Source organism: Carassius auratus, chromosome 6 (genome assembly GCF_003368295.1).
Source record: "Carassius auratus strain Wakin chromosome 6, ASM336829v1, whole genome shotgun sequence".
Lineage (NCBI taxonomy): Eukaryota > Metazoa > Chordata > Actinopteri > Cypriniformes > Cyprinidae > Carassius > Carassius auratus.
In genome coordinates, this window is record NC_039248.1 from 10200242 (window position 1) to 10272330 (window position 72089).

Consider the following 72089-nt stretch of genomic DNA (forward strand, 5'->3'; position numbering starts at 1 on the left):
TTTCTTATTTTCTTTTTTTTTTCAGCAGAGTGCTGGTGTCTTTAGGAAGCTCAGGATGGGGAGGATGTTTCAGACGTCAGAGCTACAGCAGACACCTGTCATCTATTGGACATTGTGTTCTTCCTCAGCAGCTTTGAAGCTTATCTATATGTGTACTACATGTGTGTGTTTGTGCTTTTCCAAAATGTTTTACACAAACAAATCACAAAAATAGAGCCAGTGGATAAATAATATTTTAAATGGATAATTATCCAAAAATGAAATTTCTGTCATCATTTACTCACCCTCGTGTTGTTCCAAACCTGTATGATTTACTTTCTTGTGTTGAACATACTGTAAAAGAAGATATTTTGAAGATTGCTGGTAATCAAAGAGTTGGTGGTTGCCATTGACTTCCATAGTAGGAAACAAAAGTAAGGAGTCACTTTTTGTTGGAGTGGAGAAAGAGGAACAAATTGTGAAACATTTTTCATTAGATTTTATTTGTTGGTATTTAATTTGTTGTTGATTTTAATGCTGTTCATTTTTGCTATACATTTTAGTATTTTTGTATCTAGGCTATACAATCTCTACCATGAACTCAAAAGTCACGATTTTGTGCACTTGTGCTTTACCCTAGCATCTTATTTTTTGTATTCAGTTTGAAGTTCAGCCTTGAGCCTGTGTGTTTCCAGCAAACAAGACTGCAGTGCATTCTTCCATCCTCCTTCTACTGCTCCTCTGCATTGTCGCAAAACATCTAGAGAGATTATGTAAAGTCTCTCTCAGTTCACAAGGGTACAGATTGCTATTCACATGAATAGTGTTTGGTTGAATATGTCTGAATTAATTGAAAAATGGTTACCATGCATGAAAAGCATTTTTACTTTTTATTTTTTCACAGACCCAAGGCCACATATGGCATTGGAGTGATTGTTAAGGTAAGCTGTTTGGGTCTCTGAAGATCACATTGAGAGCGACAGAATGTTCTGTTAGGAATGAAAGTATGAGGTCTTTGGGTCAAAACATTCTTATTCAGCAATTAGGGTTCTGGCAGTTGACTTTCATATGAATATAAATTAAGCTTTTCTGCTTATATGTGGTTTATGTTCTTATTCTGTATGTTGTAGTTCTATAGGAATTAACTTTAACTTTGCTTGAAAATATGAAATACAATTCAGTATGGACTATGGGGAAATTTGAAAGGAAACTATTTATGTCATTTCATCTGCTACCACACTATGAAGTGAAAATTAATAAATGTAATGAAGTGAACTCTACACTACAGGCAGTCCATACTACTCCAGGGAGACCAAATAGCTTTGCTAAATAATTATTTCACCAACAATTTCAGGTCATTTTCTATCAATACCCTCAGTGCAGCTATTTGATTTAGGTTTTATTCAGGCTGTATTAAGCCATAATTGTTTTGATTGGCTCATGTCATTAGAAATAACATTTTCCTTTGATCTTTTGCGATAAAAGAGCTTGATATGCTATAAAAATAAAAAAGACAACAGTTTCTAAACTGTTTTCAGATATTGAGCTAATGAAGCACGAGATAAGATTGCATTGTTTTCCATTTTATTGCTGATTTGAAATGTTATCAACGCATAAGCTTGATAGATTTCTGTTGTTGTTGTCATCTCTCATTCACATAGACAGGAGTTGTACCTGCATACTTTTTACCCACACAGAAAATAACTTACCAAGATAGCTGCTAATTAACAGACTTTTAATTAATACTTAAAGGAATAGTATACCCAAAATTAAAATTTGCTCAAAATTTACTCACCCTCAATGATCCAATATGGTCATCCAATATGTAGATTATTTTTTTTCTTCATATAAAAAGTTTCACATTACATCACTTGATCATCAATGGATCCTCTCCCAGTTAAAAAAAAAAAAAAAATTGACTAAAAATGATTCTTCAGTACTAAGTGTACTCAACTGTGCTATTTTGGAACACCATGAATGTCAACTAAAATCCGCTTTTAACATCATCTGTATTTAACAAATGTATTTAGTCACCACTAGGTGTACTAGTGTATAAAAGATGGTTCAAGTGTACTACAAGTGGTAACTAATTTTTTTTACATTTTAAATATGTTTTTACCCAGGCTATAGTGAATGGGTGCCACCAGAATGAGAGTTTAAACAGCTGAAAAAAATGTCATAATAATCCACAACGACTCCAGTCCATCAGTTCCTGTCTTGTAAAGTAAAAAGCTGTTTGTTTAAAAGAAACAAATCATTATCATCATTAAAACTTTTTAACTTTAAACAGTCTCTTCAGGCCAAAATATGAGTCTGTATTCATAAAAACGCTCTCTTCAGTTGAAAAGTCCAGCACTGGTCCATCAATTTCCCCACATCTGTTCTGAAGAAGAACCACCTCATCTAAATCTCGGACAGCCTGAGGGTGACTAAATTCTCGGCAAATCTACATGTTTTGGTGAACTGTTCCTTTAATGCAGTGATCCTCATATCTACTCACCACATCCACTTTCCTGCAGAGTTTAGCTCCAACCCTAATCAAACGAACCCCTAACCCTAACCCTAACCTGTGATTTTCTAATGATCCTGAAGAAACTGACTAGCAAATTCAGGTGTGTTTGATTAGGGTTAGAGCTAAACTAAAAGTGGATCTCGCGAGCCAGATTTGAGGATCACTTCTTCTATAGAATATGGTAACTAAAAACAACAGAATGACTCTCCTGTTATATGACCCCTATAAAACTTGAAAATGTATTCTGTCATCATACTGACAGAAATGTCTGCTGACCTTTGGGTTTGACGAGTTGCAACACAACCAGCACTTCACTTGCCTCATATTGCTTGTGCAGCTCAATTAAAATGCCTGGCTATGAAATATGCATAAACTCCTTTCATCAATAATGAATAACAGTAAATATTCACATGTTCTGCTATGCATATCTACTTTTCTGCGTGTGTATGGGGTTGCTGACGTACACAAGCTATACGTCAATGATCTGCCAGCAATTAGCAGATACTTCTGATGAGAAATGTGCACCAAGGGCTTTGATGAACTAAATTTGTTTGACAAATTGATTATGTAACAGTTGTGTTCCCTGTGTGTTTGAATGTCTCATTACTCATTTTACATTTTGCTCTTCATTTTCTAATGCAAAATCTTCAAAGGCATGAGAACTACATATTTAAAAAAAAACAGTTCTTATCAAAGACTCGGACAAGTAGAAAACCCTGTGGTTAGGGATAGGTAGAAAAAAGTGATTGATGAATTATACTAAATGAATTTCATTTGTTTACATTTTGCTAAGGCAAAGCCTATAATAGACTCTTTAATGGCAGTTTCCATTGTGACAACTTACCCCATATAATGTGAGAGCATAACCCCATATTGTTCAAGGTGTGTTCTGTAAACTCTATAAAAAAATTGAGCTACACTGAAAAATATTATAGATCACTTATAAACTTGTTTTTAAATCCCCTAAGATGTTTTTGAATTCTAACATGAAATTGTATAGCATATATGTGATTAATTGGTAAATAACAGTCACAATCTGAATGTACATGTTACATTTGTTAATTACTAATTCTTACAATGTTAAAACTGACAGTTGTAGTAATAATTAGTTTAATAATAATCACATTTTGCATTTAACTTTATAACATTGTTAATGAATAATTCTTGCAATGTTAAAATTGACAGTGGTAGCAAAAATTATTTGAATGTCAATATTTATACATATAAACAAAAATACCTAACCAGATTTATTTTTGCAATATGCTGCTTTGGTACTCAAGAAATATTTATTATTAGCATCTTATTATTATCAATATTTTGGTGGAAACCATAATAATTGTAGGATTCCTCGATGCATAGAAAGTTAAAAAGAACAGCATTTTTAGTTATTTTTGTAACCGTATAAAATCCATTAAAAGTCTTTATCAATGAATAAAAGTATGAAGTATCTTATATATATATATATATATATATATATATATATATATATATATATATATATATATATATATATATATATATATAGAGAGAGAGAGAGAGAGAGAGAGAGAGAGAGAGAGAGAGAGAGAGAGAGAGAGAGAGAGAGAGAGAGATTATAGTAAAAATATAAGATAAAATAAATATATATGCAAAATATAAAATAAAATATATTTATTATATTTATATACTGCTACCTTTAAATGGACTATATAATGGACACACATGCTGTTCCCTGGATGCACAAAGCAGAATTTCCTTGTAACCTTCTTTTTATTTTTTCTCTGTTTTGCTGCAGCTATTCCAATAGAATTAAATACTGAGACAAAAGTGACATTGACAGTGTCTCTTTCTTCTTCTTTTCTGTCTTATTCTCTCTTTGGCTGTCTCTATTTGCACTGTGTATATAAAATCTCTTCAGAGTTTTTGTGCCCCGGGCTGTTTTTTTTTTTTTTTTGCTCAAAGCTGATATATTGCAGAGTTGTGCACAATACACCTGAGATAAGCACAGGAGACAGCTGCACTTTTCTGTTGCTTCTTGACACAGAGGTAGTCATAGAAACCCTTTACTCTTACTTCGGCGGGCTGCTTACTAGCAGCTGTGAAAACCACGTGAATCTTCATTATTAATCCAACTTGATTTACCATCTGCAACCTTTAATACAACAGACCAAATGATCCAGTATCATTGTAGATGCTCTGTGTTTTTTTTTTTCTCCAATTCGGCCCACAAAAGTGCATTCATGCTTCTGATTAGGGTGGGTATGATGACTTAATGTCACTCTTAAACATTCATACGCTACCTTAAGGCCATTGTTGGTGGTGCTTCGTTTATCGTTTATCGCCCATGAATCAACTTTATTGTGCAGAGCTCATCTCGCACCACTTAACTGTGCAGTGTTGTCAATAAATTTGGATTGCTCTCCATGTTCACAGGACTTATGCTTGTCATTGCGGTGGGATTTGTTTGTTATAATATACATGCATCTATTATTTTGTCAGTTTGTCAACAGAGTTGAGGCTTCCAGAATGTATTTGGGATGAAAAGAATACACGAACAGAGCTATTTTTAGTGAAACCAGTCATTGTTGTGTGTGTGACAAAGAAAGGGAGAGAAAAAGAGCAGGCGGTGATATATGGTCTTTCCAAGCGTTGTGCAAAGATGAAGACAAAGGTCAAACTTAAGTCTAAAATTACAATTATGCAAAAATGTTTTTAGCTGGCATCTTACAAAAGGACAGTCTGCCTCCAAACATTTTAATGAGAGAATAGTATTAGTTTAAATAGCCTTTTAAAGGTAAGAAAGGGTGCTTTAAAAATTATTTCAGTTTTGAACAGCTTCACAAACATTGGTCTTACTGAAGCAGTATCATTATTCTTCTCTTTTTTTATGTTGTAATGTTTTCAACAATCTGCTGCGTTTATGTAATGTCATAAACTGCACGCTGAGACAAACAAATGAGACACAGCAAAACAAATAACAGACAACATGTTTGAAATTAATCAGTTTGTATTCCTGCTATTGTGCATATCCAGCATAATAGATAGTTGGCTAAGTCCATGAACAGATGCTGGGAAATCTGTTTGCCCAATAACTGTTTACAGATCAGCATGCTAAGTTTGCTATAGTCAATAATGTATTATTTTTGAATGATTAGGGGGATTTTTCAGCCAATATTAACATTAATGTGTTAAATTTTACTAATGGATCAGCATATTTTGCTTTTAATTCTATTGCATTTGTAAACTAATTGTAACTTCAAATAATTTTTATTGCAGGTAATCCTGATTTTAACATTAGCCATCATCTTTTAATATATTTATTTTCAGACTATTTTTTTATTAATATACTAAAATATATATTTTTGAAAAGTTTCTGAGAGTGAAAAGAAATTAAAGTAAAGTGAAGTAAATAAACCGTACGAATCAAGCTTCAAAATATGAAAGGTAACTTGTAGTATTAAAGATTAGATTAAAAAACAAGTTTAAATGTAAAACTTTTGTTCAGACTATTTATTTATTTATTCTTAATGGAATAGTTCACCAAAAATAAAAATAAAAATCTATCATTTGCTTACCCAAATGCATCCAAATTTTTATAAATGATTATTTATTTATTTATTTTTTCTGATGAACAGCAACAAGGTATTTTAAGAAAAGGCTCTGTGTTTCTGTTCTTTTTATCCATACAATGGAAGTCAGTGGTCACCATAACTGTTTGGTTACCAGCATTCTGCCAAATATCTTCTTTTGTGTTTTCTGCAGAAAAAAGGCATGCAGGTTAGGAACAACATGAGGGTGAGTAAATGATGACATTTTTTGGGTTAACTGTGTCTTTGAATGTTGATTCGATTATATTGTTTATGAAGGTTGTTCTCATCATCTATGCTGATTTAATATGTTTCTATTAAATGATATAATGTAACAAATAAAATCAAAAAACTAATTAATTGTTAGATAACTTTATAAATTTAATAGAGGACTTTAATTTCTTATTAGTCGTATTATGTCGTATTAATTACATATAATAGGGTTGTGTATAATTTATTGAAAAAAGAGACAATTTAAACAAAGTCAAACAAATGCCACTTAGCTTTTTGCACCATGAATATCTAGTATTATCTTCATAGATGTTGTGCTCTGTAAGTAGATTCTATATGTGATGTTTACAGCCTGAGAAGACCTACAGTACCGATGGACGATCCGGGCAGAGCAAATGGATAATTCCATTACTTATACTCCATGTCTGTGCTTCCACAGATGTACACACACACACACACACACACACACACACACACACAACGCTTATCTTCCAAGGACCTTGATTTGGTTTCTGTGCTTATCACCATGGCAACCTAGCTTTGACGCTGAATATGTTGGATGGCCAACAGAATTCTTTAGAAAATCACGTTGCTGTATCAATTGATTTCAAATTTTTGCAGAAAACATATATTTGCTTTATTGTGAGTTTGTGCCGAGGAGAACCAGTGAACCAGCAATGCTTGGAATCAAAATGCCAGCTAACTCTCAAGATTAACTGGAAGTGACAAATCACAAGACCAAAATACATTACATCCATACACATTTAATGCAAAATATGTCATGTTCATGTTATAGAACGAGTGGTCTTATGATCAGATTTGAGGGAGTGGTGTTTTAAGGTACCACTGTATGAAATAACATTATTAAACATTTACAGTCTGCAGAGAGACCAGCTACATTTCACAGACTGGACAGAAGCGCTTGAAATGCAAATTCAGTGCACACACTCTCTCTCGATGTCCCTCGTTGCTCTCACTCATTCAATAACCAAGTCCTCCATTCATTCCTTCCCCCGATGCAGCTCGTACACTTGCAATTCAGTGAGCCTTTCTGATTGGCTCTCTCCACAACCAAAAAGCCATGCCTGAAAAATGCATCAATAAAGTTATATTATCAAAAAACATATCTGATGTAATGTCTCAACTCAAAATATGTAATATTAGCATCCATCTGAAGCTGTTCACATATGATTCACATATAAAACTTCACACCATCATAAGAGTCGATACGCTTCAAAACGTTTACTTAACATTTACATAGGGAAGGGACGATAAAATGATATAATATGATTTAATTGTCCTCGGTCTGGTTTCTACAACTTTCAATTAGGAGCAAAAATCTGCCTTTAAACTTAAAAGAAATAAAGATTTGAAATTTATTGTTGTAATTATAGATACTGAATTATATGAAAATATTATTGTGATAATATTAACATTCAGGCTGTGAAAGATGTGTCTTCTGTTGTGATGCAGAATGTGGCACTCTTCATGGCACTGGACGTAACTGGGGCATCTGCGTTGTGGTAACCATGACAACGTGTGAGTTTGTCATCTACAGTGGCAAAGCTCTGAGGGGATTGAGCTCATGATGCGAAGTCTATATCACACACCCACACACACACACACACACACACACACACGTGCACATGCAACATACTATGATTCAAGCAACACTGATTCATATAGGGAGTTATTCAGGAAGGTTGCGAGTTCGAATCTCTCCAAATTGTATTTACTGTTCTTTTTTAAAGAAACTGTGTCACTTTGTCTGCTAAATAACTATTGTGTATTTTTAGGTAAGCAATACACTTTTTTTCTGATGGTGGACTCAAACATGCGAAATATTGCAGAGTGGCAATGTATATTATCAGTTTATTATTTTCCAAAATATTCATTTAACAGACTACTCTTCTACTCTTAAGACCTCCCACTTTGTTGCAGATGCTTCCCCCTCCCAAAAGATTTTTATTCACAAAACTATGATAGAGACGGTGTGTTCCCAGCAAGCCGAGGCTTGAAATGTTTCGCTCTCTTCTGCCCTCCGTCATGATGCTTGTAGAAAGCGAGACTAGACAATCGTTGTCAAGGTAACCAATCATCCAGAATTCACAACGCAAATAGCATTTGAAATATGGGGTCTATGATGTCAGAGTTTGCTGAGACCCGTTTCTTAAAATATTAAGAGAGAAAAAACGGTTGTGCATCTTTATGAATCTGACTGCGCTATTTATAGACATCACAAAAATATTGGTTCGAAAATCATATTTTTTTAACAGCACCAAAAAGTAACTATATTTGTATTCTACCTTCTGAATATCTTAAAATTGGTTTTGGAAAAAAGTAAAAGTAGCTGATTTAAGCTGATCTCCCAGCCTGGCCAAGCTAGTTTTAGTTGGTCAGCTGGTTTTCCAGCCTGACCTTCTAAAAGTGAAGTGAAGTGACATACAGCTAAGTATGGTGACCCATTTTTGGAATTCGTGCTCTGCATTTAACCCATCCAAAGTGCACACACACAGCAGTGAACAGACACACACTGTGAACACACACCCGGAGCAGTGGGCGTCATTTATGCTGCGGTGCCCAGGGAGCAGTTGGGGGTTCAATGCCTTGCTCAAGGGCACCTCAGTCATAGTACTGAACGTGCAGAGAGTGCCATACATTCACTCCCCCCACATACAATCCCTGCCAACCCAAGACTCAAACTCACAACATTTGGATTATGAGGTTGACTAACCATTAGGACATGACTTCCCACAATCCAGCTAAAGAAGTGGTCAAAGAAGCAAATTAGGTGTTTACTGTGGGAAAATCTATCTATCTATCTATCTATCTATCTATCTATCTATCTATCTATCTATCTATCTATCTATCTATCTATCTATCTATCTATCTATCTATCTATATATATTGCTACTGAACATCAGTATTCATGTGATCTTCAATAGGAAGTGTAAAATAAAGGCCATAGCTGTCCATAGCAACCTCTCAGAACACCTTAGCAACCACCTAGCAATTCTCTTAAATACCTCATCAACCACCTATCTAAGCCTACATTTCTTCTAACTTTCAATCTCTATTCAGACTTACTATGTATACAATCTACACAAAGCTAATAACCTTAAACCGTCTAACTAACCTTCCTTCCATTCAAAGTTTGTCTTTGCTTTTCTAGTTAATAATAGTTTCTCCAGGCTGACATCCACGTTTTTATGCTGTCTCTCTTTGGTATGTGACAGTTCAAAGGAGTGAATTAAACAAATGTCATAACTAACAAAGTGGTGAAGACAGAGAGCAAGAAAGAAAGAATGACAGAATATCAGGTAAAAAAGAACAGGCAATTAAAAGTCATTATTTTTATTAGCCAGGGATAAGCTTTTTAAAAGAGTGGGCAGTGGTCTTTAAATATTAAACACAGCTTTAGTTTCTTTGTGAGTTTAATGACTGAATGTGTCTGTATGTCTCTCTTATTCACACAAACACACACACCCATGGCCGTCTGTGAGTATGGCATCAATAATGAAACAAGTTTGGTGCGCCACATCAGAGTCCACCCACGTTGTTGGTATATGGCACAGGTGGCCGGCCCCCAACACGCTTTACCGACCAGCTGACTCACAAACACTCTCTCACTGGCTCTCTGTCTGTCTCTGGCATAATCAATCACACCCAGAGGTAAAGCGTTATAAATATTTAGCAGTCCACAATCTTTTAAGCTACCAAACCTGAGCATTCCCCTGTCACAGAATTCAGTTGTGCAGTTGTGAGGTAAAACAATATATGAAAAATTGAATGCGTCCTTGCTGAATAATATTATGATTAATTTCATTTAAAAAACTGTTCTTAAAAATAAAATTACTGTTTTTAAGGAAGCATTGAATAATGAAGTAAAACTAAAAGATATAATTCTCCAAAATAACAGTCATCAAGGCTCATTAATCCATACCTTTCTTCCTTCTCTGTTCTTTCAGTTCTAATGTAAGGATGAATCTAAAATAACATCAACAATTTCCTTTGAGGATCATTTCAGGATTACATAATGCCCCTTTGATCATAGGCTGTGTGTCCATAAAGAAAGTTTTATTTGGGAGTTTTTTAACAGATTTCAATACAAAAGCACTTTGATATAATCATCTGAAACTTGATGTATAAAGTAGTGCTGGGCAACAATTAATTGTGATCCAAAATAAATGCATCCAAAAAAGAAAAAAGAAAAATAAATAAAAATGTGTACTGTGTATATTTATTATGTATCTATATAAATTCATATAAATTATATATTTTTTTCTATTAAATATATTAATATAAATGAATCATATGAATATATATATATATATATATATATATATATATATATATATATATATATATATATATATATATATGTGTATGTGTGTGTGTGTGTGTGTGTGTTTGTGTGTGTGTGTGTAAAGATTTTCTAAAGGAAACAAAAAAGTGAATAACAATTGCATATTTGACTTTAAAGATAATGTCACAAAAAAAAACAGCACGTATATCACATATAATAAAAAGTGCTAAACATATTAATCACAAAGTTGGTAATAACACTATTAAAGCTACTGGCACGTCATCACAATTTGTGGGTATCTCCAAATTTACACACATACACACACACACACACGCACGCACACACACACACACACATATATATATATATATATATATATATATATATATATATATATATATATATATATATATATATATATATATATATATATATATATATATATATATATATAAGGTAAAATTATACTATTCATAAATTTGCCATGTAACATGAAGAGGGGTTTACTGTTATTTGGTTTTGTAACTAAGAACTAAGACGACTGACCAAAATTAGCACACCGTTTATGTATGTGTGAGAAGAGCTACAATCATACTAAGCCAAAAGAGCAGAAACAGATGCCACACACGCCACAATTACGCCCATGCAGTACACTTACAAAGCTTTATTTTAGATAGTACATGCCTTTATGCAAAAATAGCTGTAATTCCAGGAGGCATTGTTGAAATAATAATAATAATAATAATAAAATGTAGTGCAGCTGCCTCTTTTTGCACTTGGGTCATTCCTGTCATGCAGTACTGTTAGAGCTCTGTGACTTCATGATTAAAGGAAAGCTTTTCTTTAAAAGCATACAGACTTTCAGAAATTAAATGTCTAGTCAAATTCAGGCCCTTCACCTTCATTATATATCTTGATTTATGTTAAGAAGGTGAAGAGGAGGCATGGGAAGTTATATTATATCAGAAAGGTCGTTTTTTTTTTTTTTTTTTTTGCATTTGACTTTATTTTACAGGACAGTAGGGGTGAGACAGAGGGGAATAATTTTGGAACATGCAGGTTGGGACTCAAACTTTTCTTCCCAAATACATTTTGAAAGTGTTGTACTGTACTATCATAGTAGTTTCAAACATAACTTAGGCCCATGTCTGTTCTGCTGGTTTACCTATTAAAACTGTTTTTTTTTTGTTTTTTTTTTGGGAGTCCACTCCAACCAAAGAAGTAAAATAATTTAAAATGTAAAATGTTAATATTTTTTTCATAATATTATGTTGTTGTTTTTTTTTTTTTATGTGTAATTATTTCATCCAACATATTAAGACATATAGCCATAACAGGGATGTGAAAATGTACTGCATAAAATGAATGACCCCTTTAAATGGGAGCTTCTTATCATTTAACTTTTTCCACCATTTTACTGTTAATAAGAACACACGTCACAACTGGTCATTAATGTCAGTGAGAAACTTCAAACTTTACATTAATTTAAAACAAAGAGACACTGTTCTCAGACACTGTACTTTCACCAGACGGGCGATTATAGTTTAAACCTGGCTGAGCAGCATAGCGCAGTTTGAGCTGCAGATGTAAAACTATAGCCTACTGCACATCTACCTGAGAGAGGGAGAGAGAGAGAGAGAGAGAGAGAGAGAGAGAGCAAAAGAAAGAGACCGCGAGCGAGCGTGCGCTCCAAGTGCAGGTTTCTGGGTTGGCAGCAGAGCGCGCGAATAGAACGTGGCACGCGGAATATTGGCCAAAATTACCGCGAACTCAAACATCAGGGGACGCTCAGAGGGAAGCGAAGGAGAACGGTCGACAACGCCTATTTCTCTGAAACGTTCAAATTATCCGGTAAGTCTTCGTTTTTACATTAATTCCACACAAGTGTTGTCGCTGAATGCGTATATTTGGTTTCCTTAAGGACTTTACTGAACGCTTTCGTAATAGAACGTGTTAATTTTGTTTAATAGACTGTGCCAACATTTTTCTTCTTCAAATTTCTTTAGAAAATTCACATGTGACCTTACCTGTAACTAAAAATACCGGGCAGTACAAACTCTTTTCAGAACTTTTAAGAGGTTCCGCGCCGGGCATGTTTGCATTTGCATATGTATTTGCAGGAGTGCACTTCCATCAGGTAAATGTTATCAGTTTAGTGTAAAAAGCACTTCAAATATGTTTACATCAAACCCAGAATCACTGCGTCTGCAGCGCGCGAGTGGCCACTGCAGTTTCTGTCGTTCGTTATTTCTAGACAGCAAAACCTTTTTCTTTCAGGCACATTCAGTTATTCGCCAGTTCATATTTAGATTTCTTAAATGTTAATTTGAAGTTGTAAGTGAAGTGGACTTTGAAGTTGAAGTTGAATTGTCTTTTTTATTTGACAGCAAATGTACATTGGAGAATTATGTGTGGTAGTGGTCAACATTGTGCGTGTCATTTATTTAAAAAAAAGGGAAATCCTTGTAAGTAATAAACATTGCGTATGCATGCTTTCAGACTTAAGTTTATTAGATATGAAAGTTTTTTTTTTTTTTTGCAGTCTGTGACATCATGTACCACCTGTAGCCCAAAACTGCATATAAAACCGTCTTAAGGTTTTTGTTTCATCATCTGTAATTGAGTGGAGTTTGTTCTGGATTGCTAAAACATTGATACATTATTAATACCATATTTATGTTCTTCAGATTTAAGTTCTTTAGAAATGTACTATATATACTTAAATTGTGTAAATTAGTGTCTGATTCAAAGAGTGTTGCTGGTACAACCTAGAACATAACATTATATATATATGTGTGTGTGTGTTAGGTATGCATTAATCCAATACTTGGGATCGGTATTGACTCCGCTGCTGGCATTTTCTTTGGATCGGGTATCGGTCAGACAAGACCAATTTCGAATCCGATACTGTGCGTATACTATTCTGTGTTATTGTTGAGCCACACGAAAGGCACAAAAACATTATAAAGCACCAAAACGTTTTTGTGCACTATATTTCAAGTGTTCTGAAGCTGCTGTTCCATAGTTCATTATGAGGTACAGATTAATATTTAAGTCATTAAGTTCGCCTGAACTCTTCTTTCTGCTGCGGCTGTCTATCGTCCTCCATTCAACAATCAAAGTGTGTGTCGTGTTCGATTACAGTCAAAAAGATGAAACTCTTTAAGAGCACACAGTAACTGAGGCTAAAAACTGTTCAAAGAAAAGACTCATTAAAAATAATTTTCTAGGATTTTCCTTTAAATGCTCTAAACCTGTAATCTAGTGTTCACAGTAATGTTTGAAAGGCCATTATTTCTTATGTAACAGTCAATGATTGTTGTGCTAATGTATAACAACAGATTCCAATGTTTAGTTCTTACATTCTATGTTATTTTTTTTACTGATAAAAAAAGACAATTGTAAGAAGTTTTTGTTGTCATATGTGGTCAGTTTGTATAGTGTGTCCACCTCTTTATTAAATTTTAATTACCACCCCATAGTGTTCAAAGGAGTTCATAAACTTTTTTTTTTTTTTTTTTACAGATGATGATGATGTTATGGCATCAGTAGACAGAATATAGCAAATCTGACCTTGCTCTCTGTGGTTCCCATAGAAGATGAGCACAAAAAAGCCCGGACACTGTGTTTGTCAGAATCAGAATCAGAATCAGAAAGAGCTTTATTGCCAAGTATGTTTGCGCATACAAGGAATTTGTTTTAGTGACATAAACTTCCAGTACACAGAGACACCAACACACAGACAAAAAAAAAAAAAAAAAAAAAAAAAAGGTAGTCAAATAAATAAGTGTATAAACAATTGTGCTATAGATGATAATGGAATAGGATTGAAAAAGATGCAGGGATGTACTAGGATGGAGGGGTAACAAATAAATATAAGGATGTTGCACTTGTTTGCATAAGCATAAGTGGGGAACATTTAACTGTTCATGAGGTAGATTGCCTGGGGGAAGAAACTGTTTTTGTGCCTTGCTGTTCTGGTATTTGCGGCTCTGAGACGCCGGCCAGATGGCAAAAGTTCAAAAATGGGGTGACTTGGATGTGAGGGATCCAGAGTGATTTTATGAGCCCTTTTCCTCACTCTGGATGTATACAGTTCTTGAAGGGTGGGCAGGGGAGCACCAATAATCCTTTCAGCAGTCCGAACAGTGTCAGTGTCTGTACAGTATGTGTGTGTGAATTCAACCCACGGGCTAAAACACCACCCACCACCTCTGTTCAAAACACCATTCTGTTCTCCAGAGCTCTTAGCAGGGCCCGTCATCCCTTTATATAACATAACACCTGGCCCACCTCCACCCCCAGCCAACACCCGCACTGCACCAGAGGTGATAAACAAGAGCACCCCCACCTCAACACTGCAGATTTCCCAAAACTAAATCAAAACAATACACTTGTATAATGGCTGTCCACTTGCCACAGTAGTTGGAGGTGCCAGATCAAGCCTGATCTTTCTATTTTTAATCAACAACCTGTTGAACTGTTGTGGTTAAGATGGATGCTGCCTAAAATAAAATTTTACCAAATAAAATCCAGTGATTAGCTGTTAAGAGGACTAAGGCAGTGTGCTTTTTTCCACTGTTCAAGTGCATGTTGTGGAAATATGTGTGTCAGAGTTTTGGCCATTTCTGAGTGTTAATTTTTTTTTTTTTTTTTTTTACATAATGTGTTATATAATCTACCATTGAAAAGTTCAATAAGATTTTAGTTCAGCAGAAATTACACACAGAAATTTGGTACATTTAATTTACTTAATTATGTAAATTATTATCAAAGAATCCTGAAAAAAAAAAAAAACATAGAATTTTCAATTATTTAGGAAGGAGCATGTGAAACTGAAGCCTGGAAAAAATTACTGCTGAAAATTAAGAAACTATAAAACAGTTACAAACTGTAATACTTTTTCACAATATTATTTGTTTTTTATTTTTGATCAAATAAAATGCAGCCATTGTGAGCATAAGTGGCTTTAAAAAAAGAAAAAGAAAATCGCATATGTACAGTATGTGTTTGTCAATGATGCGCGTGTCAATGTATAAACAACCCGCACCCGACCGCAAAAAAAATGAAAATTCCTGACCCGCATTTTTTAAAAGTAGTAAATGCGTCGCCCCATTATATTAGTATAATTACTTAAATAGGCTTTAGCCTACAGGATAATAAGCATTATGACCGCACATATAAGTCTTGCCACAAAGAACCGGTTAAAGTAATGATTATGCATGTGTCTAAATTAGCAAGGAGACATTTAATTGTTTAGTAATAAACGGGTGTTTTCTGTTTCGCTACTAAAATGAAGTTGACGATGCGGACTCACCATGAACGCCAGAGAGAAATGCACATTTCATATGGATTACATCATCAGAGAGTAGCCTATTTATTTTGGTTTGAATATTTTTGTTTAAAAGTAGGCATTTCAAGTAGGGATGCACCGAAATGAAAATTCTTGGCCGAAACCGAAAACCGAAAAAGAGAAAACCAAGGCCAAAAACCGAAACCGAAACACCGAAATAAATTATGCCAATTATTAGTACCATTGCATTTATTGCTATGACCGTGTACTAACTTTACTAAAATTAAGACATTGCAATTGCATAAATTAATATTAAAGTTTCAAAGATAATTACAATTACATCACTTTTAAAAAAAAAAAAAAATACATAATTACAAATGATGTAAATATTTATTAAGCACATTGCAACAATGCACAGTATAAAATAAAATTCAAACTAAAAATTTATCCCACTCATGTGTATATTTAATAATAATGTACAGGCCTACTGGCCTGCAGAAAGGTTTTAAAATGAACAGTTCTCTCATAAAAACAAAGTGCATTTAGGTGAAGTGCATTTGAAATTTTTCTATGTAGGACTAGAAAGTGCATTACTTCTCCAGTTGGCAAGACTGCTATCACTTCTGGGGATGGTGACTTCAGACAGATAACCATCTAGCTGTTGAGCAGTTGAGCTTGTCATCTGCCTGACATTTGAGAAATATTTGAGAGAGTGTATTTAAATAAAAATAAACATTTTTATCAAATTAAAGCAGAAATCTAGCAGAAAATCTAGCATAAATATGGCTACAATCTGATATTATGTATGTATATATGTTTGTGTGTGTGTATAAGAACAAAATAGCCAACGTATTATTATTATTTGAGGCACTTTCTTGCAGAATTCCACTGAACATATCAGACAACGAGGGTGCATGCCCCTCATCTGGTGCACAGACCAGTGTTTTTTTTTTCTGCGCTCTGATCTCAGTCTCCTGCGCTTGGCGCTTCTCCGTGTCCACGCGGGTTCTCCGCATCCAGCGCGGCCTGGATCATTTCTCGTGCGCGCTGCCTTATTTCCGCATCCAAGTAATGGTCTTTATAACGCGGATCAAGCACATTCGCGATGAAGTGCAGAGGATCCGACAAGATCTCAGTGAGACGTGTGCTTACAGACTCTATAAGACTGTACTTTTCTTTGTTTTAATCTCTTTGTTAGGAGACGCTTTAGTGCTGCGAATAAAGGAATACAAAGAGAGAGAATGTTCTCACTGGTGTTAAGTGAATGTCGCGGGGAGCTCGTGGTCTTTGCTATGCAGGTGCACGTGCAGGTCGCGGTTTCTGTTTGCGTCATCACAACATTTCGGCCGTGTTGTTTCGGTGATAAAAGTCTATCGGGCGAAAACCGAAAAGGCCATTTTCGGCCGAAGATTTTCGGTGGCCGAAATTTCGGTGCATCCCTAATTTCAAGCTTTCTGTAATATATTGCCTATATTTCTTTTTAAATCCACCGACTAAAAGATTAAGACACTAACTGACCCAAAATATCACCCAAAGTTTCTACAGCTTTTTTCTTAGCTATTTCAGAATCTGGAATAATGACTCGGGCAAACTTGTTACTGCAGTCATGTACATGCCGATAAATGCTCGTCACTTCTGCTGCCCAAACTTTGTCAGCCTGTGGGTCATTTGGTTTATTGAAAAACGATTGCACTGATTTGCATGTTTCTTGATGATGTGCTTTTTTTCCTGTGGTACTCGCATGCACCATGTCGCTTCACGTCGTATTCTCCTCAATGTCCCACAGAAAAAAAGCGACCGCGACCCGAATATAATTTAAAATATTTTTGGATGTCTCGTAACCGCAGGTGGATCAACCCACGCATCACTGGTATTTGTTTATGTGCAGTTTTCTGGAAAACAGAAAATAATTGTTTAATTCTGATATTTTCACAAGGTCCCCGTGGCCATGGAACACCAGGAAGTGTAAGAGAATTTTAATTTCCAGGCCTGGAAAATAATTTACATTAATCAAATTAAATAATTAAAAAAAAAAGTGAATATATAGTGATTATAACTTTATTCTAATAAAAAGCTCTAAAATGTTTAATTGTCTAGAAAGTGTCTAGAGCAAGAAGAAATTAGTTGCAGTCTTTATAATTGCAGTCTTTATACTGTAAGTCTTTTCTTAAGTCTTAATCCACAAATCACAAATGACTGGGAAGAGTCATACAAATTCATTGGTCAAAGGTTTATAAATAAGAGAAAATAAAAATAAAAAAAAAAATAATTAAAGGAATAATGCAATTCATAATAATAATGAAAATAATTTTATGTTGAATATCCAATAAATTTCATTTTAGTTGTGAATAATGGAGAGAAACCATACAGCTTCATCTTTAAGCAGCAGTACTGTCATAACATGATTTAGATTAAATCACCAACATGAACATATCTATAAAATCAGTGCTTAACACAGTGTCACTATTGCTGTAGCAGGGAGAGACAGCTTTTATCATGGGAGAAACGTCACTGAGATGCAGTCTGCGTTAGTTAAAGCCCCTTTCACACTGCACGCCTTCTGTGTGAAAGCAACCACGTCCTGGGATTGATTCCGGCATTGAACCCGGGTCGGGGACCTAGTAACATTGGCGGGTTCGACCCGGGACGAGCGCTGGGTGAACAAAAGCCAGATCTAATGCTGTGTCGAAGTGAGCGTTATCGCGCGACTCTTTTACCGGCTGTTTTGAAGAAAGATCAACGTTCGCGACAAAAAAATATGTGCAAACTGTAATGAAGCAGAGATCAGTTAGTTCCTCACTTCCGGCGCTGACGCCGAGATCGTTTGCTTGCTTCAGTGAAAGTATAACGTGCCTAGCGTTTTTGACTCGTACATTACACGTCACGCGCTGATGTCACGTGTCATTACGGGATCTTCACGGGTTGTGTGTGCAAGCACGCACATACCCCGGGTCATCACTGGCAGTGTGAAAGTGCAAAATCTAGCGACCCTTGAACAATTGCCGGAACACTTTATCCTTGTATTTGCCGGAATGGCAGTGTGAAAGGGGCTTTTGAGATATCAAGATCTTGTCGGTTTTATTTCTGTCTAAATAGAAACCTCCAGTTAACACCAAATTCCCTGAAGCTACTTCTAAGCATATAAAATAAGAGGACAAATATCACTGTGTCTGTCTGTGTGTGTGTGTGTGTGTGTGTGTGTGTGTGTGTGTGAATGAGAGAAACAGAGACAAATAGAGAAAGACTGGAGTAAAATTTACAGAAGACAAATAAAAAGGACTAAATATACGGTTTCTGAGTTTTATGGGGGACCTTGTTTTAAAAAAAACATCACACACGACACATGCCCTCATGACCTAGATTCATGCCCCTGGAGTGTCTCAATCTGTCCTGTCTCATGACAGAAAATACAGTTATTTAGAAACTGATAACTTTATTTAACAAGAAAATGAGATGCAATCAACTGGTGCAAATGTGTTTAAACTGTTGGACTGTTAATTTTACATTTACATTCTATTTTGTATGGAATTTTTTTTATGAAAAACTACATGGATAAAACAACTTTCAATTTCCTTGGTTAAGGACAGTAACTCGGCGTCAGAAAGTGACTGTCTTTCCAATGTCAGATAGAAAGGGGAATATAAAATGAAGATGTTAATTAATATTTCACCCACCCGCTATTTTTTTGTAGTCAACATTTCCATCATCATCTGTGGATGCATTAGTTCATGCAGGTCTAATGGAGCTGTTCTCCGGTCAGTGGATTTGAGTCAATAGTTTCAAGTTCAAGGGATATTAAAGCACCACAACTGCATAATACTTCCAGTAACAGTAGATAATAGTTCTCTTAGAAAGTCTGTTTATTTTTAGTATTAACATTAGCTTGAGTTCAGTTTAATTAAATGTTCAGGACTCATTTATCATAATATCTTTCTTTTTATGTACTGTTGGTCTTTATCCAGTTGAGAAAACTGAGTCTCTGTCTTTGTAAACCAGGTCTTATATTGGTTTTTAATTAGAGTTTTGGCTTTAATTGTGTCTTGTTTTTAGGTTTAGATTTATATTTTGAAAACATAGTTTGGGTTAGCACTTGGAGTGATAATATGGATGCCTGGTGTCGCATGTGGATAGCTCAGAGGGAGACGTTTTATCATATTACTAGCATTCAGGAGTTATTGCTTGCTGCTAACATACCCATCACCGATTCCCAAAACTAGCTCTAACTCAGCAAGAGAGCAGTCTGATGTAAGACTTCCAAATTAGAGCTGGAGAATTTGAGACTTCTCTTGAGAAGAGTTGTTGTGGTTCTCTCACTGCAAGCTTGAAAAGCAGCCATGGAATAAAACAGAGCAACATCTTTGCTTTTATAGTCTGTTGGATTCCAGAAGCTATTGCATTTCCCTCCTTTTTTTTGTTGCCTGGGAAACGGTGTTATCATGAGGCGGGTGCTTGTTGTTAAGTGATCCACCCTCAATATTTTTCGGTGGAAGCATGCCCAGAACAGCCAGGAAATTAAGTTAGCTGAGCAGTTCTCTTTGTTTAGTGGCGTGGCATATCTCATTTCTCTCATATCTGTGAAAAACATTTTGAGAGAATTATGGGATGCACAGAACTTACTAAAAAACAAATAAATTTATTTTATTACTGACAATGCATAAGCCTCTTAATTTCCAACTAATTTGTAATGATACTTAAAGAATTTGTAAACATTGTATTGCTTTATGTCTTTCTTTACATCTTCAACTAATAGTTGCATTATCTTTATTAACTGTACAGTATATTTGATACTAAGCATTTTTGACACGGAATTTGCCTTTATTTGTCTCCTGCAGTTGAATGCCAACACTAAAACGGAGATATATATTTGATTGTATTGATATGAGTTTTCACACTCTGTTTTCTCTAGTCATATTTGATCATAACTAAATTTTGAAATTACAATTAGCTTTTTTCACAGCAGAATAGTACAGTGGGATTTCTCGCCCACTCTCAGAAGTCAGGAATCTGGAGTCTGGAAGTTTTAGCAAAGTCACTTTAAGACAAGTCATGTCAGACAACGTGATTAATATTCATGAACCCAGCAGCTCATCAATCCATAGTGCATTGTATATTGTTAGTATGGTAGTAAAATTAGTAGCAGTGTTATCTTTTAATAATAATTAATATGATATATTACTATTTCTTTTTTTTTTTACAGAAACCCTCAATGACCAAAAATATCTTAAGCATCACCACCAGTCTTAAGTTCAGTTAAAATGACAAATATGCATTCATTAAAAGTTCATTTTTACATAAAGGCATTGTGCTACTAAATATTACTATTATTTAGTAAAATGTATGTGATACTGCTACTACTGTTGAAAAAATTAATAAAACTTTCTTTTTTAAAGAAATAAAACACAAAATATTTCTTCCATGGTTTAATTTTAATAGCAAATCTCCTTTATTTACCAAAAATAAAATGTGTTTGAATTTCATAAATTAAAAGACAAATTAAATTTGGGTGAAACTTGTTTACTGTTTTTCATAATTATATAACTTGTAGAAAAACTTTAAACAAAATTGTAAATAAGTATAAAGAATTGCATTGTTTTTATTCTTAGTGATAAAAAGTTTTTGAATTTTAATAATTTTTTTTTAATTAGCATATTTTTGTATTTTGCTTTGTTACCGAAATTGGTACCGAGTATCGTGGATTTTCACTGGTATCGGTACTGAATACTGAAATTTTGGTACCGTGACAACACTATGAGTGACAAGTTTTGGGTATTCTAATTTCTTTGGTATTAGTCATATTCTAAGAATACCTTAAAAGAGATTTCCTTGATTGCTTAACTGCTGAATTGTTTACTTGTTCTGTGCAGTGCTGTGCAATGACCAGCTCCCCTCTTCTTGAATCCACCAGCCCAACAACTGCTGGCTGTACTCTAAAGCAGCTGTGCTGTACTGTACCACTGCATTTATGTATAATTGTAACCAAGGCAACAAACAACATAAGGAACAGAATGGACAGATTAACTGACTGGGTGTGAAGGCAATCCAGGGTTCTTAACACACACACACAATTCTTCCAATTAGCCATTCCTCTGAGACACAACCCAAGTCTTTTTGGGAAGGTTCTGACTGCACTAGAGTGTGGCGTAGTGGAGGTATTATAGACAGGTAAGATAAGATGCACTGCCCTCTTTAAAGCTTGTATTGTGCTCTTTGATGTTGTCGTTGATTCTCAGGAATGTTTTCATGCTCATTCCATATGACCAGTACACTTCAAAAGTACAGTTTTAATGTGGATGAAATGTGTTTAATTATTGTGTAGTGAGTTCCAGCATTAAGATTTGTGTCAGAATTCTCCTTGGTGTAACATCAGAGGGAGTTTGTGTGTGTGTCTGTGTGTGTGTGTGCGCGTGCGTGCGTGCGTGTGCGTGCGTGCGTCTTGGTGCTGTACTAAGCCATCTGGCACCTACTGTTTCACCACAGCTTGATAAGATTCCCTCTTTGAAGAGACCTATAAATCCTGCTGTCTGTTAGGCCTGTGATGGCCATCTACAGACCTCTATCTCTAGAAATCTGGTGTGTTGCATTATTTAATAGAGGAACGTGAGATATGACATGTTTTTGACAGATTATGAGAAATTCTCAGGAGCTTGTGTCCCTTTGACTCCAATGTAAATGTATTTTAAACCTGTTTTTTTGTTTGATAATTACTGTAGGTTTTGTTAACAGTGTATTTGGCAGAAAAGGTATTCACATTTGGTAAGTTAAGTCGTACCTTCCTTAAATTATTTGCTTTAAACATCATTTACTTACCTTCAGGTTGCTTGATAATTTTTTCCTTGGAACACGGGAGGAGTTATTTTACTGAAATTTCAAAGCTGCTGTAAATGAAACATTTGTAAATATATGTTGCAGTTAAGCTGGTGTAGTTTAAAAGTTAATCATCTAATTATAATATAGGATAAAAGTAACTGTGTGTGTGTGTGTGTGTGTGTGTGTGTGTCTTGCTTTATTTATTTATTTCCTGATTTTATGTATATATGTTGATTGATTTTAAGTTGATATTGTAATCACACAAATGTTTTGCTTTGGATCAGAATAAAACATTTGTTCAACTGACTTGTCGTCATGGCAGACTCGAGGCTGCATTTTTAGCAGGTTCACTTTGATAATGGAAAGTCTTCATAGAAAAAGTAATAAATTAAAATGAAGTGCAGTAACTAATTTTCTTGGAAGTAAAAGTTTCCATCTCACTGGACTGATGGTTATCTGCGGAGGAGTGACAACTCAAAGACGAACTAAAACCTGGCTTTGTGTTTGTAAAGAGAGGTTATTTTTCCTTTCCTTCAAATGTTTAATGTATTACTATTTAAAAAATCATTTTGACAAGCTCTCAGAAATGGACAAAAAAGACTGAGATGTTCTTAATTAAAAATCTGAAAAGAATAGCCTATTTTATATTCAGTCACTAATGCAAATGCTTTTTACTTTCCCTGCACACCATGAATCCAACTATATTTCACAGCACAATATCATTGTGAAGAATATTGTGGATAATGTGGTAAATAACACTAGATAAAAGTGCATTTCCTGTTTTGAAAATGATAAACAAGTGAATGAGTTGTGAGCTCACTGTAAATGAGTTCTGTGCTCTGAATGTAGATTAGCTGGGGTCATATGGGTTTATGTAAATTTCATTCCTTTTTGTGATTTATGTAAATTTGTGGAGTATTTATCTAATGTATTGCCACAATTGAGTGAAATAGCTCATGAAGATTGTAAGCTTGAAGTCTCAGGTCTTCTTCTAATGTCCATCATTAGTTCATAGCCCTGTGGGAAGGTCAGTTTAACAACTGGACTCTGAAAAGATCAGCAAGCGCATTAGTAATCCTACATCAAATTTTCTGTACATTTGATATTAAAAGGATTTTATGTTTCATGCACATTTGAAGAATTGAAGTTAATACTTCAACAGTCTGAAGATTTCTTGGTTTAGGAAAAAAAGTTTCTAGGCCATTTACGTAAATGGGTGCAACCAATAATTTTCTTTTAGACTCAGAAGCTGCATTTAGTTTGCAGATTTATCATTTTAGAGGCACCTGGATGTCTCAGGCTGTAAACGTGACAAATTCAGCCTTGGAGTTGAATACATATTTAGTCACCTAGCAGCTTTGTATTGAGGCAATAGTGTGGAAAGGGCTGACTGTACATTATCTCACTCATTACTCACCAAATAAATAAATACCTGAATATATGATATTGACTTAAGTTTATTTATTCCATTTTTTATAATTTAACTGTATATTATATTAAAGTTTCCACTAAAGCAAAAATCCAATTAATTCCACTGTAATTTACATTAACAGTGGAATTTACAGTGGAATTAACTGCATCAATTAGATTACTAATTTACATTACCAGTGGAACATTAATTTATTAATGTTAATTACAATAACATTAATTACATTAATTCCAGTGTAAATCTGCCCGGCAACAAGAAAATCCTTCCACTAGTTGATACAAAAGATGTTAGATGATACCAAAATATCTGAGAGTGCCATGATTGTCTAATCAGAATCAGGTTATCCAGAGACCTATGTAAAAAAGAAGTGTTTATAATGTCCATGATTAGGCACAATCATTTTTTTGTATGATTGGGTACAATTCCCTTGTTTTTAATCAAGCCTAAGCTTTCATGGCCAGAGTACATTTACCAGACACAGCCTAATGTTATGATTGCGCCAAATGAGAGACACAACAACATGATGCACCATCAATTAGATTACTAAGAACCAATTTCTAAAAATAAATTCATCCATATGAATGTGTTTTGATAAATAATGTTTGCCTCCATTTGTTGACTCACAGCTAATTGATGTTATGTCTCTTCATTTTGTTGATTGCTGCAAGAGAGCATGTTTTTTAGCTAAGAGGAGAATAAAACACACTTGTTATGGCTGATGGAGGCTTGATAGCCAATTTAGTGTAGTAAATGCTCAAATGGCACTTTGCTAATTGAACGTATACAGACACATAATGGAATTACAGGACAAATTGTAACAGGGTTATTGGAAGACATTGACGTCTATCTCTTTGTTTCCCTGGGCAAATCTGTCCATTTTTAAATGTATTTTTCCTTGTCATTTTATGTATTTTTACTAATGTATTTCATTTAAAGTGCTCGGAGGACATTTTATTGCTGAAATGTTGCACTTATAGTTTAAGAGACTTAATTAAGTTCTGAGGCAAATCTGAGCACAGTTTGAAACATTGTTGATCTTTTTCTCAAGAGAAATTAAAAAGTCTTAATTTGCTCTCTTTAAACTCATTGAGCAGATTTTGTTTTATCTTTCTGATGAGTGCTTTCAGCTTAATAGTAAAACCATAGTACAGTTATTCAGTCAAGGTAAACTCATGCATCACACAAATGAATCCAAGCATCATTACTTGTTTGAACAGTGCCTCACGAAACCCTTCTAAAATCTTATTTGATGTTAAGCTCAGCAGGCTGCCTTAGTTAGGAACACTATATGGCTTTGCAGAATGTCTTATAGAAAAGCTGAGTGACAGCAAATGTAGACACGGCTGGCAGCTCTGCAGAGAGAGAGCCAAACAATGCCCAAGGCTTCAACCTGAATGTTCAGCTTTGCAGAGCACAGACAGCTTCCACGGCTAGGAGACACATGCGTGCACACAAATACTGAAGCTGGATTGCATAATTTATCAGAAACAAGGTAAAGGGGTTATATTTTGTCTATTGCTTTCTAAAGACCAAATATAGGAGGCAGAGATGACCCTTTAATCCTCAGAAGATTTAGACCAACATCTAAATGTGTTCTCTCCCTGCTGATGGAAGCTTTAGTAACTCTTCAGCTAGAAATGTTTAGAGGAGTTTTTCATTGACAAATTTGCCCACCAGAAATGTGCTTAAAAATGGGAACAGATTTCCTTGGTGTCCTCACATCTGCCCTTTTCCTGACTTCTGCTGCCAAAGAAAAAGTGCAGCTGCGAGACAGCAGTGACATTAAATTGAGATTGAAATTGAAACCTGAGAAATTTTGAAATATTTAAATGTGAACTCAAACATTAATGCTTTTAAAATTCATTTTATGGTCTCGAATGCAATGCTTTTTTGTTGACACAGAAATGTCCTGAATGAATCCAATCGAGCTTTTGATTATATATTTATTTGAGCTGAATAGAACTTAGTCAGGATAGATGCCATATTGAATTTTAGAGAGGCACCGGCCATCATTTAGAGCTGACTGGTTTTTGCTCAAAAACCTGTGATTGGCAACCTGCTTTTTTTGTTTTATTTCAGCCGATCTCTTTTCCAGACTTGCACACAAAATGCATTGCAATCATTTCGAAAGATGTAATTTGTGTGGAAATATTATGAAGTCTGTAAACATGACATTTACAGAGGCCAGCGACGGGACATGCTGAAGATGAGAAAATACTGTACAAAACACTATGTTTACTATGTGTGCAATATTAGAAGAAAACTGGAAATATAGAATTGGTATTGGGGGTATCTGTGTATCTCTGAATGGAACTGACTCTCTTCAAAAAAGTTTTGATATCATTTTCTTTTCGTCTTACCTCCATATAATGCCTATTAAAGAAGATTTATAAGCACAGTGATGAAAATAAGGCTGTGAGGGACATACAATCTTTACAGCAGCACAAACTATATGGTCCTGGATAATGTAATTTTTAGCAACTCAACTTTTGTCTACAGAAAGTTTTTTTTTTATTTCTGAAATACTGTCAGCTGAAAAATTGGTATGTTGTTAAACATCAGTAAAATCCAAAGCACTGTGCTTACATACCTTGTTTCGTTTCATCCCTCAGACTGGTTTTCATTCATGACAAAAATTAAATATGGCACAACCCTAACTAAGTTCTATTGATATTTTTAGATGAAACATGGTTTTAAAATCAAAACTGGAATGGTAATCCCTGGTTACAAAAAGTACTTACAAAGTGAAATCAATAAAAGGAAAAGGCTTGCAACAGGCAAATAGAGTTAATCAAAAGAGTAGCATGCGCACTACACATTCCCAATTTAGTGTTTTAAATATCTCTTCTCCAAACTGTCTTTAAAGTGCTTCTCTCCCCTCATTACCATGCATGTATTGGCCTTGCAAAGCCAGTGTCTCCTGCAATCATAGAGGCCAAGGGGAGATTAATTAGAGACCTCGGTGCTCCTGTGACAGGCAAAGCAAACAATCTCTCGCTCAGCCTGTAATTTATGTAATGCCTCCTTTACTGTGGATATCAGGAATGGCCTTTTTTAGTCGATACTCTGGCGCTGGGTGGTAATGATGCATCAGTCTGCTCTCCTGCCTTTTCTGGACTATTCTGGGAGAGTGGAGGAGAGAAAATAGGATGTTTTTGTACTGTAACATCAAACAAAGAGTTTCAGAGTAAGTTCAAGCCCGACAGAGTTCAGAGGCATGCAGTGCATGTGAACTATTGCGCTGGTTTTTGTCTTGGTTCTTTGTTAATGTTGAAAGCCCGAAGCCTTTAGAGACAAAACTCTTGTCACATTATCCGGTCGAGCTTCAGTGTGATTGAGGACTGTCATAGTGTTTGGCAAATTGTTGGGTCAGACCCGAGTAGCGGTGCAATTGTACTGCCAGCCTGATGTGTAATTGCTTGTTTGTGTGGGGCCTTTTTGTTGTTTGTTTCAGTGCGTTGTACTGCGATAGATAATGGCTGTCCTCCCAGCTCTCAAAACAGTAAAGCAACATTTTTAGAAGAATTGGCAACAGTTTTGAGAGTCTATAGGCTCTTCTGAGAAGATTGAACTAACGGAGTGTCAAATGATGTGCTGCATGAGGGGAATTTAGCACGGGTAGGGGTCTGAAAGATTTTAGGCTCTGCGTGTAGTGCATTTAGATTTTAACACTTTGTTCTTCTTTGGTTGTTTTATTAGTTCTCTAGTTATTTTTAATGTTAAACCCTGTAGGGTTTATTATCCAATGAATAGCCCCTATGAAACCTCCAAAATAAGTGCACATTAAAGCAAGTACTAACCCAAAAAGAGAAAATGGTAAGCTATCAAGCTTACTAGTGCACATTTAAAAAATGAATACATGTTTTTCATGGCCAAAAGATATTCATTTTAGTCTAAAATCAACTTCAACTGAAAGAGCAGCTGTCTTGCTTGGTACCAGATCAAAAAGAAAAGTTGAACGTTTTGCTCAGACATATATCATATTGCAGATAAAATGGGTCACAGCCTCGTTTTGTCTTACAGACATTATTTACCCCAAAATGAAAATCGTCATCATTTACTCTCCCTCATGTCAAACTTGTATGGCTTTTTTCTGGAATACAGAAGATATTTCCCTTGTGCTGTGCTTGAAAATCCTTTACCTAATTTGATGTTCTAGGTCAAAAACTGGCAGGCCTTTTAAAGGTTGCTTATAAATCTTTACATTTTAATTTAATCTTTTAATTATTACTAAATCACCATTTTTTCAACTAGTTTTCTGTTTGCACAGATTTTGTATTTCTTTTTGTAACTGATTGATCATAGACCTCATTGAACCAAGCTAAAAAAATAAATAAATAAACATATATATGTGGATAATTTGGCAGTCTACAATCATTTAGGTTCCATAAAGAAACACAAAGGTTGTGCTAATTAAAAAAAAATAATAAACGGAATCCAATATTTGTCAATAATATAGCATAAAAAGAAATGTATAAGCAAATTTTGTAAGCTGGTCATTTTTTGACCTGGAACACAGTGTAACCAGGTGGGGAAAAATTCCCCAAAAGTAAATATTAAAAGAACAAAATGAAAAAGAAAAAGTAAGTTTTAGTCCAATGCAAAAATATCAGCTGGGATTTTTTTGTTGGTTGGTGGGGTTCTGAGGGATCCTGAAGGTTATAATTTTCAGTTATTTTTGTATGTATAATGCAAATCAATTCATAATATGGAGAAAAAAAACCTTTTAAGTAAAGATCGTAAAAAACATAGTAAGTAAAGAATTACATATGTGTGTGTGTGTGTGTGTGTGTGTATATGTATATATCAGGGATGGAAATTAAGTTTTTTGTCCACCGGCCACTGTGGCTGGTGGATTTCAAAATCTACCAGCCGCTCAATGTTTTTACCAGACACTTTCTTGTTTTTAACCGACAATGTGTAACTGCATGTGAAAATTAATACTACAAGATCTACAATACTTAAGCTGTTTATTTCATCTCAAGTCTCAATGAAATACTGACATTTTCTCTTTCAGTGATTCCAAAAATGCTGCCTATCTAGGCAGCTTACTAGGTTTTGAAACAGCCGACTCTTGCTGAAGTAGCTCATTCTCTCAACTCCGTAGCCCAACCGGATGATACACTGCACTGTTTTCGTACGCATTAATATTGTTGTATTTAATTCCAAAGCAAAGGATTCACCAGTATTTGCATTTGTAAGTGTATTTTTCTTTTCTTTTTTTTTTTTGTGGTTGAGGGAACACGTCTCGTCACACCAGAGTTGTCAAACATATATATACACAGATTGTTACACATTATTTTGGTAATGATCATGTCTTAACTTTGCAATTTCTTTATTCCATTAGTTGTGGATATTTCTCATGGGGATTTAATAATTTTGACACTTCAGTCTGAGTTAAATCTATTTTTTGGCTCATTTTATCCGTTGTGTCTAATAATTCTGCACACCTGAATATCAGGAGTTTTTCACTTCCAGCCTTCATAGACAATTCGTCCCCTTGGAATTATAAGGTTCTATCTGACATTTTTGTCAAAATTGAGTTATTCACATATTCTTATTCTTAACTTATTTACATTATGTGATGGTTTTTTTGAAGTTGTGCACATTTTGGGTCTTTTTATTGAAAAAACAAAAAGGTTCTATCTACAAAGACGAACTCTAAGCTCTATAAGGTTCTATCTGCGTGAGCCAATCAGCATTTCGAATTCACAGAAGAGGACCAATCAGGATCGACTTTATATGTCATGTCGCCGGCTTTAGATCGCAGTGTGAGGATTATGGCACGCAACATAAAGTTTTTAAGAAACCTAAAGATCTACAATTTTATTGACGATCTTGTCAAGGACCACAGCCCGAATTCCAGGCAAGTTCACTCTTTATTTATTTAATTTTAGGTCTTGCTATGAAGATTCATTGTTTTCATAGTTAGACACCACACTAGCCAGCAGCGCTAGCTTTATAGTTCCTGAGAGGAAAACTAAGGCAAGCACTTAGATATATATATAAAAAAAATATATACAAAAAAAAACTAACGAACCTATCCTACTCAAAATAGTGCGTTTACAGTAAGTTATGATCGTTATGTGAACATGTGAAAGAGCGTTAAAGCAGTTACCTCAGTATTAAAACGATTTAAGAATGATTGTAGACTGTGTAGCTACTCAATGGTATACCATGCTTAATATATATAATGTATTTAAATATTATGTTTAAATATGTATTTTTTTTCTCCAGGCAGGTGACAAGGTAGATGCAGCAGGGCCTAAGGTCTTACCAGACAAACCAGTGGGGAGCCAGTGACTGCAGTTTACAAATTAAAGAGCTGGGGTCTACTCAGGAAAGAAGAAACGGGAGAAGTGTCTCAGACAGAGAGTATTATAAGTGTGTTTTAAAAAATGAGTCACAGAGAGTATAATAGTTCTGTGTTTAAAAAAAAATGAGTCTGACATTTTTTTGTGATTTATATATAGTCAGTGAATCATTTTTCAATGATTATTAAACTTTATATATTAATTTGCTGAAGCATGTCTGTTTTTTTTTTTTTTGTGTGTGCAGTTTTTAAAGTCTTAAAATGTCAATATTAAGCCAATATTAAGAAGTCAAATAGTCAACAATTTAATTGGTTGGGTCTTAGTTACAACAATAAACATTAGCATGTTATTTCAGCCATACTGATGTCTAGAGAGAAAGCCATTTTACCTGGCCCACTTTAGGTGGAATAAAGTCCTGCTCAGATGCATTACTGTAGCTTCTTTCTGTCTAAACAAAAGAAAGATTAAAGTAACAGTTTCTGCAATAATGTGTTTAATTACCCACCAAATTGTTACTAAAAATTAACATCTGCACTCGACAAAATATTTAGACCTACTTTGCTTAATTTGAAATCTAAATACATGAAAGTATTAATAATATTAAATAAATGTCACAGAAAGGATACAATTTTACTTTCTAACACATGTTGCAACATTGTTACAACTTTAAGTTTATATTTAATGTTCAAATAATGTTTTGGCAGATAGAACCTTATAATTCTAAGTGAAAAGTGTTTTTTTAGAATTAGAAGGTTCTATCTGCATTTGACCCATTCCAAAAATCCCCATTTACAAATTTGAGGGGATTTTGATATTGCATATTTAGAATACATTTAGGGTCCCTGTTATTTTCATGTTTGAAAGAAACTTGTTCCACATATAAATTTTCCTATATGTAATGCAAAAACTTTGAAGCTCAATATCTCAAAACTGCTCAGAACGCAGATAGAACCTTATAATTCCAAGGGGAAGAATTATATATCACTTATAAATTATACAAAAAGAAATTTATAGTAGTTATTAAGATTGACATGGTTTGAAATTTGTCAAATGTGCTTGAAAAAAAAAAAGATCAGAATATCGATGTGCCTAATAATTATGCACGCACGGTTTGTCTTCCACAGTAGAAATACACTCATTCATGTTTGGAAAGATATGAGGGTGAGTATATGATGACAGAATTTTCATTTCCCCTGAAATATTTTATTTTGATAGGACCCAAAATCACTCTTATCATTTGTTGTTCTAATGCAATTAGAGATGAGTGTCATTTATCTATCTGATGTCCCTGTGGTCCTTTCCTTTCACTTGCTCTCAGATCTGTCATAAATAAGCATGATTACTGCATGTTCAAAGAATCTGAATTTTTCAGAGCTACTTCCTGCCACAAGTGGAAATTGTCACTTTTGGAATAAATTGTAGGCATTACTCATGTGTGGTTATGAGAGTGCTGTCTGCCAAATCTCTCTATCCCTTTCTTTCTCGCTCATTTTTTCTCGCTCTCAGATAAATGAGAATTTATTCCTCCTCTTTGAGTTCTGGCTTAGACGGAGAGAAAAGCACAGGGTCGCGGAGCTCACTCGCAGCTCAATGGAAGAAAGAAAGAAACAACTGCATGCATTTTAATTGTCAATGAATGAATGCGAAGCGGCATCTCAAGGCTTCACAGCAAAAACTCTCTTCATAATTTATTAAATTCACACCATCATAAACACGAACATCGGTGGCCTTTCAAAACAAACACAATTAAAAATTCTCTAGTCACTATATATATAGGGTATTTTGAATGGTTGCTAGAGTATTTTGGGTGTTTTTTTTTTTGCACAAATTTTATTTTGGTCCCTAGAAATAGCTTGGGTTCCTTCTTTTAATATAAAACATAATCTCAATTGCTTAGAGAAGTAATAGCACCCATCTCCTCTTCTCAAACCAATGTCATGGTAAAAAATATCCATCATCCATTTTCATAACATGACTTTTGAAGGACTTTTTTGTGCGTTTGCTTTCTAGGATAGGAGCAGCCATGCCATTTGGCTGTTTGACTCTGGGAGAGAAGAAGGACTACAACAGTCCTTCAGAGGTCACCGATAAGTATGACCTGGGACAGGTAGTCAAATCGTAAGCACCAATCTGTGGTTATGGCTACCTTTTGTTTTGCTCTTGTTTATAGTAGTCTTTTTGTGCAAAATATATGCTCCCAAAATTTTCTGATTTGAATATACACTTTTTTTCTGTGTAAATTAGATTCTAAATCCCAGATTTTGACTCATCAGCACTGTATGTGTGTTTTATCGTTTTCATTAACAGGGAGGAGTTTTGTGAAATCTTCAGGGCAAAAGACAAGAACACACTGAAAATGTATACCTGTAAAAAATTCCTGAAGAAAGATGGAAGAAAAGTACGAAAAGCAGCCAAAAATGAGATTCTCATCTTAAAAATGTACGTTTTCCTTGCAGGTTATTTAAAGGATCCACATATTAGCAAAGAAAGGTTCTTGCAGATGGTGCTCAGTGTTGAAATTTGTTTAACCAGAGTAACAGAATGCAGTCGACTCTTTACCATGCAAATGATTTTATTCTTGCAAATAGTCATGATTTCTTTTCACTTTCTACTCTGCTTCCTTTTACAGTGTCACAGTCTTGCTTTCTCTCTTTCTCTCCCTGCAGGGTGAAGCATCATAACATCCTCCAGCTGGTAGATGTCTTTGAAACGAGAAAAGAGTACTTCCTCTTTCTGGAGCTGTAAGTGCTTTGAGATTTTCCTATGTGAGAGTGATTAAGAAAGTACAAGAGTGTGAATGGATACTTTTTGAATTTATTGTGTTAAGATTTAAAATTGAATCAAAATAAAGATCCTATTATTATTTGCACACCCTCAGTTGTTACTTTTTTTCTCCAAGATGGATAGGGATGTGGAATATAGAATACTATTTTGCCTATAATAAAGTGGATTATTTACATATGTATTTTTTTATTGAGATTGAGTTGTAGTGGCGACAATATTTTTTATTCTTCTGTATCTTTATCCTGTTAATATTGGAGAAGTCCAGTTAACAGATTAAACAAATAAAATTGTAAATTAAAAAACTCAGTGGCCACTGGGATTTTCAAGCTGCAAATCGTTTAAATGTTGACAGAATTTATTTTACTATTTTTTACGTAAAAATGTTTTTGCATTTACTTCTTGATAATTTATTTCTATAAACTAAAACGATTTTTGTACAGTCATTATATTACAAGGACAATTTTGACTCTCACATGAATATTTGGCTGGGCTGTTTTTCATGTTTTTTACTTCAGGGCCACAGGAAGGGAGGTGTTCGACTGGATCTTAGACCAGGGCTACTACTCAGAACGTGACACCAGCAATGTGATCCGGCAGGTGCTTGAGGCTGTGGCTTACCTGCACTCTCTTCACATCGTTCACAGAAACCTAAAGGTGACTTGGGGCTTTACTACCATCTAATGGTCTCCTTATGGTATGGCACCAGAATGCAACCTTAGACTCCGACTACAACATTTCAGGAGACCGAGGTTGATTAAATACTCTTATTTCAAAGAAAAATTAATTCTTACAATCATACTATTAACAATGACATGTCGAATCTCTTGTTTTTTAATACAATTAAAATGTCTGATTCTTATAAAGGCTTTGCAAGGTAAAGTGTTTAAGGTTTTATAAAACTGATTGCATTTACTGCTATATTTTTTTCACCCTGTCAGCTGGAAAATCTGGTCTACTTCAACCGTCTGAAGAACTCTAAAATTGTAATCAGTGATTTTCACCTGGCCAAACTGGAAAATGGTCTCATCAAAGAGCCATGTGGCACACCAGAGTACCTTGGTAAGAAAAAGTGTCAAATCTTTCAAATGTAACTGCACCCTATATTGTGAATGGTATTATGGTTACTAAAATAAATATACTGATATAATTATAATATATTAGTGTCAATGATTGTAAAACTTGTTATATAATAAAGAAAATAAAAATATAGAAGTAATACAGATAATGAATAAAAAAAACCTTTCTTCATTCCTGAATTACATAAAAAAAGGTTGCTATCAAAAATGTGTAATATATATATATTTTTATTTTTTATTTTTATAATGATTAATATGTGTACACTAAAGTACATTCAGGGTCTTCAAAGTTGCACAACTTGAAATTGTAGTCATTACATCATAAATGTTCTGCAAAAAATATATTATACCAACATGAATACCAAAATGACATGTCTAAGAAGTCTATAATATAATATAATGTTTGCATTGTATTATATTTAATATTTGTCAATGAGTCATAATTCAGGCTTTCTCTTATAGCTCCAGAGGTGGTTGGCAGACAGAGATATGGCAGACCGGTGGACTGCTGGGCCATTGGGGTGATCATGTACATCCTGTGAGCTCATGTGTTGTTATTTTATAGATTTCGTTCATTGTGTGAAATGGTCCAACATATTATTTTCATTGTGCTCTTGGACCAGATCTTTCTTTATGAGTAGACGCCATAGATGTCTGTTTTGGAGTCACTTGCCTGACACATTCTTGAGTTGAGTTGACATTCCATTTCCTGTTGTCACATTGTGTGTTAGATCATCATTGCCACTCTGTAAGTGCACAGTATTTGCTTTTTCAGTTTATCTTCCTATCCCTCCTCAAAATCAATTGTTGTTCATATGATGTTAAGGTCTTAATGAACCCCTTGCCTTAGGGAATGCTCTGGTCATATTATTATTTTCAATAGGCTGTCAGGAAACCCACCTTTTTATGATGAGACAGAAGATGATGATTATGACAATCATGATAAGAACCTGTTCAGGAAAATTCTGTCTGGAGACTACGAGTTTGATTCACCCTATTGGGATGACATCTCAGATTCAGGTACAGTACACAAATCACTGTACAGTAGATGTGAGATGGATCTGTGGCATTATGATCAGAACACAAATTAAACTATTCAACAAAATTTTTTGCAGCAAAAAGCCTAGTTGCATGTTTAATGGAGGTGGATCAGGACCAAAGACTGACCGCACAGGAAGCCATCAATCATGAGTGGTAAGGAGCCTTTGCCAGTAAAGAATCTGCATTTTTAACTTATCTGCAGGTTAGTTAAAAATTAACAGCTGTGCATCTTTTTTATTTAAAAAAAAATATATATTTAGGATATCTGGAAATGCTGCTTCAGACAAGAACATCAAAGATGGTGTTTGTGCTCAGATTGAGAAAAACTTTGCTAAAGCTAAATGGAAGGTAAGTTAATAAGTTAATAAATTAACTTTCTGTTAATCAAAGAATCCTAAAATAATGTATCATGATTTCCACGAAAATATGCAACATTCATAACAATTAGTAATGTTACTTGAGCAACATATAAGAATGTTTTCTGAAGTATTAATTGACACTGAAGAGTCTTCAGACTGGAATGATGACTGCAGAAAAAGTCATATTAAATTGTAATAATATTTCACAGTAACGTGTTAAATCTAAATATTGAATCGGCTTGGGTGGAACCTCAAGCCATTTTTTTAAACATTACAAAATCGTACTTACTGTAACCTCATTTGTGCCAAATTTCAATATGCTATGGACTAAAATGTATTCATTTATTAATAATTTAATATATATATTTATGTGTGTGTGTGTGTGTGTGACCCATGACCACAAAACCAGTTTTAATTGTCAATTTTTCAAAATTAATACTTATACATCATAAGTGTTAATTGTTGTTAATACATTTATACATCATAAGCTGATTAAATAAGCCATTGATGTATGGTTTACTAGGATCGGACGATATTTGGCAGAGATACAACTATTTGAAAATCTGGAATCTGAAGGTGCAAAAAAATCTAAATATGGAGAAAATCTCCTTTGAAGTTGTACAAATGAAGTTCTTACCGATGCATATTACTAATCAGAAATGTAATTTTGATATATTTATGGTAGGAAATTTAAAATATATATATATTTATCGTATTTTTCGGACTATAAGTCGCACCTGAGTATACATGTAAGTCGCATCAGTCCAAAAATACGTCATTATGAGGAAAAAAACATATATAAGTCACACTGTACTATAAAGGCCCGTTCACACCAAGCACGATAACTATAAAGATAACAATAAAGATATAGTTCTAAAAATCGTTCTCAATATTAAAGAATAGCGGAGTCCACACCAAAACTATAACGATAAAGGCACAGAGAAACGATATCGTTGGAATCACTTTCATAACGATTTTTTTTTCTGATGAATGATAAAAACATTGCCAACCAATCAGAATCAATCCTGCTGTAATGAGCTCGAGAATTTAAAGCAGCAGACACGCGTCCACTTAGAATACACAGACAATATCGTTCGCTGATGTGGACACTAATATTGTTATCTTTCTAGTTATCTTTCTAGTTATCGTTCTTGGTGTGAACGGGCCTTAAAACTTTATTATTTGTTATCCAGAAAGCTGTTCGTGTGACCACCATGATGAAGAGACTCAGGGCTCCAGATCAGAGTGACTCTGGAGCCTCTAGTCCTGCAATGGGAGCCTCGGGAGGACCTGTTACCCCCAGCACCACCCCTGTTCCTCTGGCTGCCACACCAGTTCCTCCTCGCACCGCCCCTCACCCCGAGGCCCAGACGCAGGAGGCCTTGGCTCCAACACGGTGTAATGGAGAGATACTGACATCCCAGCAGCGTAGTGGGGAGACTAGGGAGGATTAGAATGGCTGATTAAATTTGGGCAAATATAGTGGCAAAAAGAGCAGCACCTACACGCTAAATATACATTCCTTTTGAAAACTAATGGTGGAGCAAAGTTCAGTTGTGTTTAAAAGCTTGATCGTCATTTTACATGTTCATTTGTGCAAAATGCTGTAATCTAGAAAGGCTTTAAAATGTAAATCCCAATCCCATAGTAGTTTTATCTGCATTTTCTTAAATTTCAGTTAAATTGCAAGTGTCAAAATGATTTTTTTTTTTCACGTTGCAAAGAGCAAAGGAACATTAAAAAACAAAACAAATATAGCCTCAAAATGTGAATCTTAAAGCCATTAAATAAGAGAATTAACAAACACAAACAAAAGGAAAATTAACACATTTCATTAATGCAGAAGAGCCCAGATTCATATTAATATTTTGTCTCATAATACTGGGTAACCAGCAACTAAAACAGCTGCTGTACTTAATTGATGTACAAGTCATTATGTTTTTGTCAATACTATCATCATATCAATATAATATTACTCAGTGTTTTTTGTACTGCTGAATCATGTTTCTTTTTCTTTTGCTGTACTATCTTACAAGAAATTATGTAGCTCTTTTTATTCAATCTGCCCTTATATCCTTATTCTAAAGAGCACTGTATTTTCTATAGAATACACCTGGTTTCATTGAGTCTGATACGTTGAGGCCTAAGGGTTTCCAAATGTTCTGTTGATGTGGAGTACAAACAAAGCAATATGGATATTGCTGTAATACTGTGAAACTGCTATACAGGTGATAAAATGTTCCTGCCATATTTCATACCAGTAGCCAAGCAATTTGCTCTTGATGGTTGTTTGCGTATTCGATCTTAAAGCTATATATAATGTTCAGTTATTGTATTCTGCCCTAAACCCAGACCTGATTTTTACTGTCCATGTGGAGAAAGAGGAATCAAAATGTCCTTGAACTGCAAATCCTGCTGTAGCTCATGTCAATTATGGCATAGTTATTTGTTGTTTATTGTATGTTTTAATTGATTGTCTTTGGCATGGTCATGTGTTTAATTTTAAGCATTTGCTAAATATACTCCCCATTGTATATAGCTTCACTGAGTTTTATCTGGTAGTATTATCTCAGTAATGTAAAAGGAACTATACAGACGTACATTCTGACCTCTGTGTGCATTAGCTGAAAACCATAATTTTCTCCTGTTTAGCCTATGTTTTCCTCTTTATGAACTGACGGCAGGCTCTGTAAACACTGAATATATATTTTCTGAGAAAAGTTTTCATAGAAGACAGAGCAGAAAATCAAGTGATTGTGCAAATTCAAAGTAAAATGTGTAATTCATAATTTCATGTATCAGCTCAGCCTAATGTGTTTGTCACTGTTTGTGGCTTCTGTATTTTGTTACTCGATATGCAGAATAAATGTTTTGGACAGTGTATGTTTCAATGGTGTTTCTTATTTCTGGTCTAGTGCAACATTTAAACAACATTTTAACATTTAAACAAGTCCTTATCTATATGCCCCCAATTCACTGCAATTGCTATATTGTTTACACTGAATGTGTATTGGTTTAACGCATTTATGGCTGAAGTAAAAATCCATGTTGCATATAATACTTTTATTTATAATACATTTATAATAATTTTTGACAAGGATATTTAATTAAATTTAGTCTTTAAATCATTTTTGTTTACTGGATTGTAAAACTTCAACTCCCATAAGCCTTCATCCACCGGAAACGGAGTTTGTACTTTTCCGCCTCTTTTTGTCGGGAAACACAGAAAAGAACCTGCGAACAGATCTCTACAAACTAGGTGAGACGTCTTAAAATGGCTTTACAGACATTAAACTGAAGATATATGATTCTGTTATTTGTAGCGTTTTGTAAAATCAAGATTAAGGAAAATACGTTGTTTACTTCGTCCATTTATAAAGGGAAAATGTCTTGATTGAAAGCTAAATGTAGCACATTAGCCTCATTTTATGAGGGCAGGTTTATGAGATGAATAAAGCAATACCTTGCCTTCTTGTGAATAAATATATGAGGACTCAAAAAAGTAGTTGGAAATGATTCTCATGTGTATCACTTTCACACAACGGTGTATTTGTCATGTAACGTTAGTTTGATTTAATCACATTTACATAACGTTACTCACTCTAGCCAAACGCAATATTATGTTAGCATGATGCTTCAACAACGTACTAGCTTCCTTCCGTCAGTTCCAGTGTTGTGACGTTACATTGAACGATTTCATTTGCCCTAGTCGTGTCGTTATGTAAATGTGAAATATCAGTTCTTTTGACTGAGTTTAACTCCTAACCAGTAATGGTTAATGTTATGTGTAATGGCTTCGATGACAAAACATCGTTATTTTCGAAATATTTTTTTTTGAATAAGGCTTTAAAACCGGAAAGGTTAGCGACGCTACATTAGAACAGATAAATCAATTGAGCTTTAATAAGGTATTTATTTATTTCTAGTGAAACGACGTTCTGGTTACCAGTTTCAAGGAGAGGAGGGAACAATGTGGAACGGTTCAAGACCTGGACCACGAGGAGGAATGCCATTTCGGTAAGATTTTTCGAAGGATGCAGTCTCTGAATTGGGACAGATATATATATATATATATATATATATATATATAAGTAAATAGATTGCTCATTTGCAGTTATGCTTCTGATTTTATTGCAGTGGGGAACCTCGTGGAGGCATGTTTGAAGGCAGAGATGGCCCCAGACCTGACTTCAAATGTCGGGATGGCATGAATATGGACAGGTCACCAATGAATATGAGGCGGTTCGACTGCCAACCTGATATGAGAGGACGAGACATGGGTCTTCATGACAGAGAAAGAGAGCCTTCCAGAGATTTTTTCAGACCTGGAGATGAAATGGACATTAATTTTCGAAGGCGCTTTGAAATGGATCAGAGAAACAACCTTCAGAATTTTCCAGGTTTTATGGGTCAGTCTAGGCCAGCAATGGTTATGGGTGGCAGAGACATGCAGGGTGGTAATATGAGGGGTCCAGAGGATGGATTCATGAATATGAAGGAGAGGGAGAGATTCCAGATGGATATGCCTGGTCTTCCTCCCATGGACATCAGAAGGAGACTTGCCATGGTGGCAATGGGTGGAAATGGAGATCTTGGGGACATGAGAGACAGGGAGAGGTCACGTATGGGAGGCATTGACGGGTTCAACATGGACATGCCTCCCAGAGACAGACCGATGATGGATTTTGACAGACGAGGTGTCGCCCCTCCACTAAATCCAAGAGGAAGGTTTGAATCTGATATGGACCTGAGAAACCACATGGGGCCCACCGATAATTTTAGAGACCAGCCTCCTCAGATGTTTCAAGACAATGAAGGCATACCCATGGATATTAGAGGAAGACCTGATATGCCTTTAAGTCGTGGTGGCCAAGAACCCATGATCAGACCCGATGAGATGACCCTCAGAGACAGAGAATTTCCAGAGCCAATGGACAGTCCAGTGCACTTCAGAGGGAGAGAAGGTGAAATGCTTTCAGACGAGTGGCGCAAACATGGCATGAGAGACAGAGAATCTCTTCCACCTATGATGGGCCGAGCGCCACCACTTTTCCCAAGAGGGATGCAAGACAAGTTCTTCTCTAACCGTGGAAAAGATGTAGACTTTGGAGAACGTCCCCAGTTCAAAGACCAAGACGGGTTTCTGGGAAAAGATGGCACAAGCTTTAATCGATCAGAAAGAGAGTCCAAACACCAAAACTGGGAGAAAAATATTCCTAGTGATTTTCCAGGCAGAGGTCCAACTCAAAAGCCTCCTCTTCTTCCACTGGATCCCCTTCTAAATGCCCAAAGTAGAGATGGAGATAAACCCTGGACTGGTGACACAGATGAAAAGCCTGAAAGAACTGCACCTGCAGGAAGTAGACCTCCATGTTTCCAAGACAAGAACCAGCCAACTCAAGAGCATCATTTTGCAAGGGATCGAGTGCCCTTGAAGGGTTCCGGTGACATGGCTTTAGATCATGGAGCACAGAGAGAGAGCTTGGTGTCTGGGCCAAAGGAACCCCAGAGTAATAGAGGTGAGCGACAGGATCAGGATTATAGAGACATTGATTATCGCACCAGCTCAGGGCGCAAGTACGACTACAATCTTGGGGATCTTCAAGGACCTGAGAAAGACGTGAAGGAATCCAAACTTGGTCCAACTCAACGACCAGATGACTCTGGATCTCAGGTTAGATTTTGTGTTTTGATTTAGCTTAAATGCAAAGCGTGAAAGTTTATTTTCCAAGTCTACACAATCACTATGATTATATAAATAGAATAAGGTTTATTTTTTATTTTTTATCACCTTGACATTTTTTCTTTATTCTCTGTGGGGAAAAAACAACAAATTTTTCAGGTGGGATAGTAATCCATCTAAAAGTTAATACAACATTTATTTTCACAGCTAAAAAAATTGCTAACGGACTTGTACATACATTTTAATGTACATTTAAATGCGGTAGTGCAGATTGTCTTGTGAATTTTCTGAATATTTAAACTCTACTGTGAATTTTTTAAATAAAGGACCAGGATTACAGGGGTGCAAGTGTCCAGGATCAAGTCTCAAAAACCATTGCCATCTCTGGAATTCCTAAAACTGCCACAATGCAACAGGTAAATGAGATGTTGTATGATTATTCAGACTTTGATTATTTTCATACTTTTAGAAAAGTGGTTCTTCTATTGGTGTTCTAAGAACAAAAACAATTACCTGAATGATTGCCAAAGTAAGTTTGACTTCAGTTATTTTTTTTATTTTTTTTTAGATTCTGGATGCTTTCGCAGTCCGTGATGGTGTTCCAATGCAGGGCATGAAAATAAAGGATGTTGTGCCAGGTGAGATTTTGTTCGCTTAAAACAGTGATGATCGATTCGCAACCACATTTCGCTATTCGCTCTCCGAATCTTGCGCTCACTGTCTCTTACATCGATTGTACTTTCTGCATCTGAGTCGCTTTTGCAAATATGCTAAAGGATCTCTTGTTGTCCCTTTTTCCCCATGTTCTTGTGTGGGAGGTTGAATTTTCCCTGAGCAGCTTCCATCTTTAAGGTGGCATGTTCTTAGAGGGAATTTATTGGAATTTCTTAAACATTGTTCTCTATATAAATAAGCCATTAACTGTCGAAACACTAGCCACAGCCACTACTTTGTGATGATGTAAAGTGTTGCTTCAAAATATTCCTCTCTGGGTTCATCTGAAGGTTTTAGCTTTTTTTTTTTTTTTTATGCTAAAATTTTTTCTTTTCTTCACAAAGGATTGTATCAAATAAGCTATTATGATGTTCAGTGTTTCCTGGAAAAAATATCAGGAAAGGTTTAACAATTTTTTTTTTTTTTTTAAATGAATAAAATTTTACAAAAAAAAAATTATTTGCCCAAGTCATTGGAAATTTACAATTTTACATTTATTATTTAATTGTTTTTAATTACAATACTATTTAATTCTTAAAAGCCTCTATTTTTTTTTTATTTAAACAATATAAATTTGTAGTGAAGAGAGCAACTTTTTTAGATTTTGTTTGTTTTATTGTTGCTCTTTTTTTATTGTTCAGACTGTTGCAAGTTTGTTGGAAAATAAATGTGGGTCTTTTGTGATGCGTTTTAGATGTTAGATGTGATAAGACTTATACTTTATAATAAGTTATTTCAAACTCCGTTATATTGTGGTTCTCTTTCTACTGTTATTATTTTTCATTTATAAATTTTTATAGATGTATATCTTGGCTTCAGAATTGTCTCTGAGTTATTCTGATTCTTCACGACTGACTTCAAACAATTAAATAATGAAATCAAATGTGCCCGACAAGCAAAAGAAATCCTGTATAAATTCGCTTTGTGATATATCTCGTTAAACGAAACACTGCTTTTTTCTCTTGAAAATTCTCCTGTTTACCTGCAATAACTAACACAAACCCATCTGTATTTCAAATGCTGTTCCCAGGTTACAGCTACGATATGGCCTATGTGGAGTTTTTAAACCTCGAGGATGCTGTCCACTTCATGGAGTCCAACCAGGTGGCCCATCCTCGTCCTTCTACAACGGCTCTGTCTGCTAACAGGAAGAAGGCTTGGGCCTGGGGAGGGGGAGGTGGCTGGGCTTTGGGTGGGAATGGGGTAGATGTGACATGAAACCTTCAAGGGAACATATTTCCCACTTATATTAATCATGACCAATTAAAACGTACCACTTAGTTTTCAAAATTAGCTTTCAGGTATAACAAGTGAGCTTAGTGACAAGGGGTGCACTATTTGATGTTGGCCATAGGTGTATTAGCTGAGCGAGTGAACCTTTACATTTCACCTTTTTTCGACTTCTTATATAGGATGTATGGTTTTATAAAAAGGCATGGCATGGCAAAACTGAATTTGGAATTGAATTTGCATCTGTGAAGCACGTGCAACCTGTTTCGTCAACTCTTGGGTGGTAGTACTCCAGGCAATTGATATGTCACTCTTCGTTTTCAACACCTTTTATTTCCCTCATTTGACCATTTGGAGGTTATAGTCTTAAGATCACTTTTTACTTGCTCCCACTGGCTTATTCTTAAGTGGTACTGAAGCAAAACTAAGAATTCTTCTTTGGCCTCATTTATTGTCTTACTTTAAAGTGATTCAGCGTTGGATTTTCATAATGTCTGTGGTGACTGAAATGCTATATGTAGCTCCCTTTTGTAGATATTCATATTTTGCTGACTTGGAAGGAAAGCGGTAGTTGCTGTTTTCCCCGGTTTGAATTTCTGAATATACAGGTTGTTAAATGGTTGTGCTGTGGTAAACTTTATGCTGTTACGCCTACAGCACAGTATCATCCTTGTGCTGTGTCAACACTTATTCCTTATCCTTTGACCTTGTGGAATTACAGTTTCAGAACTCTGCTCTTTGGTTCTGCTTGCAGAAGTTTTTTTTATTCTTCTTTCCATGGATTGTGATTTAATCATCTAGAGTTTAGGTGTCATATCTCTTCCAGGACAACAAACTTGTTCTTTCTATTCCTGCTTACTTCATCTTGACTGACTTCATGGTTGTTGTGTACCTGGATGTCTAGAGAGATCATGCTGATGCTTATTTGGAAAATCCAGACTTGGAAAATCAGGGCTTGTTTGTGCTAATAGTATTTTGGCATTTCTAATGAAAATTGCACTATAAATGTAAGGCAACTAGAGGTTGCTTGGATTTATATCGAGCCATTGGCTGTTGTGCTGAAACTTGAATACCCTGTGGGGGTTGTATTGGGTGTATCAGCAGGTATTTCTCCTTCGTTTTTGTTAAATGTCTAACAAAGTACCTTTCAGAAAGGAATCTTGCTCTGGGTTCTTCTTTCATCCGAAACTACAGTTCCCTGCTTGCCAACTTACAGGATAACTTATCTTGATTTTTGTACTTGGTGAGACACATAAAAACACATTTCTACAACAAGTAACTGTAGCAGTGACAGTGGGTAAGAAGTTGGGCTGCGTAATTATTTGAATGCGATTGTCCTGCGCATCTTGTCTGTAAAGCCAGTTCTGTAATCAGCAGTAAATTTCCATTATATGCTTCCAGATGGAGCAGCATTTACTACAAAGAGCTGTAGTTCTACGGCTCTGTGTAGTAAATGCTGCTCCATCTGGAAGCATGTGAAAATAACACATTTATTAACTTGGTTTTACTCCAATCTCACTTCATAACATCAATCGAGTGTTGAAATAAATCCTTCTGTGAGATGATGTTGCATCTTACACAGAATAAGGCACGCAACATTTTTCATAGTACACTAAGCAGTGATAAAAGCTTTGCATTACAAATATACTTTATTATAATGAAAAGTTATAAGTAGAATGCTAGTAAGCCATATATTGTCGTCGTCTTGGGTTTGTTAGTCACGCTGACTCAATGAAAGCAGTTATCTTATGTTTATTCAGTTAGCATTATAGGCATTTCCTGGATTTCTTCTGCGGGGTGTATTTGGAGGTTTTTTTGGCCTTCGGATGGAGATTTACTGCTAACCACAGAACCGACATGACAATCGTAGCTTCTGTCTAATCACGATTTCATTTCAATTTATCGAGCAGCCCTAGAAAGAAGTCATAAAATGCAGATCACATTACACTGTTGGGCCATTTGCGTAGAAGGTCCTTTAAAGCTAAAAGCTGAAGATCTTTTACCACAGTTGTCTATAAACAGTACTTATCTCTGGGTTTTTCACAGTGGGCCAGTCAGTATATGGTCTGTCTTTTGAAACCCTTTTTATAAACAACATAAATATATGTGAAGTAAAATGAGAAAAGCTTAATGTCCTTGCATAGAAAGAATGTCACTGCTGTTTTGACTGTCCACCCCATTTTGAAAGTGAATTGTGAACCTTTCCAAGTCTGCTTAGTCTTCTCACTTGAAAGAAGGCAGACTTTATTGCCTTTATTCATCCCGTTATGGATGAATGTGCAGTTACTTGTGCGAAGGAGATGCTTCTACTATGTACTTTGACATTATTAGTTATATTGGTCAGTTATATTTTCAGCTTAGCATTCAAATTAAGGCGGTAGTACATTAATTGCAGCCATATAACCACTGCAACATTTACTGCACTTAAAGATCTTACTCCCATTTTCACACAGTAATGTGTGTATTAAAAAGGTAGATAAAAAAAACAAGTAATCCAAACTTGGGCATAACTAAAGCCCAGATCAGATATGCTTTTTTGTTGTTAAGTTGGGTTAGCTTTTTGGGAAGCTGTCAGTCACTTATCACTGAGAGACTGTTGTCTTGTTTTCTAGGGGTCTGTTAAGGTTGGTGACAAAACTGCTCTGCTTAAATATATCCAGCCTGACAAAAATGTGAAGGAACTGGTGAGTTTCCTCTTTGGTAGAGCTTGATTATGTATTGATCTTATTATCTGTTAGTGTGATTGACATATATTTAAATGTAATTTGGATTCCAGCATCCTGAACAACCAGCTAAAGCCTCTCCAGCCAGCGATGACAATTTGTTACCAAATTCAGTCCTGCCACTGAATATAAAGGAGGAAACTGATGCCAAGCTTGTGCAGGATCCTGCCTCTCAAGGTGTGTGGCAGAGAAACTCCAACTTGACTCCTGAAGCATGGCAACAGCAAGTGGACCAACAGCTTCAACAGCAGGAGGTAGAGCAACAAGCGGAAGAATGGACCAATCAGAGAGCATCTCGCCAAAACTTGCAGCACTCCGATCCGGTCTTCAAAGAGAGCAGGAGTAAGTGATGTCAACCGTGAATACATTTTCTAAAATAAAAACAATTATCAAAAGTAGGTAAGAGATTGATCTTAAGTTTCATGTCTTATTTTTAGCAATGATAATCAAGAACATTTTGCCTACCACCACTGTGGAGACCATTCTGAAATCACTTGATACGTTTGCGTACCTGGATGAGCGCAATGTACGTCTGGTCAAAGGGAAGTCACCTGGATCCAAATGCTTCTGCTTTGTCGATATGGATTCACATGAGGTATTGTACAGATGTCTCATTCTAACTACAATATAATGTCTCAAAATTCCTTGATGCATTCATAATGATACCACTCACTTTGATATACAGCATGTGACGCGATTGGTGGAGCTGCTCACCAAACCCCGCCCTATCATGATTGATGGGGTTAGAGTTTATGCTGAAGTTGCCAAACCTTTGAAAAACCAAAAGTAAGTCTTATTTTGATGGGATATATGTATAAGTAATAAAATAATATTATATTCTATTTTCAGTTCTTAACAGGAAACATTTCATAAATGCTAAGAAAATGCTAAGAAAAGAAATCTCAACTGTGTTTGTTATTTGAGCTTTAAAGGTAATTATTGTTTTCACTACAGCTATAGGAGGGAAAATGAGAAGTCAAACACTTCTCTCTTGGGTTTCCCTCCAGATGTTATGATGGTAAGTCATTTAACTACTTGACATACATTTTTACTAAAACTTTCAGACAGCTAGACATTGTTTTTAAATACATTATAGGGTGAGCTTCCTTTTATCTTGAAACCTCATTAAAAAAATGTAGTGCTCATTGCGTGAGATGCAGAAAAACTACAACAAAAATATCAAGATGGTTAAAATTCACTTACGTCTAGCATATATTTACATGAAACTGTGTTTAAAAAATATCCCAGTGGAACGCAAGAGCATGTTTTGTTTGAGCAGTCCATATCTTGTATTAAACCTTTCATATGTAATTTATTTTTTTCTAGCAACATCAGTATCAGCAGCCACAGCAACAATTTTATCCTCCGGTTTCTCATACAACTATGGGTGTTGCACCTTCCATGCAAGGTATGTGGTTTTAATTTATTTGATTATGGTATTGAAAATGATTGTAGCATAATGTGTTCTGTGGGACTTCGTGCAGGTGACCCACTGGGAGCAGCTCCCACCTTGTCATCGGCTGTAATGCCGACTTCAAGCTTAAAACAGGTGATTGTCTTTTTATACTAGCACAAAGGCACATTTTTTAACAACAGCGCAATTTGTAGCCAGGAGAGATATTGGTTTTTGGACTGTAATTGACTGTGTGGCTGTGTGCAGGGTGTGATGTTTTCTGAGACAACGGCAATCCCAGAGTCAGTCCAGACAGCTGTGCATCAGACTGCAGCGTTATCTGACACTGCTCTTCCTGGAGCTGCGGAGTCCATTGACGGCTACAGCTATGGTACGCCATTGTTCATTTAAAGATTAACTGGTATTCTTTTTTGTTATATTTATTTATAAGCACAGTATTCACCATGAGGATAGTAGTAGTAGTAGTAGTATACTTTATTGTCCTTAAAGGTGCTGTAGGGAACTTTTGTAAAAAAAATGTTTTTTACATATTTATTTAACCTGTCATTATGTCCTGACAGTAGAATATGAGACAGATAATCTGTGAAAAAATCAAGCTCCACTGGCTCCTCCCAGTGTTCCTATTGCCATTTGCAGAAAGTCATGCGCTCCCGGTAAAAAACAACCAATCAGAGCGTAACTTTGTTTGTGTTCAAAATTGAGAAAATTGAACATAATAAGCGAGTAAACCATGAATCCATTTTCCAAACCGTGTTTTTAGCTTGTCCTGAATCACTAGGGTACACCTATAATAAGTGTTTATATTCGGACTATTTTAGATTGCTTCGGGGGTACCGCGGCGGAGTAACCCAGTACCTTTGTGATTCTTCATAGACATAAACAGAGAGAAGTAGTTCCGGCTACGATGTTCTTCCGCAAGACGCAAGCAGTTCTGTTTATTAACCGCTAGAGCGTCAAAAGTTCCCTACTGCAGCTTTAAGAGGAAAATAGTTGTGGACTTCATGTTGCTGCAGACATACAATAAAGAGATAATAACAATAAAAACAATTATAAAAAGATAAACTCAAAATAAGATCAAGATAAACACTTACTTCCTTGCACATTGGGATTCTATATCTTCTACCAATGGGAAGTAATTACTACTGCAAAACAAGAAATGTGTCTGATCACATAGAATCCTCTCTATCTGATTGATAATGCATTCCTCATTTAAATCTTGAATGTAACATTTTTGTCATGCTCAACAATTCTCCATGCTGTCTATATCAGGTTCATCAACTTAGATTTAAACTGTGCGGACAGGTTACCTATACATTTTGGGTCAAATACAATCTCTTCCATTTTCTTTGTATCTGTAGTCATGCTTGGCCTCGGTTCAAGGCAACTGTGCCTAGTATGTGTACACCCTTAGGAACAGGTACAATCAGTGTTCTTTTCCACGAACAATACCTGGAAATTATCTAGTCAAATCAGTCTGATATATCTTCATAAAAAAGCAAACTGAAAAAGTAAAAGAGAAATTGACAACAAAGTTAAAAGCATTAAGAATGTCAGCAGCAACAAGTGTCCATGCCGCCAGCAGTTGCAGCGCCACCTCTGGTCTGATAATCGTACTCTTGTTACTGCAGCATCTGAGGCTCCAGATTTGTCAGCCTTCCTTTACGATGCTACATCAGGATTTTACTATGACCCTCAGACTACCCTGTACTATGATCCCAACTCAAGGGTATGTAGAGAAAATAGCCTTTTGATTTTCCTGACTGTTTAAAATGAATGAAATACAATGACTAAATGCTTATCTTTGCTTGTGTAGTATTTCTATGATGCTCAGAATCAGCAGTACCTCTACTGGGACAGTGCCTCAAAGACCTACATCCCAGTCGAGAGCTCATCTACTGATGTTCAGGAGCCGCCCCCTGAAGTTGCTGTCCCTGTGGCAACAACTGCTGAGGTTATAGCTACCCCCATCACAGAGGAGGAAGTGAAGGCAGTCACGGAGACCGTGCCGGAGGTGCGGGTGGAAGAGGACCCTGCCCCACGAGCAGAAAAGAAAGAGAAGGAAAAGGAGGAGAAGCCGAGAAGTTTAGCAGCTTTTAAGGTTTTAATATCACTTAATTTGCTTTACATTAAGATTTTTATAAAAAACAATCATTGTGTTAGATCTGTGTTGTAATTTTGGATCTGATCATCAGATAATGAAAGACATGGAGCGTTGGGCGAAAATTCAGAACAGACAGAAAGAAATTGTTAGATCTCCTTCACCTCTTCTGAAGTCTGGAGGAGATGACCTAAGACCTTCAAAAGCTGCTGATGCAGCCTTTGCCATCTTTGAAAGGAAGGTCAGATCCCTTTTTTTTTTTTATATAAACCCCTTCACTCCTGTCTGTATTGCTCATAATCAGAAATTTAAACAAACCCCACACATTACTTATTAATAACTTAGTGCACACTCTTTGTGATTTCGACATGAACACTGAAAATCAGGCAGCTCTTTGAAGAGAGGTGTTATTAATTTAGATAATCAGATTATTTTTTGTAGATGCTAAACTGAACAAAAATCTATTAACTTGAATTTAGGGAAGGGTGGACCTTATTTGGAGACCAAAATGACTTGACTTGTTCCATCTTACTAACCACTCACACCTGGCAGCCATTTATAACACCATAAGATTGTGGCATCAGGTTTTGTTTGTATGGTTTCTTTAGAACACATCAAAATCTTGTGGTTTTTATTATCCTTCCCAGAAATAATAATCATTACCCGTCACTTAGACAGATAGGGTTGCATGTGTAATCCTCTATTTTTAATCCATCAGCAAAATATTGTAATGCTTGGTATTTTTAGTCATATGTGTTTTGTGGGTTGCCATGTCCCATAAATTATTTAGTTGGACTACATCTGAAATCTCTTAATGTCTCTCTGCATTCCTTACTCATGTCCTTCCTCTCATTAAACACATTAAACTATATATTTAATTTTTCCTCAACTTTAGCAATGATCTTTTTTCTGATACTTTTTCATACTGTTCCTTTATTCATATAGGTCACCGGTGCAGATGAATTATTCAAGAAGCCTCTTGCTCCACCAAAACAAAAAGAGGAAAAATCCTCAAAGGTGTGTGTTTACAGTCGTACTATCAACAACACACACACATTAACATGCACACAAATACACTTCAGTCTCAGTTTTCCCAAACAGCTGAAAGGGCACACACATCACCTTGACCCTGATTGATGTAGGTTATTTGATAACCCACACTGAAGCAGATTTACAGTGAGTGTCATTGTAGATCAAAGCAAAACTCCCCTCTCTCCCTCTTGTGTGTTGGCAGCGGCCCATGGGCTCTCTTGGAATGTTGGCGGCTGACTATGGGGCAGGCAGCGACGAGGAAGAAGAAGAGAAACACGAGAAGCAGGAAGCCGCAGGGCCTGCAAAGAGCCAGCCACAGGCGGACGAGCATGAAGACAGGTTGACAGATTGGAAGAAGATGGCATGTCTTCTGTGCAGGAGGCAGTTCCCTAATAAAGACGCTCTGATCCGCCACCAGCAGCTCTCAGACCTGCATAAGGTACCAGATTTCTAAATCAAACATTTATGATCTATCAGGACTGTGGACTAAATGCAAAGTGTCCGAAATCGGTTATTAAAACAGTATAAAGATTTTTTTTATTATTACTATATGTCTTATTATTATACATTGTGTGTGTGTAATTGTAGTCTATATATAAATACATTTCGATCAGTTATTAATTGTTTTTATAAGTATATAAATTATATAATTGTCTTCACTGGATTGTTTAGAAATGTTCGGGTCAGGTTTTGACCGTCCCTTTTTTTATTTTCTCTTTATTTTAGCAAAATTTGGAGATTCACCAAAAAATCAAAAGGTCAAAGAGAGAACTTGAGGCTCTAGAAAACCAGGAAAAAGAGGTATTTTTTTACATTTTATTATGTACTGTACTCAACCTAAACAAGTGCAGCCCCTTTGGAAAAATGAACAACCTCCGAACTAAATATGGGCCTTGGAGAAAGCTAAACAGTAGGTGATGTGTGATATGAAAGTCATTTTTCATATAATTTGCCAGATCTGAGACATGGAACTTTAAAATAAAATGTATTTCTCTTGTACCACTGTTCTCTTTTGTGCAAAGAAATGACATGTCTCTTTAGTAACTGACTTGCTGAAACATATGCACAGACCTCTAATATGTCTGTCTTCTAAATAAAGAGACATTGCTAAATGTGTCATGTTTTAGAGGGGCTGTACTCATTTATTCTGAGTAATGTATATCTTCTTTGCTAAACTATCTTATTATTTTTAAAAGCATCATTTTGCTTACAGGTCAGCATGTGCTTCAAACATAATACTTGATTTCAAACATATTCTCTGATGTTTTCTCATGGTAGTCTGAAATTAAATGATTTACTCTCATTTTGAACCCGTTCTTTAGATGAAAGTCAAACAGTCTAACGGTTCACCTGAACCAAAAAGAAGAAAAACGCAAAACACATGGGCTGGCAGCTCAAGGTTTGTGATTTTCTGAATCCTAACACATTTCATTTACTTGTGGCACTGATATTGAATATCATATCTTAAATGTGGCATGTTGTGTTGTTGCTGTTGCAGGGACAGTCATAAAGGCAGTGAGAGACCAGGTTTGGGTTTAGAAACTACTGAGGTGAGTCTCTTCAGCAACAGGATGTTCTGAGCGGCAGCAGCTGAGGTGCATTGGTTTCATTTTATTTATTTTTTCTCATTCTCTTGTTTCTCACCAAAGCGGAAGAAGAAGAAGGAACCTGTCGTCTGGAATCATGCCATGTACAAACAGGCAGTTCGGAAGGCCATGTTTGCACGTTTCAATGAGCTGGACTGAAAGTGAAATGAATGAATGAACAAAAATTTACTTGTGAATATACATGCATACACACACACACACACACACACACACACACACACACACAGTGTTGTGTGGTCCGTTGGCAGCTCATTCCAGGCTTTAATCTGTGAACTGATACAAAATTCCTGGAGAATCTTATTGCGACTAACCCCTCATTTTGGTGATGTGTGACTGTATTAAATGAGTGCATTATTTCCTAACAGCCAAATGTACGGTTACGTTTAATCATCCTTCTTGTAGCTCTATTCTTCAGGGCTTTTTCAATATTTCCGCATTTGATAATGTTCTGTCATGTTTTTCCCCCATTTTTATGTAGTAAATTTATGCAATATTTCATTTGTAAAATGAAATATTTGAGTTGAGGAGCTGATAAATTTTAGTTTGTCCCTGGGTCAATAAACTGCCTCAGTGTGACTGTAAACACACAGTTTGGTTCTTGTATTTATGTACAAAGTCTTTTGATTTTTATTAACTTAATGTTTACATTAAACCAATGTATCTTATTTTTACTGCTTTGGGGCTGTCTCAAAAGTGTTAGGAGTCACTAAGAGTATCGATAGAGCCTGTTTTCTATACTCTCCTCCTCCAGGTGGCAGTACATAGCTATTGCTATTTCAATTACACAGTGAGCCGCACCTCAGAGATGTCTAATGCTGAAAGAATGAATCTACACATACAGTCATGAATTTCGTCGATACTTCATTAAGCTTTCCCCCTTGGCTTTATTTTCCATTTTCTTGTGGTTCTTTTATAGCAGCAGAGTGCTTCGAGTTAAACTTGAAAGTGATCCATTGACAGTACACAGTGCTTTACTTCACTGCAGGCAGAGATTATATTTCACTTTATCTAAAAGTTCTCCGGCCTTCACTAAACCTTTTAGTGCTTTGTTAGAAAATGTTTGTTAGAGCCAGTAACCTTTGTGCAACATGATTCCTCATGTTTGTACTCATTGCCTTACATATTTACAACATTTAAACATTTATGAGCACAACTTGAACTTTTGAAGTGTATGTTCGGATGAGGTTCTGTGGAGGTCAGCAGCAGGAAATACATCAGTCGAACCTGCAATAAAGACCCCTCAACCTGTCATTCAATGAGTGTGTGATCCTTTTCTTGCTGGACAAGTAGTCTCTGTCCATTGAGTTTGAGCCTTATGAAAAAGAGGAATGTGGACTTGCACACTTTGTTTTGGTCAAACATGCTCGGATGATTGATCAGGCGTGGAACCATAAAAAAAAAAGAATGCACCCTAAAAATGGTTTCTTCTGCACTCCCTAAATAGCCCATTTCTTCAGCTGCAGATAAAAGCTGATAATACTTGTGTTAGGATAATATATGGGCACAGCAAAGCTCTGAGAGTAGCTTTCAACAGGGCAAATTTTAGGACTCTGTTCTTTATCAGACTCTGCTTTGATGTGTAAATGGCTGTTGCATGTACTCATGGTATAATGTAGAGCGTGTCAAAGGTCGGCTTGCTTTCCCTCCTCCTCATGGCAGTTGTCATCTGTAATCGCTTTTTAATTAGTCATTCTTTAAAAGAAAGCTTGCAAATGTCAGTTTTTGCCAGCTTCTTTTGAAGGGGAGGACTTTTGTTGTATTCGATCTTCTCAGAGTTTGTTCCCATACTTCTCAGCCTGTTCCTGTGTCTATGGTTTAAAGAAGTCCAGAAACCGTGTCCCAAGGTGAGATTTTTAAGATTATCGTGTGTGCGCTTGCATGTATACACACACAAAATTAATTTTTAGAGCTGCCAAAGTTAATTGAACTTTAATTTATATTAATATATAAAAGTATGATGTAGATATTAAGATCTGCAACATTTTTAATTTACGTTTACAGAAACCATATGTAGCCTTTATTATATCACTTTTTTTTAGACAATATAAAAGGGTCTTTATAGATTAAAAAAAAAATATATATAGCTGCCTTCAGGTTTATCTAGTGTATAATGCACATTTTAAATTACAAAAAGTAATTTCCAAGTGTTATTTCTAATTTTCCACCTGGAATGCTTTCCTTTTTTTCCATGTCTGACACTTGGACTCTGTTAACTGTCAAACAAATATATTCCAAATGTTTGGATGACCATCTGTCATCAACGTCGAACAACAATGCATAGTGTTGGCTTCATGGTTTGACCTTCTTTCCTCTTTATTTGCAGAAGGTTTGAAATGGCTTAAAAGAGCCCCAGTCCTACCAGACTTTCTGCCCATACAAGAAAAGATTCTCCTCTTTATCTGAGGCCTCAGTATTTTTGTAATCCATCATTGTATTCTCGCTTGTCTTCTTGCAACTTATGGGCCAGATGTCAGCAACACTAGCCTCATTACTGCAGAGCGCATCAAATTACCTTTGGCCTTCAGATGAGTCCAGACCATTAGAGTGGAGATACAGAGGGGCCGGTAAGGATGAATGTGGGGGTCTGGGGTTTTGTACTCACTGCACGTGCGGCTCGAGCCCTTAGAGGCAGCAGGACCAAGTGTGGAAACCATGCAGGGGGCCTCATTATCTCCGGCCAAAGCTGCTTCTTGCACATAGAGCAGGAGCTGCATGGGGTCTCTGACCAGCCTTGAGTTGGGCCTCAGAAAATACACAAAACAATCAGATTGCAGGGCTGAACTGACCATAAAAAGGATGCAATTATTTTAGCACTTTAAATAAAGCTGTAATTCATTGTGTTTAGGAGTCAAGTTTCATTTCTACATAGCTTATGGTTGTTTTGGGATGTGTGTGGTTTGTGTGTTTGTGTTTTTCTCTGCTATGGCACTTTTATATTTTACATTCTCAGAGACTATGGGGATGTGTAAATTATTCTGTTTATTAATTGTCATTTTTTATATCTAAAAAGGCTATTATGGGCGCCTCATTAGACCATTTCCTTCTTTCCCCAAATGTCAGCTCAAACATGGAATGAAACTCAAAATATTTGTGTAAAAAAAAAAAAAAGTGCATTTAATAAGTAACCTACTGTGCAAATGTTTACATTCACTTCTGATTTCCAGGGGACTGCAAGTTAATATAGCTGAAAATGATCCGACCACAATGTGTAATTATAATCATATCAGCCCAGTCTAACTACATTAACCACAGCACTCTTAATGTTAAAACTCCTTCTTGCAAAAATTTCCATCAGAAGAAAGTGTCAAATTACCAAAAACATACTCTAGTCTAAGTACGCACGTTTCATAATACATAGCCTACCTCATCCGCCATGATGACATTGATGCAAATCTCATTTGACCTAGAATGTACCAATAGCAACCGCAAAAATAATTTACTCTTTAAAAATAAGTACAAATTAGCCACCAGGAATAACTTTACGTACCCAGCGTCTCCAAATCCTGAGCTTAATAGCAAAGTGCTCACTTCAGTATGCTAGCGGATGCAGTTCATCATCAGTTCATCTTTAACCCCATGCTGGAGAGCCTGGTGTGTCCCCCTCGCCATGCCATTACATGATTTTTAAACAACACTATGCCTTTAGGATTTCTTTTCCCACAAAATGTGTTGATCCATCAATGTTTATTACAATTACGATTAATTGATTTTTTCTGCAATCATACACTATGGAATTAGTGACTAGCTGATTTCTCTTTAACCCTGGCTATAGCATGTTATACTCTTTGTATAATCGGATGTAAGGTGAGTTTCAGGGAGGTTTCATATTCACCAGTTTATCTTTCTATGCGAATCAGTAAATTAAATATTGTATAAAACAGTATCAGTATAGTACATCTCACCATGGCTTATCGTTTGGTTGTATTTCAGTGCTCACATCTGCAAACTTTCACTTTTTTTCAGACATTTGATTTCCTCAAATTAATTTGCTTGCAGAGTTGGAAAGGCTTCAAAAACTGTGGACTGTGATAAGAAACGAAGCAAGTCGTTGTCCAACTGGCAAGCAACGTTCTGTTCTGCTACATAACTTATAGCTTATTTCTTTTGAACGTATTTATTGTCTTTTTCCAGTTGTCATCAGCAGTTTTATTGCAGCCATCATGAGGACTTGTAATAGTTTCTGACTCCCTCGTAAATCAGAATATTTGCAGTTATTGCCCCAGCTTTGTTCTCGCGGTCCTTTTTCCACAACTGTCAGCTTCATTTAGACGTAAATACGGCAGTTTGCATTTGCAGTGTAATGTTCAGTAGGATTGCTTATTTGGAAAATGCTTATACATTTTTGCCTCAGATGTATATACGTCTCATTTCTGAGTTGATGGAAGTCTTTGAGTCCATACGTCACTGTCAGAAAAGGTGTGAACGATAGGCTGTGATGGTTCAGTAATTTGTTTGTTAAACGATGCAGTGACAAGCAAATCATTTTTATTGTTGACACGTCTGTCCTTTTCCCAACCACGTTCTGCCTTTATTTCCACATTTATTCTCAGGTTCTTTGTCATAAAGACAGCCAGTGTCAGAATTCACATTTGTCTCATCAGGCAAGTACAGTGTCTTCCCACAGTTCAAGACTGATAAATGCCAACAAACCTAAGTAACTTTCTTTGTGTGTCCTGGTTGTTAACATCTACCTTTCAGCAAGTGAAGCATGTCTTTAACCTTGTTTAGCCTTTAGGAATCAAGTGTAATCTTCTCTGACAGGAGATTAATGGCACCATCTCTCTAGTTTTTACTAGCACCATCAGGGAGGAGCGCGAGGCAAAAATGAAGGGGAGGAAAGGAGAGAATGAAGGTCTGTAGTCTGTCATCATGCCATACTGGGATGAGTTTGGGTGAAAGGGCTCCGCAAAAACATTATGAGAGATGTATGGATTTTGCACTCGTTTGTTCTCCCTGCTCTATCTGTTTGCTTACAGTAATCCGTCATTCTGTCATTTACTGGGGTTAGAGTTGTTTGTCCCACTGGCCTTCATATATATATATATATATATATATATATATATATATATATATATATATATATATATATATATATATATATATATATATAGGGGATATTAGAGCTCATTCACTCTTTTAGACATTTTTTCCAGTTGCCCCATTTTTCTCACTTTCTCTCCCATTAATGCTCTCGTTCTAATTGTTTATTTATTTAAATAAATTGATCTGGTTCATTCCCCAAACCATCAGGTCAAACAGGAAGCAAAACTCTATATTTAATAGACTAATGTTTCCAGTCTCTTGTGGTTTAAGAGCAACCACAGGTTTCATTTGCTCAAAAAAAAAAAAAAAAAATCCTACCAGCTCATAAAAACTTTTAAACCAGTCTAAGCTGGCCAGGCAGTCTTTTAGACACATCTGGGGTGTTTTAGAGAGGTGAGACTATATTAAAACAACTAAGACCAGCAAGCCAGCTTAGACTGGTTTAAGAAGATGCTTTTTTTCAGCAGGGAAAAATGCAGTCTTAATTGACCTTGTTGCAAATGAGACTGCTTGTTATGTTTTCTGTGTTCATTTCTTCTTTTTATTTTGCATGGTTCTTGGTTTTCGAGGATGAGATGTTGGTATTTCAAGTCCATGTTGGTATTGACCTAATTCATCTATATTCTAACAATCACATAACAAGAAGTAAAAAAAAAACAAAAAAACAATCAGAGCAATTGTGTAGCACAACCCTCGCAACAGCAACTTGTGCAAGCAACACTCATACTTGTTCAGGAAATGTAAAAACATCTAGTGAGCTGTTAGATGGAAGCCACCCCATGTACATTAGTTCATATGTATAGGTTTGTATATATTCTGGACTCTGTGGGAGGAAAGAGGTGGTAATGCCCTGGAGGTTAAGCCCAGATGGTAGCATTTCTTCCACAGCCCCAAACAGCTGCTCAATCGTTTTGCAATTCTGCGGTGTGACGAATGACTAATGGCAAAGCCCCATCAGTGTGTGTACACACGTGAGAGTGCGTATGTGAGACTGAATGATGGCTGGGACCTGGGGTGGGGGGTACTGCTGCATTTAAGGTAATACCTAACCACGCCGGGCCCCTAAATGTGCAGCGAATCAAGGTAGTGTTGAAAAGGGCTTACAACACTCACCCGCTAAACTAAAGCAACCTCCTGTAATTAGCTTCAGACCATTGCCTAAACTTTACATATCAGAAATCAGACAGCAGCATGCTTGAACATAGAAAGGAAAGGAAAGGACGTGATGTGTGGCCAAGTATGGTGACTGGAGTTTGTGTCCTGCATAATTGCATCCATCTATGTGGGCAGTGGGCAGCCAATGCTGCAGCACACGGGGAACATTTGGGGGTTTGGCGCCTTGCTCAACGGTCTCACCTCAGTCGTGGTATTGATTAAAAGTCCAACTCTCTAACCATTATGCCACGACTGCCTAAACATTTAGTACTTCGTGATCAGCTTTAAAGGATCCGGCTGCATTGCCTTGACCCTCCCCAATGATTTTTTTTTTTTTTTTTAAATAAACACTGTCAGAAGTGCTGTTGATTGAACTTGCTGAGCCCAGAATATTCGTTTAATTGTACTATGGTGTTGTATGTTAGTGTGCTGTGTGAGGTCGGAAATGGAATCTATTGCACTGGTGAAAGTGGTTTCATCAAGTTTAGTTTTAGTTTTCCTAAGACTTTCAATTTTTCAACATTAAACAAGACTATGTAGGGGTTTGATAATTATATTTTTCTGTCTGTGTTTATTTTTTTCATTTTTCTTGGCAGAGGAGAAAGAGAACCATTTTAGCTTCAATTTTATGATCATACTGTTTTATTACTTCACCGCAATGAATATTTTTCTGCTGGTGTGAACATGATATAGTTATTCTAACCTTTTATACAGAACGGCCTCAAGCTGGAACATTCTCTTCCTTTCTCTCAATCCTCATACCACTTTGTGTTGAGAAAACCTTCCTTTTTCTAGCAATGAACAGCAAACAATAAACATTAATGGGTTTGCCCTCAAAACATTTTTTTTTTTGGCACGAAGAAAATTCTATCCTGATTTGAGAAATGATAGTTTTGTTTTACTGTAATATTATTATAATTTTTTGGGACTTTTAGATTTGAGATTTTAAGGTAAATTATAAACATATAGAATCAAAGTGCATTAAACCTATGCATATTATTAAATAATATACAAAGCTTGTAGTAACACAATTACTGCACTGACGTTTTCTGTATTCTTAAGTATTTATGTAAGTACTTTCTGCAATAAAAATAAAAATTATAGAATTAGAAGGCTGTAGTTTTAGAGCCAGTAATATGCTAAACAACACAAAATATTTATATATGCACAAAACTGCTGGAGAAAAAAGTTTTCTTTGTTCCAAGGATTTGTTCACTAAGCTGTATTCTTCCTAGATGTTAAAAGTTCATAAAATGTTGCTCCAACCTCCCAGACTTTTATGTTTTAGTTTCAAGTTTGTACAAATACATTAGTATTTTTTTAAATGTCTTTGAAGGTGCAACAAATTACAGTCCTGACCGAAAGATGGCATTACTCTTTGGGATTAAAGGTTCAAAGTTCAACTTTCTTTATGTGCACTGACTGTAAGACTTCAGTACAGCCTTCCAGTCGCTTAAATTTAGTTTTGTGATGGGAAAAGAGCATTAGATAAATGATATGAATGTATTAAATATCTTGGATGGTTTATTGAGGAGGGTTCAGATTTGGTGTATCACAGTGTTTTAAATTCTGTAAGGCAAACAAAATTAAAGGTTGACATGCTATGCAAGATGATGCATAAATAAATTAACAAACAGCCAATTGTGGCATACTGCTGTGAGATCTACAGTTAAAGCTGTTTACTTTCTTAAAGTACATGCAGGTTCTCATCTCATATTTCTTCCTTTCTTAATTGTTGTCATAGTGAGAAGCCGTTAAGAGCCTATTATAGCATCTCAGCTTCTCTCCTAGGGTTGAAAGGCCATCATGCAATTTTAGCATAAGAATGCAGACCCTTATGCATGCCATTAGAGTGATGTACAGTAACCATTACCCTCCATTTTGGATGACAGCAGTGAAAGACCCCTATAGAGAGGATTCAAAGGACCACCATGTTTACCATCATTAGGCTTTGTAACTGCACTTGCTTATGTATTTATAAAATACTGAACAGCCTGAAGGGCTAAACATGTGAACTATTCTAGAATGGAGTTCCCCATGTAGGAGATCTAGACACACAAGGAAATTTTGATTATGAGCTTTTCTTGGCAGGAGATATTCTGTTATTTTGGTCATCTTATATCTTAATAGTGCTCAGTTCCTTTCCTTTACAGCGCTTGAGTTCCCCCTTATCCCTGCAGGATCTGTTTGTACTTTTTCTTAATGGACTTTGCTCTCAAAAGCATTTAACATGCAGCCAGTCGATTGTTTATGTAAAGTTTGGTGTCAGGTTGCTCTCTTTAGACATACTGTGGGTCCACCTTGGCCTAAGGAAAGAATATGCTCAACATCCTCCCCAGTTAGACAAAAAACATGGTATAACACTGAGACGGTTTGCTAATTTTGGGGGGAGCATGTCTTTGCTGCCATTGAAATGAATGTAATGGTTGCCACTCATGCATTAGGTCAGTGTCCCAGAGTTCAAAGGAGGTCAGTAGATTCTCTTGGCCACGAGAGAAGGCCGAAGACACTGTGACATGTCTTTTTTTGGAATGTGCTTTTTTTTATATCTAACATGTGTAATTATTTATTTTCTGGGATGGAACAGGTAGCTGGTTTCTTTATAGTTTAAAAAATACATTAGATTTTTCTTCAACACTTACTGTATAGACCATCTATTTTAATAAAAAAATAAGCCTTTTTTATTATTGTCATCATGTGCCATATCTTTCATGTCATCCATCTACAATTTACTGCTGTCAGCCTTTACTATGCCAAAAAAAAACTGTGTTGTTTAGAAAATCACACTATTAATCATTGTAAATGGGGCATGATAACAGCAATTAAAGCCACGCGAGACAATGCCCTTACTAAGACTTTCTTTAAGCTTGGTAGATACTTTTTGTAATATGTGCCAACTTAACAAAGCCTTACTGAAAGGACATATTGTAAGCCACGAGATAGACGTGAGACCATAAGACTTTTGTTTGGAGGGAATTATTTCACCTAAAAGGAATTGTGCATGATGACTGTCAGAATAACAGCCTCTGGGCTTTGAGAACGAAGAGAGAATAGGCCTCTTTACAACTGGAAACTGATGTTGCTTTTCTTTTGTACACACACACAAAAAAAGCTTTTTTGCAAAGAAAGAAGGAATGGTGGATTGTTTTCTGTTTGTTTCCGGTGTACTGTTGCTGTAGTAACGTAGCTGCAATAGTAAGCCAAAAAAAAAAAAAAAAAAAAAGAGAAGATAGCTGCATTTCACCCTTCAATATTTTTAGATAGATAGATAGATAGAATAGTATAAGCTTCCTGCAGTAATGTTCATAATTCATTCAAGAGTCTCACTCTATAACCGCAAGCTCATCTCATTAGAAGCAAGTCTTAATTATTAGGCATTTATCGTAGAATTGATGTTGGATTAAATTTGTTTGTTCTCAGTTTAAAAGTGTTAATGTCACTCATGGATGTAAACAGAAGCATTTGTTGAGCTTGTGCATAATTTTTTTTATAATTTGTCTCTTTCCTTATTATTTTTTCTTGAGACAGTGAAGCACTTGAGGCCATGGGACGGCTAACAGTAACAGTAACTTGTTACTCAAATGCAGTTATTATATATTTTGATCAACTAATATATGGCATTCTGAAGTTACCTCCCCTTTGTGTCAGTTCCAAAATCTGCCTACACACTTGTGAATAGATAACAATTTTAATTTTCAAATATGCAGTGAATTTTGAGAAAATCTCCTTGAAAATTAGTGGTTTATTTCAGCGATTTTGTGCACATCTCATTTGCTATCATTAAATTATCATTTATAGTTCAGCAGTATTTCTATTAGTCACTCTACAACTCTTCACTTGCTGGTGAAAAGCATATGTTTCAGGTGGGCTTCTCTCTTAAAGGCAACCCAGCATTCAGAACATCTCAAAGATGCTTTCTCAGTTTGTGCATGCCACTGAATGGAGTGGTTTGTCTGAATGAATCGGATGTGGTGCTGGACACACCTGGACCCGTGCAAATAATGCCCAGGACCATAAATCAGATGAGGTCAAACGCTCTCTGTTCATGTTTGTGTATGTGTTCTGGACTGTGGGAATGGGAGTGTGTGTGTCATGAGCGTGATGGATCAGGGAAGGGAGGTGTCTTTGGGGTCGAAAGAGGGTAATGACCCCACTTTTCCTGCTCGGGCTCTGACCTCCCAGCGAGTGCTGGAAACCTGAACTGGGCATTGTCGTCAAACAGTGAGAGTAAGTGGCCTCTGGAGGCCGCCCTGACTGACGGCCACATGTTTGACTTTCACACTGGAGATCTGTTCTCAGTGTCAAGTATGGTGCCGGTGGTCCGACATGTAATTGATGCTGTGGTATTAAAAGTGGCTTAAGGGTTAAACTTCACACCATATTGCATGTCAGCATCACAAACTACTTGCATTGACCTTTTGATCAAGTCAGTCTCATGTGCTGTCCTGACTAACATGTATGTGTCACTTTCAGTTGATTCACATGCTGGATTTATTGCACTGATAGGCATAATGTGAATATGTTGCATATTAAAGGTGTATAAAAGGAATTATACAGCTATTAGTTAAGCACTTTACCTCCATACGCCAGTAGGTGACAATGATTGACTTTATGAGGCATCATTGAATCATTTAGTCAGCTGATTGGTTCTTTTGAATCATTCTCTCCTAATAGTTCAAAATCAAATTAATTCAGGAATGAAACAACAATCGATCGTCTTATAAGTAAACCATTTAACCACTTTCACTCAACTAATTTGTTTAGAAACAATGATTTATTCATTAATGAAATAAGAGATTGAATGAGTCATTGAATCATTCACACAAACGATTGTTTCAGAAACAGATTAATTCAGGAACGAAACACTAGTCTGTTGCCTAACTTTGTTTGTTGATGGAACTAAAATAGACAAAGATATTGTCAATAATATGTCCAAAATGTAAGTAAGTTTTATAGAAGCAATATGTGTGGCGGAGCTAAAACAAACAAAACCAGCTAGCCATATTGTGTATACAATATCAGTTACTGTTAACGTCTTGTTTATGTAACTGTTTTAATTGCAGGATAAAGAAATAACTGCTCGCCTTGTATCCCATACTTCTCACTACTATATATTGACTTTTGCTTGACATTTGGGAATTGGCTGCTTGTGCTATGACAACGAAAACCAAATAAACTGTCCGCTATTTGCAGAAAACAGAAGCTCAGCATATGATTATGATGGGGATGGAAGTAACCCGTATCAGGTTTGCTGTGGATTGTTAGCGGATCGGATAAACCTTCCCTAATGTCGACCCACTTGTGTTCATGGATAATTATCTGCAGTTCTCTGAGCTTGATGGATTGATTTGGTTGTTCGGATTGTGTTACACAACCGTTTCTCACCTACTGTTTTTCAGAGCACAGGTTGCGAGACTGTCCAGCTGCCCCACTATAAATCTCCTACAGAAATCTGATCTGGCATTAGCAGGGGCAGCACAAAACTGTAGGCCTGTGCATAGGCATCTTTATAATTTCAAGACATCTTCATCATGTTATTAATATTTTTCATACTATTTTAGTATAGAATATATGTATAATATAATATCCAAATATAACTTTTGTTTACATTATACATGTATGCTTACTGTGTATATTTATAATTCATATATAAATACACATACAATAGGCTATATATTTTAAAATATTTACGTTTATACATTTATGTATTCATATTCTTACATTTTGATTATTTTATATATATGTATGTGTATATATATATATATATATATATATATATATATATATATATATATATATATATATATATATATATATATATATATATATACACACAGTAGGTAACATTTGTACAATGCATTATAAAAGTAGTTTTAATGCATTAATTATACCTTATGAATAATTATAATCACAGTTAATCCATTACAACACTTATCAATTCATTGTTACACCATTAATTTCCTTTTATAGTTATTTACAGCTAGATATAACATATTAATATAATATAATATAATTAAATAATAATTCTAATGCATTTTACCTTTTAATAACCCATAATGCATTAAACATAATGGCTTTAAAAAGTCAGTGCCAATGGCCTCATAAGCAGTGCACTAAAATATAGTGACGTTGCACTTCTAGTGTCCTGAGATCAAGTCCTGGCTCACGGACCTTTCTAGATCCCCCAACCCCACCACCCTCCTCCCATTTCACTTCCTGTCTAAAATACTGTCCAGTCCTAATAAAAGGCAAAAAGCAGAATAAAAAGGATAAATATATATAAAGTATGTGTGTGTGTGTGTATTATATATGTATATATATATATACTTCTATTAGATATCAGTAAGATTCATTTTTAATGAGCAGCAAGTTTAATTTTTAATGAGCCGAAAAGAATGCACGTCACATCTCTGTTAATCAGTTTCCACTGACTACCAATAGCTGGTCGCATTAAATTCAAGGCATTGATGTTTGCATACAAAACCACCACTGGCTCTGCACCCCTTTACCTAAATTCATTAGTTCAGACCTCTAGAAGCTTGTGTTCTGCAAGTGAACGTCGCATCCTAAAGAAGCACAAAGTCACTTTTGCAGACTTTAAATGAAATGTTCTCTCCTGGTACAACGACCTGCCCAACTCAATCCGAGTCCTTAGCCATGTTCAAGAATCGGCTTAAAACACATCTCTTCTTTGATCCTCTAACTCAAGCACTCTCTATTCTAATTCTATTCTTAAAAAAACAACACTTGTCCCTTTTAGACTTGCACTATATTAATTTGCTTCATGTTTTCTAAAAAACTAAAACTAGCTTTCTATTCTTTTTCTATTCTATCTGTTTTATTTTAATTTATTATACAATTAACAAAAACAAAAAAGACCTCTAAAACTAGCTTTCATTATTTTTCTATTCTATCTGTTTTCTTTTTATATATTATATTATTTAAAAAGTCCTTGCTATCTGTACTGCGTTAAGCTAACTGAAACTTGTTATAGCACTTGTATATCATTGCTCTTTTGTTGATTTTGATTGATATAAGTCACTTTGGATAAAAGCATCTGCTAAATGACTAAATCTAATGTAAATATCATCATTCCATATTTTTCGCACGCCTAAAAAAAGTATTATTAATGCCTCCACTTTTGACTATGAATCTTATCAGCTGTAATCTGGATGAATAAGTGTGTTCTGACATGGGTGCCACAAATTGCTCTGCACTTCACGGCAATTTATGTGTCAACTGTCATTGTTTCACATGAACGCCGTTGAGGGTACTAATTACCGTTATCATCCTTACCAATGGTGGAATTCACTTGAATTCTACTCTTTCTGTTTCTGAAATGAGTGATGTAGGTTACAGACAGGGTCTATACTGTCATCAGAATACTTGATAGCCAAATTGAATATGTCAATTCAAATATTATAATGTAAAGAAAAGCTTGAGTCAGTGGGACTGTAAAAGTGTACCATAGCAAGCATAGTCCTGTTTTTGTTGAAAACATCTTGCACGGAACATATTGCACCAAATTCTTTTAAGCTTATGTGCAGAAATTTGACAGCAGAGGATAATATTCACAGTATAGGATTTCTTTGTATGTGGAATCTTGCCAAGCACAACATTAATCCAGACCATCACGAGGTGAGACGTTAAATACACACACTCATGCACCGCTGTTTTTGTTCTGCTCTTTGTTCATTCAGTGTGTGCATGAGTGTGGCAGGAACTTCAAAGGGTAATTATAAATTTACTGCTTCGTTTCTTCCAAATATGAGCATAAATATAGTTAACATATGTATTCATGTGAAGCACGTTTTATTTGTGTAGTGCTTTTTACAACACGCATTGTTCCAAAGCAGCTTTAAAGCTAGAGCCTATCAGCAAAGTAGAAGCACAAACATGAAATGCATACATAGTGTTAAAGAGATATAAATCCATCTAATACAGTAAGAGTATAACATCTGAACACAAGGTCCAGTCTTTATGAAAGCAGAACAATATGAGAGAATTCTGTGAAAACAATAAATACAAAATCTATACAAATGATGCAATGAGTTCCACGTTGTCTGGTACATATCTGTCATATTTGTGTCCAAGGATGCTAATATTCAAAATGTACAGATTTTGTTAAGAAAATCTATTGCCAGGCAGACAGTGCAGCTCAATAGAAATCCACAGCCTCCTCTTGTGTTAGAACAGTAGAGCCTGCTGTCATTCCTGCCAGACAGTTTCTTCTTTTTTTTTTGACAGACAGTTGGAAGTGATTGCATTTTGCATGAATGCCTCATTACTCACAGGTGTGTATACACGACACGCGCGCACGCGTGTGTGTGTGCGCGCACTCTCTCTGTCTGTCTGTCCGTCTGTTGGTGGCTCATTAGTGTTCTCGTTGACAGATGCGATAGAGCTTTTAATGTATTCCACCCACTCTGTCACCACCCAAGGTCAACTACTGGGCAGTATAAGACAGGGAGACTTGACAGAAGGCTGTAACAGACAAACACACAGAAAACCTGCTCACAGTGTCTGTGTGTGGAGCCCGGTAGCTTAGTTTCTTTTGAAAAACATATAAAGGAAAGGAAACAAACATTAATAGGCTTTTGTAAAGCAATTGTGCTGAATTGATTTTAATGAATTTAATATATGTATTTTAGCTTAAATGAATATTGAAGCTGTTTATTCCTGAGGCCTCTTGAACTTCTTCTTGTTAGGCCACCATGATCCAGGAGATAGTAAGGCAACATAAATCAGAAACTGTTTTTCTTTTCTTTAAGAAACCCTTGTTTGAGAGGGTTGTGTTAAAGACATTGGAGGAGGCATAGTTTATAGTTGTAATTAACACAATTAATTTGAGCATAATTGGTCCATGGAGCTTGAAGTCATTATTAGATCATTAAGAAAGTCTAGATTTTAGAATCAAACAGGCAAAAACTCATTTGGTATTAAATCAATTTTCACAGACTATAAACTGTTTTTTAAAATAATATTATATGTGCAGTGCAGGGATTATATACACTGTACAGTCAGCTGATGATTATCACTAAATAAACCCCTGAAGTTTATTTTCAGGTTCAAACTGGCTGACTGAATAATATTCTGCCTTTACACAGCTGTTTAAAATTAAAAACATGGATTTTTGTTTGAGTTCATATATTATATTATATTATATTATATTATATTATATTATATTATATTATATTATATTATATTATATTATATTATATTATATTATATTATATTATATTATATTATATTATATTATATATCCATTTTCGAAACTTATGGATAGGGCTGTGATTCTATTCTATTCTATTCTATTCTATTCTATTCTATTCTATTCTATTCTATTCTATTCTTTTCTGGTGAAAAGCTCTTCTTTTAATGTTCTTTTTACATTTACATTTATTGAGCAGACACTTTTATCCAAAGCGACTTACAAATGAGGACAATGGAAGCAATCAAAATCAACAATGAGCAATGATATACAAGTGCTATAACAAGTCTCAGTTAGCTTAAACGGAGTACACGTTGCAAGTTTTTTAATTATATTATAAATAAAAAGAAAACAGACAGAATAGAAAAAGAATAGAGCAAGCTAGTATTAGAGGACTTTTTGCTTTTGTTAATTTTATAGTAAATAAAAAGAAAATAGAATACAAAAAGATTAGAAAAGCTAGCATTAGATTTTTTTTAATTTTGTTTTGTTTTTTAAGAAAACAAGCAGCCAATTAATAGAGTGCAAGTCTAAAAGGGACAAGTTTATTTAAGAATAAAATTAAAATAGAGAGTGCTAGAGTCAGAGGTTAAAATATTTTTTTTTTTTAGACGTTTCTTGAAGATGGCCAAGGACTTGAGTTGGGGAGGTGTTTCCACCAGGAGGGAACATTTCATTTAAAAGTCCGTAAATGTGACTTTGTGCTTCTTAGGGGTGACACAATCAAGCGACGTTCACTTGCAGAACGCAAGCTTCTAGATGGCACATAACTCTGAACTAATGAACCTAGGTAAAGGGGTGCCGAGCCAGTCATGGTTTTGTATCCAAACATTAATGGCTTTAATTTTATTTGAGCAGCTATTGGTAGCCAGTGATAAACTTGATTGCTGCAATTGATAAACAGAGATGTTATGGTTTCTTTTTGGCTCATTAAAAATTTATCTTGCTGCCCCGTTCTAGATTCATTGTAAAGGTTTGATAGAATTGGCTGGAAGACCTGCCAAGAGGGCATTGCAATAATCCAGCCTGGACAGAACAAGAGCTTGAACAAGAAGTTGTGAAGCATGTTCCGAAAGAAAGGGCCTCATCATCTTAATGTTAAATAAAGCAAATCTGCAGGACCGGACAGTTTTAGCAATGTGGTCTGAGAAAGTCAGCTGATCATCAATCATAACTTCAAGGTCCAAGGCTGTTTTTGAAGCAGTTGTGGTTGATGTGCCTAACTGGATGGTGAAATTGTGATCAGATGGATTTTTTTTTTTTTTTACTCAGAATCTGATCAGTAATGCCTTGAACTGTGTAATGTATGGTTAAAGACATATTGTAGAATTATATACATGTTATTATCTGTGTATAAATTTAAATAAGCACTTAACATAATGTAAATATTCTGTGCATTGTAGGCCAAGCTGTAGTCACAAAACTAACATTAAAGAATTGCATGTGGATACATTTTAAATTATTTTCTTATGTGATTTCAAAGTGGCTTCTGTGCTACAGCCTGTCAAGGTATGGGAACATGACTACCAGAACTATCTATTACAGCTTTCCTTTAGCTGAGGTTTGTCCTGGTCATTACCTCAGAAAAAATAAAAAATAAAAAAGACCTGCTGTTTAAAGTGCATGTGGAATACAGATGTCTTTGTGTGAAACGCTGTCACGATGGGACCCTTGTTATGTCTGTGAAATTTGTAGCCTGAGGCAGAATACTCCACAAAGTCATTCCTGGTTTTCCTGCTGTTTGAAGGCACACGGTCTGTGAGGAATGTCTCTGAAATTAGGTCTGATGCTGAGGGACACGTCTGAGTGAGATGTTCATTAATGCAATATATTGTTTGCCATCTTTAGATATAAGCTTTTGTGTTGGATAAAGAAGACCTAAAGATGCCTTTTTCATTCGGGTAACCTCATTAAACTGAACTTCCCGCCTTAGTTGTAAGCCTTGTGATGTGATTGCATTCTACCATTTGTAACTGAACATACTGAGCCTGAGGGAATTTTATTGCTCATAGATAGCTACTGGAGAGTTAATGGAGATCTTACGTTTCATATTATCAACTTTGTTTGAAATTTGTTGACATATGGTAAGCATTTAGTTTTATCATTAATGCGGATGTCATAGTGATAAGATTTTGGAATTTGATGAGAATACTTGAGCTCGTGTTGATACCTCTTTTTATTGCACACTTCAGCAAAACATCTTGGAAAATTGCTCATTTTGAGAAATAATAAAAATAAATAAATGGACACAAATATTAATTGAGTTTAAATTTATACAAAATAATATAATATAATATAATAAATCTATCTTACAAACCACTTGTCCTATTTATGTGGTTGCTATTTATTAATATCTGTTCTGCAGTGCATGCAAAAACAAAGGAGAATCATTTTGATGCTTAATGAGAGTGAATGATTGGCGGTGCCAATCTTATTTCGTATATCCACCTTTAAATATACTCACCTTTACTGGCTGGTTTGCTCTCTTATGAAAGAGTGCATTATCAGCTGTAGTGAGGCTACTAGGGGAGTGATATCAGAATGGAATAGAGCTGAATCTTAATCAAACTGTTCAAATATTAGCCACGTCTCCATCACCACCCCCCAGTCTACCCAACCTTCTTTCTGTCATACACACCTGACCTTACATCCCCCAACAGCACACTGCGTTCTTATTCAACTCATTGAGTGTAGATTGTTCTAACCTCTTTGTCATTTCAAATAGTTCAGATGATTGGTGCCAAAAAACTGATTCTGTCTCAGCAGTAGTATCAGAAACATTCAAAAACAATTTTGCATAAAAAAAAGAGTTATAATGCTAAATTACACTGACAGCACTGCACACTACATATGCAGACTTGATTTTCCAGAGAATCAGACTTCAAACTGGGCTAAACGGTTTCCCATAACCAATCGAAGATTAGTCCAGAATTAAAGTAGAATTTATTTGCCAAGTTTATATTCGGGAGAATTTGGAAAGTGTATTGCTTCAGAGGTAACAATGAGCAACACAGGGATAAACAGATAAAGGAGAAATTGCTATTGTTTGTCTTCAATATTTGTGCAATGTCTGTGCTGCTTCTCAGTGAACCTTTTTGGGCAAATATTATGTGCAAATGTTTTCTGAGAAACCAGCATTTTATTATAATTTTTATGTTTTGTATTCAGCTAAATATTATGTGCAAACTGTTTCTGAGAACCAACCTTATAGATCTTATATATCATTCTCTAGGTTTAAAGCCAGGTAAGTTTTTTAGTGAGTAATGATGTTTTGGTCTGTTTGTCACATACAACTAGCATGGTTTCAAATAATTAATGTAGTTTTATGTACATCATTTTATAGTTGTGTATTTTACTTTTATGATATTCTTATGGTGCTTTGTGTGCTTCTAAGCTTTCCAACCCCAATTCTCATTCTGTTTTATTATTTTGAAAAAAGCAGCCATTTTTAATAGATACTTTACAAAGATTTAAAGGTCCTTTTTTTATGTCTTTATTTTATTTTTTTGCTGAACATAATCTTTTTTTTTCTTCTTTTTTTCTTTTGTAGCCTCTGTGCTCCTGTCTCATACCAGATAGTCCATGAAAGTGAAGAGTCGGGACATGAAGACAAGCCTAGAGGTCAAATATGAAGGAAATGAAGGTAGAAGTTTGACCTTGACACATGCTCTACCTTCCTCCACCTCTTATGTTGTTGTAGAAGGATCCAGATGGTTCTGTGGGCAAGGACTTCTCTGAATGCCAATAGTGAGGTGAAGGCTGGCTAGCACTGACAAATATTCACAGAGGGGGTTCGCAAAGTCATTTGTAACAGCTTGCAACCATTGTGAGGTGCACAATACCCATTGTATTGAAAAAAATTGTCTGTTGTCTGTCAAACTCTTTGTGATTCAGTCCAGATCATGTTCCTTTGGCTTGTGGCTACTAATGTGCTCATAGATTCCACAGCTTCTTTAGATTTAGTAAGTCACGAATATGAAAATGTCTCAGATTACAGCATGGTTTAAGATTTAGTTCATGTTATCTTATATTATCTTGAAGCATTTAAGACATAGATGAGACAAAACTACCCTTCATTACTGGAAGGGTCCAAATGGAATAGTTTGGAAATCTATTCAAATACTCTATAAAAATAATGTTTTTTTATTGTTATATTAGAATTAATTTTATACATGCATACACTTCCATTCATGGCAAAATTTTGGGAAATAATTAGCTACTTATGTTCAGCAAGTAAATGTATTTAATTAATTGATCAAATATGTTTTTGACTGCATTGGCTGAAAAATAAATGGCATACTGATCCCAAACTTTATTTACAGTAGTGTATATATTGCTTGCAGATATGGATAGTTATAGTTTCATTTACAGTACATAACAAATAACATATATTATTCATATTTATTTGTTATCATGTTTATATTATTCTGTAAATAAGTAGTTTTTCTGTCATTTTGTGTCTGTTGTGTAAGCTTTGTTACC

At 35.5% G+C, this 72089-nt stretch overlaps 2 protein-coding genes across 4 annotated transcripts; both read left to right on the top strand.

The window, feature by feature from the left end:
• The first annotated feature begins 12214 nt into the window (after positions 1–12214).
• camkva (CaM kinase-like vesicle-associated a) lies at positions 12215–37903 on the top strand. Of its 3 annotated transcripts, XM_026261218.1 has the most exons (12): positions 12215–12445; positions 31562–31598; positions 32448–32555; positions 32745–32876; positions 33104–33178; positions 33737–33875; positions 34160–34280; positions 34760–34835; positions 35181–35317; positions 35413–35491; positions 35599–35686; positions 36891–37903. In XM_026261218.1, exons 3-12 carry the CDS (start codon positions 32461–32463, stop codon positions 37149–37151), a joined length of 1203 nt encoding a protein of 400 aa, XP_026117003.1. In that variant the 5' UTR covers positions 12215–12445; positions 31562–31598; positions 32448–32460; the 3' UTR covers positions 37152–37903. The 3 variants fall into 3 exon arrangements, with proteins under 3 accessions (XP_026117003.1, XP_026116993.1, XP_026117011.1); XM_026261208.1 differs by lacking the exon at positions 31562–31598 and having other exon boundaries at positions 12217–12445; XM_026261226.1 differs by lacking the exons at positions 12215–12445; positions 31562–31598 and adding an exon at positions 13396–13503.
• Positions 37904–38881: 978 nt separating this feature from the next.
• Positions 38882–53454, top strand: rbm6 (RNA binding motif protein 6). Its single transcript, XM_026261239.1, has 23 exons — positions 38882–38956; positions 39624–39714; positions 39835–41371; positions 41707–41796; positions 41949–42018; positions 43125–43198; positions 45937–46008; positions 46101–46389; positions 46485–46642; positions 46733–46833; positions 47002–47065; positions 47374–47455; positions 47532–47596; positions 47708–47831; positions 49090–49187; positions 49275–49559; positions 49654–49800; positions 50505–50576; positions 50794–51030; positions 51318–51392; positions 51914–51990; positions 52090–52141; positions 52241–53454. Exons 2-23 carry the CDS (start codon positions 39668–39670, stop codon positions 52334–52336), a joined length of 3912 nt encoding a protein of 1303 aa, XP_026117024.1. The 5' UTR covers positions 38882–38956; positions 39624–39667; the 3' UTR covers positions 52337–53454.
• The last annotated feature ends 18635 nt before the right edge of the window (positions 53455–72089 follow it).

Coding starts and splice junctions, on each gene's coding strand:
- rbm6 (XM_026261239.1), top strand. CDS start 39,668: ATGTGGAACGGTTCAAGACCTGGACCACGAGGAGGAATGCCATTTCG. Junction 46,643..46,732: donor TCGATATGGATTCACATGAG/GTATTGTACAGA, acceptor TTTGATATACAG/CATGTGACGCGATTGGTGGA. Junction 49,560..49,653: donor GAAGTTTAGCAGCTTTTAAG/GTTTTAATATCA, acceptor TCTGATCATCAG/ATAATGAAAGACATGGAGCG.
- camkva (XM_026261218.1), top strand. CDS start 32,461: ATGCCATTTGGCTGTTTGACTCTGGGAGAGAAGAAGGACTACAACAGT. Junction 34,281..34,759: donor TGGCACACCAGAGTACCTTG/GTAAGAAAAAGT, acceptor TTTCTCTTATAG/CTCCAGAGGTGGTTGGCAGA. Junction 35,318..35,412: donor GGATGACATCTCAGATTCAG/GTACAGTACACA, acceptor AATTTTTTGCAG/CAAAAAGCCTAGTTGCATGT.